This window comes from Miscanthus floridulus, chromosome 2 (assembly GCF_019320115.1).
Source record: "Miscanthus floridulus cultivar M001 chromosome 2, ASM1932011v1, whole genome shotgun sequence".
Taxonomy (NCBI): Eukaryota; Viridiplantae; Streptophyta; class Magnoliopsida; order Poales; family Poaceae; genus Miscanthus; species Miscanthus floridulus.
The window spans coordinates 78,863,477-78,935,565 of NC_089581.1; the positions used below are offsets into that span (position 1 = coordinate 78,863,477).

The 72,089-nt window shown below is 43.1% G+C and overlaps 2 non-coding genes across 2 annotated transcripts; one reads left to right on the forward strand and one right to left on the reverse strand.

Moving 5' to 3' along the window:
• Window positions 1-25,245: 25,245 nt before the first annotated feature.
• LOC136540997 (small nucleolar RNA R71) lies at window positions 25,246-25,354 on the reverse strand. Its single transcript, XR_010780113.1, has one exon. It is a non-coding gene; the product is annotated as a small nucleolar RNA R71 (small nucleolar RNA).
• Window positions 25,355-35,680: 10,326 nt separating this feature from the next.
• LOC136540982 (small nucleolar RNA R71) lies at window positions 35,681-35,789 on the forward strand. Its single transcript, XR_010780099.1, has one exon. It is a non-coding gene; the product is annotated as a small nucleolar RNA R71 (small nucleolar RNA).
• Window positions 35,790-72,089: the final 36,300 nt, after the last annotated feature.

A 72,089-nucleotide genomic window follows, 5' to 3' on the forward strand; every position in this document is an offset into this window, starting at 1 on the left:
TTAGGATGGGGCCATTCCTTGGCTCAATGACCCACTTGATTACAGTTGAAGCAGGGTTGATTGCTCTTGGGTCCTATTGAGGTTCCTTGCCCTCCATTCCCCTCGGGTAAGGCAATGGTGAATGCCTTATGGAACACCTTCTGAGGTCGGCTATTCTAAGCTTTTGGTGGAGGAGGCCTGCATGTGGGTGCTGGTGGTCGGAACTGTGGCCTAGCTACCATTGGAGCTCTAGACTATGAAGACCCTAAGGCACCTACCTCAGCTACCTTCTTGCGGCCCTTCGCTACCGCATGTAGATTGTTGTGGTTCTTCTAAGTCAATGCATCACTGATGAACTCATTATAAGTAGTGCACTTTGAGTTGGCCATAGTCTTCATCAACTTAGTGCCAAAACCTCTCTTGAAGCTTTCTATCTTCTTTTCTTTGGTGTCAACAAAACCTAGTGCATACCAGGATAGATTGTTGAAAGCATGCATATACTCAGTAAGGGTCTTGGTCCCTTGTGTGAGCCGCATAAACTCAGCTGCCTTCATGCGCATCAACCCTAGGGGAATGTGATGTCCCCTAAAGGCCAACTTGAACTGCTCCCATGTGACCTATGCATTGGTAGGTAGAGGGGATAGGAAATGGGTCCGCCAAATCCCGGCCGGTCCCTGCAGCTGATGGGACACATACTCTACCTTATGGTGTTCGGTGACCCTCAACAGACAAAACTTTTGCTCAATAGTGTTGAGCCACTCATCCACCTAGAGTGGTTTCTCAGCCACATTGAAGATAGGAGTCTTGGTATCCAGAAAATCCTTGAAGGTGCTGTACTAGTTTGGCTTAGACCCTTGTTGCCGTTGGTAGGCACGAGCCGTGTTCTGCGCAATGAGGTGCAGGGTTTCCTCCATAGTCCTTTGGCTTCCCAAGAATTGGGCAAAGAACTCATTAGCAGATGGTGGTGGTGGTAAGTCACTATCATTGCCCTCTTGGCTGCTGCCTACTCTAACACGAGTGCGAGTCATCTACAAAGTTGCAACAATAAGTGATTATTGGATGATGTCAATCAATTGCAGATGAATTGTATAATCATGTCAAACTAAAATTACTGGAGAGAATTCTTAAATTCATACCATAAAACAGAGGCATAAGAATTCATTCTCGCAACATGACATCACCAATATGATCACTTATCGGGCTCACCACGCATTAACATACAAGTCATAATCACCGGTAAGACGAAACTGGAATTCCATTAATGTTCAACCAAACGTGAAACCATGCAAAGTACCAATATTACATGATAGTCCCATCACAAATACCAAACTTAAACTACAGGTCCATTACATAAAATAGCGGTGATACATCTAGCACTCTAACTAGTCACTACATGCTTCTAATCCTCATTATGATCACTGTCGAGGTCAAAGATAGGATCATCCTCATTCTCTGGCTCCACTTCTTCCTCGTCCCAGCCGTCATCTTCTACTAACATTTCTGGACCATCTTCTTCCCCATCAAGGAGTGGGTGCAGTTGGTTATTCAGAAAATGCACCTCATGCTGAAGATCCATCACTACATGCTGGGCCTATGCAAGCTACTAGCACAAGTCCCTCTCAACAAGGTCCTGCATGGCGCTCACGACATGGGTCCTATCTCGTTCCACCTCTACTACAGCAGCATGGTTGTTTGCTAGGATTCGCTGGCGTGTAGCTATGGATGCCTCGGCATGGGTGGCCTCCAGCTGCTCCTGTGGTCCTACTAGCATCGCTTGATCATCTGCTCTTGCTTCTTGGGCCATAGCTCTCTATTGATCCACTTGCTTCATTTGAGTGTGGAGATTTTCCAAAGTTACATAGGCTTGATCAGTTTCCCATCGAGCCTCACTTTTCTGCCTTCTTGTGCTTGTGCACACGCTTCTTGAGCTTACATTGTGCGTCTTTGGCCCTCATGAGCTTATCCATGCAAGTGGTATAGGATTCCTACCAGAAGTCCCTGGTGTCCTGACGCGTATAGAACATCTTCATTACAGCAAACTTGGCGCTCATAGCGGGACTAGAACTATCTGCCCGCTCATCCCAATCTCAGATCAATGCGTTGCAGTTGTGTTGTGCCCATATTGCTGTGGATGGATCCACCCGAGGAAAAACACCAGTGGCACTGCCGATAAGTTCATCCCCATGCTGCTGATAGATCTGACTCAATACCTCGAAGGCTACTACTTGGGCAGCCTCCTAAGGAGTTCTTCCTTCAGATTATGCCTTCCATTCCTGCTAGAAGGGTGCTTGAGTACAGGCCGGTATGGTTAGCTGCGCTTCATACCATGGCTGTGACTCTAGGTACTCTTCATTTTAGTGATAGAGGGGCGGTTCATAATACCCCGCAAAGTGCAAAACCCTCCAAAGCAAAGCAGGAGTTCTAGACATCATCAGGAAATTCTCACTCCTAGCAGGTGCTGCCATCTGTACCAACAACATGTGCAACTTTCATGAGACAAAGTCATAATGGATAAGAGTTACATAATCGAGTAAGAAATCTATAAGGGGAACAATGCAAGTATTAAATAATTATTTATCATGATGCATGCATGTTCCGTACGTCCTTACAAACTTAGGAAAAATATTTCTAATGACATACATGGTGGCATACATACGTTCTCTCATATATATCATAGCTAGTCGGACTACACATTTCGTGGTTAGTGTACCTACATAAGAGCTTCATTTCAGCCCAACCCTACAATTATATATGCAGAATGTAAATCTGGGCTCTAAGTTGTAATCTAAATACTTCCATATATGTATACCCATACATATACTTTCATATCAAAGCTACCCGATGACAATTATTACCCACAATTAAATACACACCATACACACATGCAAGCATGCATACATAGCCGTATCAAAACTAGCTCTCCCCGACCGCATGTTCACATCTTACGGTCATGCCTCTCATCAACTTACCTTCTTACCTTGGCGTAGAGGCATTTGATCCATACATTACCACTCAAGTGAATGGCATCCATACAATAGCACGTCGTATGGATGATGAAATTTAAAACCCCCATGTTAGTACTTAAACAGCCACCTAAGAGTCCTTAACTAGGCATAAGAAAGTGATCACTGGCACACTTTAGATTTCAACTCTAGGTTTCAAATACCTATTTATATAGCTATTTGTTGCTAGAAACTAGTTTTGGAAAACAAAAACCTTTGTTTTAAATACACATGTGACAATTAACATTGAATCTTGCTCAGATGCTGGCTATCACAGAACCGACCAATTTATAAGAGCACAAGTACAATGGCAGCCCACAAGCGATCGCACTGTCATACTCGAGCCTATATAAACCTGGTAGTCTATCGACTACCACGACAGGTCTTGATAAACGATCCACATACAACCAAGATCGTATAGGATTCAACATACATGTCACATATTACATAAAGTTCACAGATACAGTTCCATCATCAGAGTACAAAATATAGTTATTACAAACCAAGTTTGATAGATAGTAGTGGAAGCAAATTAAAGTTTGAAAGTAGCATTTGTCAACATAGTTCAAATACAGTGCCAACACATGATCACCATCCACAAAAGCATATAGAAGGATTATTAAAGGTGCCTGCCCAAGGCTCACTGCTCATCCACAATGGGATAGAAGCAATTCTTGCAATATCCGTGATAGACGGTACCATCTGCAACATTGGGAATAAAACCCTGAGTATGAGAAGGTACTAAGCTAGACTTACCCATCATAAACCAAAAATAAATTGACTCCAAGTATTATGCAAGGTTGTATAAGTGGAGGTAGCTTGACAATATTTTGCATAAAAGCAATTAACTCAATTATACAATTATACTTTGGTCATCAAGTTAATTATAGCTATCCATCTCTAGATTAGCAACTATCATGTGCCAAGCATGTTGTATATCATTCTAAGAGCATACAATGGTAACCATAGCCGGTGTAGTAATTCCATGTTTATTCGAACCATCACATTCCATAATACAATTACTACGATGATGGAGCTAGCCAAGTTTCTCACTATCCGGGAGAGACGGCGATTCAAATCGATTTCAACCAGCTAGGAATTTATTCCTAACACAAACCCAGGTAGACTAGATTATTAGTTGCCTTAGCTCACCTTTGGTACAACTTAGGTCCACATTTCGCGGGTTCGCCCAGCGCCGCATAATCAGGGACTAATGGTAGCTAGGTCGCTCAAGCCATGCCTGCCCACGATCTCGGACTAGGTCACTCAGGTCATGCTTGCCCACGGTCTATTAATCCACTCCCCGCACATCCTTACTTCCATCTAGAGTGCGCACTTTGACAGAACGGGGCCTGGCCTGAGTTAAGCTACTCAGCTTCACGGTCAGAACGAGTTATCTGGCTAGCTAAGTGCCAACAATGGTACGGTCCTTAATTGACATAGATAGGGATAGATCCACACCCAAGACCTCCTTGTCTTGTTGCTTCTCTATCGACATCCCGCCCGGTCTCCATTTACATTACCCCATGGTTCTTTTCCACGATAGCAAATATAGCCAACTGTGCTTTGGTATCCACCTATATCTCGCAGGTGACAGGAAATCACCCGACTTCTACTGGTCTAAGCATGGCTAAGCATATATTCAATCCTGGACCTACACAGGGTTAACGGTATATGTATCTAGACAAGGTAGTTCCATGCATCAAGTGTTTCCAGTCAACTCTTATAACCTAATGCATCAATCATAAAGGACTCAAGTAATATTTTGTAAAAAACTAGGAGACTTAGAATGCTCCGGGGCTTGCCTTTGAGAAAAGAGGTGGGGCAGTGATCTAGGCACTCAGGGAGCTCTTCTGGATTCTGCTCCTCTTCTTTAGGAGCTGTGGCTTGAGGAGTCTCCTGCTGATCCCCTTCCTCTTCTTCGTTGAATTCTAGCAACGTTATCTCGGTTGATCCTATATGCATGATCATGGAATAAGATATCGCAAACGCATGTATGACGACACGTATAATATGATAAAACATGATGAATGCATCCTCGTAAGTATTTTCAATAGCATGGTGTTAATGTAATAACAAGCGTATCCTATTTTACTGAGTAGGTGCATATCTCTTCTCTATTACATAAGCAAACACTTCTGCAATTCATTTACCAAACTACCAAACAGCAGCTAATCGTTTTAACCATAACTAGAGTTATATACATCGAAATCATATGGTTGTAGACATTATGGAAAGATTATGAAATTGTCTACAATTTTATTTTAATACTCTCCAGGTGATTCAATAGTTATCTATGTCAAACAAATCAGTCAAACAAATCTGTCCAGAGAACAAACAATTAGGGCAGCAAACTTCTAACAGCCAAAAATCTTAAACCCTAAGGCCTATGGCCATGAAAATTTAACACAAGGTAGATTGTTAAGTTATATACATCTTTGTTATTAACAAGTTTTACAGAAAAGATCATTATCCACATGAAATCATCCACACAATCAAAACTATGCATGCAACCTTCTATTTGAATTACAAAGCAACAATTAATTAGTTGCATACAACCAATTGCTTCTGAGCCTTATTATGAACATCAAAAGTTATTATGCATCACAAGCACCATAGAAAACATCATGGTCAAGTACAATGTATTTATTCAAATGCCTTTATTAATTTAATTAGATAATTAGGGGAAATAACAAACATATAACAAATATGCACAATAAATTCTCATACATTTACAGTAGCTTCCTAGTGCTCACAATAGTCTATTGTCAAAGTTTCATACTATTAGGACATGTACAACATCCTATGCAAAAATTACAATCTAGCAAGGTCTATTTTAGTGAAAATAGTAAAACCTATAGAAAAGTGTCAAACAACAGATTATATATTTTTCCTAGCTTTATATTAGTGCCATACTACTGTACAAAAAATTGCAAATCAACATGTTACATATTTTTATCCCTATATTTTCCTCAGAAAATGCCATTTATTAATAGATAAATAGAAAGATCATATTTCAATCAAGTTTACTACAAGATTAATATTTTTCCTAGCTAGAGCATGTCCACACAAGACTACAAAATTGGAATCACAATTTTATCACATTTCTAGCTCAAGATATATAATTTACAAGATTGTAAACATTCAAAAAGCATTTATCTAAATACATTTTAATCACCAATAAAAATACTAGAAATTGTACATCTCATATTTTTATAAAACACTACACTTAATGATGAACACAACAAAATTTGGTTTAGAAGAATTGGACCTCTAGAACTCCACTTATGATTTTTCAAAGTTGGCATGTAAATCTAAAAATAAATGAACTAGGTTTTGAAACTGAGCCGCTAACAGCTGGGATCCATAGGTTAGACAGACCCCCATGTCAGTGACACGAAAAATAGGGGAGCGGCGCGGGATGGCCGTAGTTCGCCGACGGCGAGCTTCTCCGGCGACGGCACCGAAACTATAGTGATCCCCATGACCTCCTGCACCTATTGAGCTATCTAGTTGGACCTATTGCCGGAGCTAACGATGACGGTGACGCTCATGGCGGCATGGCAGTGCGGGTCGATGGCGAGGCGCCGAAGCCGGCCAAGGTGGCTCAATCTAGGGTTATGCCAAGCTTCTACATACGATGACGGTTCTAGCACACATCCTATCATGGAGAATGACGATCGAAGGCGGTGCGGCCACGGCGACAGGGCATGGCGGTGAAACAACAGCGAGGGCCATGCATGGCACGATGGCTTACCATGCGCTTCTAGCTAGCAAGGCGGTTGCGGTGGTGCGGTGGGATCATGACAGAGCTGTTGCGGTGGTGAACGAGCGATGTTGTGTGAGCTGGTGCAGACAATGGCAACGACGGCGATCTCACGCTGTGGTGAACTGCTACGGCTACTGTGGGAAGGTGAAGGAGAAGCCAGGGAAGGGAATGTGAGCGTGAAGCGTCACGGGCGAGCGCTGGGGAGGGTGAAGACATGCTACGAACCGATGTGGCCTGGCTTGGGTAGGCCAATGGCGATGCATAGCCTCCATGCGATGTCCAGACTCCGAAGCCGGTCGGCCACTGTTGGCCGCCCGAGTTGGCCATTAGAGCCCCGGTACCAGCCTGAGAACGTGTTAAGACGGTGATCAAACTCCTAATCCATAGCTCATTAGCACAAACTTCCTAAACCAAAGTTGAAGCCCTATATACCATCTACAATTCCTCTTAAACAATCAAGACCTAATTCTCAATGGTTAAGGAGTAATATCATGTCCAAGTCAGGCCAATCAAACTGGAAATCAGGAATAACTTAGAAATTTTCTAAGTGTTGAAAAATAGTGAAATGTTGATTTTTGTGAGCTCAAAAAGACCAAGCTATGCACTGAATTAGCTCATGCCCCAAGAATAAAAGTTGTTGCTCTGCTCAAATACTGCAACTTTGCTTTAGTAAACACATCCATGCAAAGTCTCTATGACATAGTTCAAACTAGGTCAAACGTACTACATTCAAATGATGGCTTACGCTAGAACTATGACTTAGTGACCAAACTAGCCCTAGTCATGAATACCAAAGTTGTTCATAATGACATTCTAAACATGTTTAGAGTATTTCTAATGTCACACAAGCATTTCATACATTGGTTACATATTTTACTTCCTAGGTCAACATGTAAATCATCACTTAGGAGCTTAATTAGACAAAAGGGTCTACATGAACAATGTTCCATTAGTCATCCTAAGTGAAGCTAAGGTGCTTTAGTGACCAACATCAACCATTTACACTTATTCACTCATGATCATAAGCACACACAAAGGAAACATGAAATAACAAGGCATGTTTCATATGTTTCAATCATATGTTTCATATGCAAAAGCTTATATATGAATGCTTGATGCTTATGCTCATGGAATGCAAGTCAATTTATGCAAGCCTAACACCTAAGGTGTTACAAAATATAACAAGCTACCAATCATAGAATGGTAGAGAGTTTGATCAACCGATTTACCTCCCTCATCTAGGTCTAGATGTCCATTAGATGGCATTGGTGTTTTGATTGGCTTACATTCATCCATTTTGAACCTCTTGAGAAGATCCTTGGTATACTTTTCTTGAGAGATGAAAATCCCTTCTCTCATTTGCTTGACTTGAAAACCAATAAAGAATGTAAGCTCTCCAATCATAGACATCTCAAACTCCTTCGACAACAATTCACCAAACTCTTTGCAATAGTCTTCATTTGATGAGCCCAATATGATATCATCAACATGTACTTGACAAATGAAGATCTCTCCATCAAGCTTCTTGGTGAATAGTGTAGTGTCGACCTGTCCAATGGTGAAGCCCTTTTCAATGAGAAAATCCCGAAGACGCTCATACCAAGCTCTTGGGGCTTGCTTTAGCCCATATAGCGCCTTGGACAACCTAAAAACATGATTAGGATATCTAGGGTCTTCGAACCCGGGAGGTTGATCAACATAGACTAGTTCATTTATGAAGCCATTTAAAAATGCACTTTTAACATCCATTTGATATAATTTCATTTCATGATGAGATGCATATGCAAGAAGGATACGAATGGCTTCAAGTCTTGCAACCGGTGCAACGGTCTCTCCAAAATCCAACCCTTCCACTTCAAAGAACCCCTTTGCAACTAGCCTTGCCTTGTTCCTCACAATGATGCCTTGCTCATCTTTCTTGTTGTGGAACACCCACTTTGTTCCAATGACTCTTGCATCTTGTGGTCGTTGTTCAAGTGTCCAAACTTCATTGCGGGTGAAGTTGTTCAATTCTTCATGCATGGCATTTATCCAATATAGATCTTGAAGAGCTCTTTCTACATTCTTAGGCTCAATGCAAGAAATAAAATGAGTGATGTTCAATAAAGGAAGCAATTTTTTGAGAGCAAGTCATTACACCCGAAGGACTCCCTATGATGAGATCTTGTGGATATGCTTGAAGTATAGGAGAATTTCTTCTATCAACCACTTGGGGAGGAGGTTGTGGAGCATCAACATCTTGAGCTTGTGCCACCATTTGGCCAAGAGAGACATGAATATCTTCATTTTCTACTCTCCCATCTTTTATCATCATCTTGTGGCACATTTGATTAAGAGAGAGGATCAATCACTTGTACATCATCTTCATCATCTTTGGGATTGATTTCTCCAACCGGAATGTTCTTCATGGCCTCCCTCAATGGTTCATCACCTACATCATCAAGATTCTCATGTGCTCCTTGGGAGCCATTAGATTCATCAAATTCCACATCATATGTTTCTTGAACCAAGCTGGTGGCATGATTAAATACTCGATATGCTTTGGACTTTGATGAGTAACCAATAAGAAAACCAATATCACAACATCTTTGGAACTTCCCTAGGTGTTGTCGCTTCTTGTAGATGTAGCATTTGCAACCAAACACTTGGAAGAATGAGACATACGACTTCTTCCCATTGAGCAACTCATAAGGGTCTTACTAAGAAACGTTTGGAGAAATAGGCAGTTGGATGCATAGCATGTGGTGTTGATGGCTTCTGCCCATAGATCTTGAGGTGTATTGTACTCATCAAGCATTGTTCTTGGAAGGGTGATTAGTGTCCGGTTCTTTCTATCTACTACACCATTTTGTTGATGAGTGTAGGTTGTGGAGACCTCATGCTTGATCCCAACTTCATCACAATATGCTTCAATGTTTGTGTTGTCAAATTATTTCCCATTGTCACTTCTTATCTTCTTGAGTTTCACTTCAAATTCATTTTGTGCTCTCTTGGCAAACTTCTTTGAAACATGTGGCCACTTCAATCTTGTCATGAAGGAAGAACACCCAAGTGTATCTAGAGTAGTCATCAACTATTACAAGACAATAGTGGTTGCCTCCCAAACTCTTGTAAGGTGTTGGTCCAAATAGATCCATGTGGAGAAGCTCTAGCACTCTTGTTGTTGACATGTAAGCTTTGGTTCGGTGAGTGTTTGCAACTTGCTTGCTGGCTTGACATGCACTACAAAGCTTGTCCTTCTCAAATTTCACATCCTTCAAACCTCTCACCAACTCATTTTTCATTAAATTCTTGAGTGACCTCATCCCAACATGTGCATGTCTTCTATGCCAAAGCCACACAAGTGATGTTTTGGCCAATAAGCATGTCTTCAAGTTTGCATCTTCGGAGGTGAAATTCACTAGATATAGGTTGTTGTATCTAAAGCCCTTGAATATGACTTGATCATCATCTTTCTTTGACACAACCACTTCCTTCTTGTTGAACAAAAATTGAAAGCCAAGATCACACAATTAACCAACGGATAGCAAGTTGATGCTCAATGAAGCAACATATAGCACATTTGATATTGAGTGGTCATTTGATATTGCAACTTTGCCCAACCCTTGTACTTTTCCCTTTGAATTGTCACAAAAAATAATCCTTTCTTGACCACCTACTTCTTCATCTAGTGAGGTGAACATACGAGGATCACCGGTCATATGTTGAGTGCAACCACTATCAATAACCCAATGACTTCCACTAGTCTTGTAGTTCACCTACACACACAAGAGATCAAGCTTGTTGTTTAGGGACCCAAATTTGATGAGGGCCCTTGACTTTCTAAACTAGTGACTTAGCAACCCAAATTTGCTTAGGCCTATTCTTGTTGGGTGGACCTAAGAACATGACTTTCATCTTTCCACTAGAATCATTTCTAAGCATGTAGTGAGTATTGATGGCAAAGGGTCTAGTATGCTTGGGCAAGGGTTGTGGTGGTGGAGTTTCACACTCATGAGCAAAGTGACCTTCTTGTCCACACTTAAAGCATCTCTTTGACTTAGGCTTTGACTTGTATTGTTGTTGATGTTGAGCTTGAGCTTTCTTCTCTTGATTTGCCAAGAACCCAATACCACTTCTATCCATTTTCATCACGGTGTTCATAAGGAGCTCACTTTGAAGATATTGGCCTCATGTGAACTTGCTCAAACCAGTCTTGAGATGTTCTTTCTCCAACTTGAGTTTCTTGTTTTCTTCTCTAAGTTCATGATTCTTCTTCTCCATGGGGCTATTGCACCACAATGGAGGTCCACCCAACAACTTCCAAAGGAAGCTAGAAGGTTTCCTCAAGCTGAGCCCCCCTACCTTCGATAGCTCTGACAATGACTGCATCACCACCAAGGACTGACTGCGTGAGATGGAGAAGAAGCTAGACCTAACCACTTGCTCCAATGAGGAGTGTGTTGGAGTCACAGCCCACTAGCTCATTGGCGCCGCACGTGTGTGGTGGGACATCTACTATGACACCCATGCTGACCCCACTCACATCTCATGGGAGGAGTTTGCCAAAGCCTTCCGCAAACACCACGTGCCCGAGGGCATGATGGATGCCAAGGTGGAAGAGTCCCACAACATTTCCTAGGGGTCCTAGAAGATCCAGGAGTACGCCAACCACTTCACTCGCATGATGAGGTATGCTCCCAGTGAGACAAACTCTGAGAAGAAGATGTACTTCTTCAAGAAGGGTCTAAACACATGCCTCAAGGTGGCCCTCTCGGATCATACCTACTACACCCTCCAGGAGATGATCAACAAGGTCCTGGAGATGGAGAGGGATCGTCTAGAGGCTCACGCCCTCTACAAGGAGAAGAAGCATCGGTCTGGGAGCACCTCTCGCACCCTGGCATCTTAGAGGCTACGTGCTCATGTACCCTTGCTACCTCGTACTCATGTCATCCAAGGAGCCACACCTGCTCTGAGCCGTGGAGGTGGTACCTATATTGCCAACTACCATCACCCCACTCAGGACCGCCCTAGCATGTGGAAGACCGATGCACCCACTACCACTAGCAGTGTGCCCTTCACTTGCTTCGGCTATGGTCAGCTAGGTCACAAGGTCACTAACTACACCATGAGGAATACTACACCACCTACTCCGACCCTAGCGAGACAGGTGCCTGTTTAGGGTATGCTGCACAAGAACATTGCTAGAGCCACCCGTGGTCGTCTCACCCATCTGACCATGGAGGACGCCTAGAACACCCCCAACATGGTGTACGGTATGTTCATTGTGCATTGAGCTATAGCTTCGGTATTATTTGACTTAGGTGCTACCTATTCTTACATATCCACCAAGTTTGCATGAGAGCATAGCATACCAGTGACTCCACATGAGGAGCCTATTGTTGGTGATCTCTATCGATCAAATCCGACCGCCAAATAAGTCACAAAAAGAGGAGAAATTAGCAATCTTAATCACATATGTATTTCCTATTAACCAAGTTCCACATGTATTTGGAGAACATTATTTTGTAGGTCATAAACACAAATACATAGAATAAATCACCAAAAGGCACTTTTCAACGCTGATTTGCGCAAAGGATCAAGGGAGACACCCATCAACTCAACTCAAATTGGGCGAAAACCAACGGAGCAATGATCCATGACCAGCCCATGGCCTGCCATGCAAAGGTGGTGGTGAGGCGGTGTAGTCAAGAGGCGGCCGGTCCTACGGGGCGGCTGGCCCCCTGCTAGCGTGCCTCCGCCTCTCCTTCGATAGGCGGCAGCATGGCTCCATGCTAAGGTGGTATAGCTCAGGGCTTCGCGCCAATAATAGCTAGAGCACCACCTTAGAGCCATGTATAAATGGAGGGGCAACCCCCCTCTCAACACACACCACATTGAGCAGCACCTCACTCTCTACTCTCTTTAGTTTTACCTTTTAGTTGTATTAGAGCAAGGCAAAGCCACCTTGGAGGGCTTGTCTCCTTGGAAAAAGAGAATTCTTGGTATGAATATCAATATGGGTTCTTCCAAAGTCATGTCTTCACTTTATTATAGTCATACTTATGAACTAGAGTATAGTTATTATGTTATGATCTTGATATATGAACTAGTGCAGAGTTTATGTGTCATGAGAATAGCACACTTAACTTTATGCTTAAACAATCATATAACTTATATAATCAGAATTAGAGCTAAGTTGAGGTGGCGATTCATCGCGCCGTCAGGTGTGCCCAAGTTCTTTACCTATCGATCTATAGGGTTAGGGACTCAAGGGGATTTGGGTAGTTTCTATATACGCAAGCGTGGTGCTTGGGTACGAAGAGACAGGTGAATGCATTTCCTTCTCTCCGTTTGAGGAGTAGGCGGCAGGTAGTGACAACCCTGTCTGTCCTTCGTAATCCCCCAAGTTCATTTAGGGTGTAGGAGTCTAAATTGTCATATGAGGTTGTTGGTAGACCAGTACTCGGTGGCCTCCTGACCTGCTTCACACTATTGATAGAATATCGTCGGTAGTCCTTCGAGGGGTATCCCACGAAGGTAGATTGATTAGAAGAGAGGCATGCAATCAAGAATAAGAAGGCAACAGAGACACACAAGTTAGATAGGTTCAGGCCGTCAGTATGACGTAATACCCTACTCCTGTGTTCTATTGGATTGTATTGGCTATCGTATGATATTGCATGAGTTTGGAGGGGGTCCCTGCCCGCCTTATATAGTCCAAGGGGCAGGGTTACAAGTCGGTTAGATCTGAGAGATAACTGGAAAGTAATAATAGATTACAGGAATCTTGGGATCATACGTATCCTAACAAATCTTGTAGTACCTTTAGGATATCTTTCCGGTGTCTTGCAGGAGGCGCCGAGCAGAGTCATGCTCCACAAGGCTTAGTCTTGTGGGCTGGGCCACCCCTAGGGGCATAGCCCATGTGGTCTGCTATGGGTATCAAGGGTCGTACCCCCCATAGCTAGTCCCCAAGCGCCTTGTACCCATTGTGCAATGCCGTCTTGAGCTTGTCTGAGCAGGTGCGAACAAAGCCGAGCAGTCAAACTCATGGTCCAACCATCGTGATGAGTTGCCGAGCAGTTGTGAGCAGTTGCCAAGTAGTGAGAACCATCATCGAGTAGTGTAACCCAAGTATGGCTTGCCATAAGTGTGTAAGGTGCACAAGTTCATAATCGAAAATTTCTTTGTAATGGACCAAGTGTGCCCACTTAGAGTCCGACCATAAGAAAAGGAGATAGTCTTCTTCAGCTTCAAGAGGCATGGAGTCTTCTAGAATAAAGCAAACACATTCACCGCAAGGTGAAGTGTGCCCACTTAGTCCCCGAGCCTGACAGTAGATGATGTAGTCATGTGGTGCCAGGGTTAGAAAGTAGAAGAAAGGTAGAAGACTGGCCGAGTAGGCAACCAGTCCACGGGTGGAGCCCTGAATTGAAAAGCGCACATTCACGCACACTGAGGTATGATCGAAGAGAGGCGAAGAAGTCCCCGAGTAGCGGGTGAGGGAAGTCCCCGAGCAGCAGGTGAGGGGAGTCCTCGAGCAGTGGGCGAAGGAGAGGCCAATGATGGAGAAAATGGGACCTCCACCCCAGAGCACAGGAGTTGACCCTATGGTTGTGCCTGGGGGCTCGGGTAGACAACGCTGGTTCAAGAAATTGTACCAGCAAACCAAACCGTAAGTATCCTTGCCTTGGAGTTATTTTGCCATCGTTCCTTAGTTTTTTTGGCGATTGACAAGCTAATCTGATGCAGAGTGAGGCATACAGAAGATCTAGCCCCGCCCGTCCAGAATGATGAGGAGCCCAAGGCTAGCCCCAGGGTAGAGGAGATGCCAGTGGACCCCATCCCGGAGTCCCTGGGTGCTCGGTAGCCTACAGAGGAGTCAACCAGCCCTTCTGCTAGACTTGGCGGTGATGAACGGTTGGTGTCGATGGCGGACGGGTAGGCGGCAGTGCCCGAGGCAATGGCGGGAACCACCGAGTCCTTGGGAGCAGAGGCTAGAGATGCTGGTGTCATGCCAGAATTTGGAGGGAAGAAGCCTACGGTGCCGGAGGAGCAAACAACGCTCCCTGAGGCATCAGAGGGCGTGGATGGACACGCTATCCAGCCACCGAACCCCCAGGTGGTGCCTCCAGCTGCGACAGAGGAGGACAAGGTGAAAGAGATCGAGCGTGATGAACCTCGACCCTAATCTGTCCGAATCCTCCGCAAGCACGGCGACAAAGTGGTGGTTGTCTAGGAGGAGACCACCAGGAAGATGAGGAGACTAAAGTCTACCCTTGCCGAAGTGGTGAAACAAATCAAGGTCAGTGCTGCTTTTAGAGTTCTCATCTTTGATGTTGGAGATCAGAGTTCGTCATTATCATTGTGCGTTTGCAGGGGATAACTTGAACTACCAAGCAGTGGCACTAGCGGATCAAGAGGATGGAGCCCCTTGCTGAGGAGAATGATAAACCCACGGAGGTGATGAACCTTATTGAGAGAAAGATCCAGAGGTCCTAGAGTGAGCAGGACCTTGTGGAGTCCAACGTGCGGGACCTAGAATACTAGAAGGGGTCCTGTCCGAGCAGCTGGCGGCTACGTCCGAGCAGCTGTGGGGCAAGTCCGAGAAGCTGGCGAATGCTTCCATGCAACTGGAGTAGAAGTCTGAGCAACTAAAAAGCGTATCCAAGCAGAGGACAGGTATGGCATATCGGCGAATGTTTTTGTGTTTCTTGACAGTCATAGTGTTGGTGATGACTGTTATGCTTGTAGAGCAAGATGCGGAGCTTAGCCAGCTGTGCCAAGCCTTCAAGCAACTCTGAGAGGAGAAGGCGAAGGAGATAGGGCGAGCAGACAAACTTGCCGAGGAGCTGAACGATGAGTACTTCCTAGTCGGAGTTACTGCTGAAGTAGTTTCCTTACTTGACGGAACCTTGTAATGCTAGCAGACTACCGTCGAAGGGTCAAGGCACAATTTGATGTGCTAGTGCAGGAAACTAGGACCATTCGACACCGTAGTCGTCGGAGTCAAACCGTTGCTTGACTATGTTGACCTAGAGGTGGCTCCTTAGCCCAACGGCAGACCGCCACGTTCGAACACCGTCATCGAGAGGTGCAAGGCGATGTGGGAGAACTTCAAGAGCTTCAACCGCGATGCTATTGTTACCGCCATTACTCATGCCCTTGCAGTGGTTCGGTCCCACTATCTAGCCATTGATGTTTAGGCGATAGGGGCTAGATTCACTGAAGGGATGGGTGAGGTGGAGCACCAGCAGCTGGAGGATGAGGTGGAGGACGCAGCGAAGAAGCTAGCCGGTGACATCAACCTGTTCGGTGAGACGGATGGTGATGGTGACGCTCGGTGATCTGCTCAGAGGATATTATCTGTAATATCTAGATACGGCAGTTAAAGCGCGCAAGAGCACATAAAACATTTATGCATATGTATAAATGTTATAAAGTGCATGTTTATGCAGTTTGCTGGTATTTCGGTGTAGAATCGTTGTAGTGATAACCCTAACGCAATTATATGTGGTATAAGTAGTGTCTGAGCCGTTAATTAATTACTGAACTCTTTGGCCTTAGCTGGCCCATAGTCCATAACATTGAGCGCGGAGCTTGTGCACGTGTAGGGAGAGATCGGAGACTGGGTCTTCTCCATAGAGCGTAGAGCGAAACATGTGCTGCTCGAAGGTTGGTGAAATAACTTGAAGATAAACATAGTATAATTGGCGTCTGAGCAGTTAGTCGTTTACTGAGCTCTCGACCTTGGCTAGCCCATAGCCCATAACGTCGAGCGCGGAGCCCGTGCACATGTAGGAGGAACAGGCGTGACCAAGGAACCACAACTGACCACCCGTAACACAGAGCACATAGCCCATAGCACGTGTAGGGAGAGATCGGAGATTGGGTCTTTTCCATAGACAATAGAACAAAACGTGTGCTGCTCGGCGATCAGTGAAATATCTTGGAGATTTGGAGAAAAGTGTTCGGCGATTTGGAGAAACATGTTTGGCGACATATGTTGGAGATTTGGAGAAACAGTGGTCAACGATTTGGAGAAAAACTATTCGGTGAAATTTGTTGGAGATTTGGAGAAAACGTGGTCGGTGATTTGGAGAAAAACTATTCGGCGAAATTCATTGGAGATTTGGAGAAAACGTGGTTGGCGATTTGGAGAAAAACTATTCGATGAAATTCGTTGGAGATTTGGAAAAACGTGGTGGAGCAATTATGGTGATCCCATAATGGAGTTCGTTAAAGACTAGCTTAGAGCTCAGCGACCATAAGTGGAGATTAAATCATAATGGAGAAAATAATGGAGACAAATTATGGCGACCAAAACATTAATCATCATGGAGCAGAGAATACATATCTGGAGTGTTTCAAGGGTAGAAATGTATAAGGTGCTCAATGTGCCATGAGTTTGGGACATCGGTTCCGTCTAAGTCACATAGGCGATAAGACCCTGGTTGGGTAACCTCTTTAATGACGTAAGTCCCTTCCCAGGGGGAGGAGATCTTGTGCGTCCCTTCGGTTTTTTGTTTTCTATGGAGAATGAGGTCACCGACAGCAAATGAACTTCCTTTGATGTTGTGGTTGTAGTACCTCCACAAGCCTTCTAGATATTTGGCTATGCAGACACAGGTGATTAGGCATTCTTCCTCGGCCCTATTGACGTCCTCTGTCCGAACAACTACAGCTTGCTCTTCATCATAATTTTCCACCCTAGGTGCTCAGAAGGCAATATCCGCTAGTAGTATGGCTTCTGAGCCATAGACCACAAAATATGGAGACACATCGGTGCTGCGACTAGCTTGAGTGCACAGTCCCTAGACCACAACTGGTAACTCTTTGAGCCATCTGCCCAGATGCTTTTCTTCTTTCTAATATAGCCTCTTTTTGAGGGCATCAAGGATCATGCCATTCGCCCATTTGACCTGGCCATTGGCTCTAGGATGGGCAACGAAGATGTATTTGACAGACATGCATCGGTCTACGTAGAAATCCCAAAAGTGATGGCCAGTAAATGTAGTTCTAAGGTCGGTGATAATGTTGTTCGGGAGACCGAATCTGTGGATGATATCTTCGAAGAGCTCGACTGCTTTCTTTGCAGTAGCCGAGACAAGCGGATTATACTCGATCCACTTGGAGAACTTGTCGATGGCGACATATATGTACCGGAAACCACCTAGCGCTGGTTTGGAAGGCCCAATCATGTCTAGGCCCCAGCATGTGAAGGGCCAGGAAGCTGGGATGGTCTGCAGTTCTTCTACCGTCACGTGTATTTGCTTGGTAAAAAATTGGCATCCTTCACAATGTCGAATGTGGTCTTCTGCATTGGAGATGGCCGTGGGCCAGTAGAAACCAGCTTGAAAAGCTTTGCCGACCAGGTTTCTCGAGGCTGCGTGGTTGCCACAGGAACCAGAGTGAATTTTGAGAAGTAGCTTCACTCCCTCTTCTTGGGCGATGCATTTCTGCAGTATCCTTTCCTTGGCACTTTTCCTCATCAAGTCACCATCCACCAGCACGTAATGCTTGCTTCGATGGATTAAGAGTTCGGTTTCAGTCTTGTCGACAGGTACTTCAGCGCTGGTGAGGTACTTGATGAATTGTTCCCTCCAATCGGTGGCCGGCGAAGGTACCATAAGTACCAGCTGCTCGGGGGGGGATTTCCTGAACTTCCTTATCTTCCTTAATGGATGGCACCAAAAGATCTTGAATAAAGAACCCAGGCAGAATCGTGGCGCGAGAGGAGCCTAACTTGGATAGGTGGTCGGTGAGCTGATTTTGATCTCATACCATGTGGTGATACTCAATACCATAGAACTTCCCTTCAAGCTTCCTGATTTCGATGAAGTATGCATCCATGTTCTCACTGGAACAAGACCAGTCTTTATTGAACTGGTTGATGACTAGCACGGAGTCCCCATATACCATGATGTGTTTAACACCGAGCTCAACGGCTATACTAAGTCCATGGAGACATGCTTCATATTCGGCAGCGTTGTTGGAGGTCAGAAAGTGTATCCGGAGGACATATCGGAGCTTATCCTTGGTTAGCGTGATGAACAAAATGTCCGCACTAGCACCGTTGATGTTAAGGGTGCCGTTGAAGTACATCACCCAGTGCTCAGGGCAAGTGGCGGCAATGGGCTCTTGGATCTCGGTCCACTCAGCGATGAAGTCAGCGAGCTCCTGAGACTTGATGGTAGGCCTGCTTCTGAATTCAATAGAGTAAGTGCTAAGCTCAACCGCCCACTTGATGATGCTGTTGTTGGCCCCTTTGTTGCGGAGAATGTGCCCCATAGGGAACTCGGTGACCACAGCGATCTTGTAGTACTCAGAGTAGTGGTGGAGCTTGCACGATGTAATCAGGATGGCATATAGCAGTTTTTGGACCTGAGGATAACGAGTCTTGGGCTCATTAAGAACATTGCTAATGAAGTATACTGGATGTTGCACCTTATGGGCATGCCCGGTCTTCTTGTGTTCAACCACAATGGCCGTGCTGACGACACGAGAAGTAGTAGCGATGTAGATCAGGAGAGTTTTGTCTAGCCATGGCGCTGTCATGATCGGAGGCTTTGTTAGGAACAACTTGAGCTGCTCGAAAGCTGTGTCTACCTCCTCTAACCAGGAAAAGCGCTCGAAGGTCTTGAGGAGTTTGAAGAAAGGTAGTCCCTTTTCGCCGAGGCACAATATGAAGCGGCTTAAAGCAGCCATGCAGCCTATAAGCTTCTGTATATCCTTAACGCATGTTGGCTATTTCATGTTGGTGATGGCAGAGACCTTGTCGAGGTTGGGCTCAATGCCACGTGTGCTGAAGATGTAGCCCAGCTGTATACCTGATGGAACTCCAAAGATGCACTTTGAAGGGTTCTGCTTCCATCGGTACCTTTTCAGGTTGGCGAAGGTTTCTTCGAGGTTAGCGATATGATCATCGGCGGTCTTGGAGTTGATGACCACATCATCGATGTTGCGGCCGATCTATTGGTTGAGACACATCTGGATGGCCCTTTGATAGGTCACCCCGGCAATCTTGAGTTCAAAGGACATGGTGGTGTAGCAGTACACATCGAAAGGCGTGATGAATGATGTCTTGATCTGGTCTTCTTCCTTGAGGGAGATCTGGTGATAGCCGGAGTAACAATCGAGGAAGGAGAGCAGTTCATAGCCGGTGGTGGAGTCTACAACCTCATCTATCTGAGGCAGACCAAAGCGGTCTTTAGGGCAGTGTTTGTTAAGATCAGTGTAATCAACACACATTCTCCATTCTTTATTCATTTTTTGAACAAGAACAGGGTTTGCTAACCACTCAGAATGATACACTTCTTTTATGAATCTGATAGCTAGGAGCCGTTTTATTTCTACCCTAATAGCATCCTTGTCTGGTGCGAATCGGTGGAGTTTCTGCTTGATCGGTTTGGTGGTCGGTGAGACATTCAAGGAGTGCTTGATCTTCTCCCATGGTACCCCCAGCATGTCTATAGGTTTCCAAGCAAACACGTCGACGTTTGCACGTAGGAAGGAGACGAGCACGTTTTCCTATTTGGGGTCAAGGTGAGCCCCAATCTTCATGGTCTTGGAGGGGTCATCAAGGTCGAGGCTAACCTCCTTTGTTTCCTTGGACTTGGCAAAGGCGCATGGAGGCTCCAGCAATGGGATCTCTAGGTTGTCGGCGGGCACCGTCTTGGCATCAGTGACCGCACTGGCCATCTGATGGGGAAGTTGGTGGCTTCAGCAAGGGTGAGACTCTCTATCTCGTAGGCATTGGTGATGGAGAGGTTAGCCCATGAGGCTAGGACTCCTATCGGCAAAGGCATCTTCAGCACCAGATAAGCATAATGCAGTACAACCATGAACTTGGCCAGAGCTGACCGACCAAGTATGGTGTGATAGGCGGTGTTGAAGTCGACAACGTAGAAGTTGATATGCTCAATGCGGTAGTTACTTGCCATGCCGAACTGTACTGGTAGGGTGATCTCTCCAAGTGGTTTGGATGCCATGTCGAACTATACTAATTGGTGCTTGGAGTCTTGTAGACATTGTGGCTGTCAACATGGACAAACTCGTCGTCGAGGTTGCGCTGGAGTGGCCTTCCTTGCGAGTCAAGCTGCTGCTTGGCCCTCACAAGGGCTGCCTCGTTTGCTCGGTGTTGTGCATGGTTGACATTCTGGTTCTCGCGAGCGGCGCATTCCTCCTCGGTTTCGCCATTCTGAGGGGGTTGTCGATGCTGATGTTGAAGATGGCGCCGCCATGAAACAGAGGGGGAAGAAGTAGTTCAGTGATGGTTTCAGCGATGGTCTCCATAGAGCCCTAGGACTCAGAGTCCGGACACTGCTCCAGGATGGTTTGGAGGGATGCTACAGGACATCGGCCGATGTGCAGCATGTTGATGGCCGACGGGAGCTGGTCGTTGCGAGGATGGATATCTCCAACCTGGTCGGCAAATTTGCCCCTTAGGGCATCTTGGTAAGTGGTGGTGGCGTTAATGAACCCTAACGATAGGGCCATAACCCCTAGAGTTTCTGGGGCAGCCTCTAATAGATCTGGATCAAAGGGTGGTCGGCATTGAACGAGACTGTCTAGAGCTAATTTGGTGATGGAGAGGCAATCGGCGAGCTTCAGGCCAACCTGATCGATGGATGCGATCAGATCATCATTGTTGATCTACTTCCTCTAGTAGCAAGGAAGCAGGCGGTGAGTCATCGATGAAGGCGACCTCGGAGGTGGTTCTGAGATCGGATCTGTAGTGGCAGGTGCGGGGGTGATTGATGCAAAATTGATCTGCACCGGCTCGAGGAGCTCTCCAACTTCGTCAGCATTGATGATCCACAAGATTGATCCAACCATGAAGATCTGGTCGAGCTACGGGAGGGACAAAGAGCCTATGGAAAAAGCCATCCTGCTCCACAAGGAAATAGCACGCACACCCCTACCTAGCGCACCAACTATCGACAAAATATCGTCGGTAGTCCTCCGAAGGGTATCCCATGAAGGTAGATTGATCGGCAGAGAGGCGTGCAATCAAGAACAAGAAGGCAATAGAGACACACGAGTTAGAGAGGTTTAGGCTGTCAGTATGATGTAATACCCAACTCATGTGTTCTGTTGGATTGTATTGGCTATTGTATGATATTGCGTGAGTTTGGAGGGGGTCCATGCCCGCCTTATATAGTCCGGGGGCAGGGTTACAAGTTGGTTAGATCTAAGAGATAACCGGAAAGTAATAACAGATTATAGGAATCTTGGGATCATACGTATCCTAACAGATCTTGTAGTATCTTCAGGATATCTTCCTGGTGTCTTGCGGGAGACGCCGAGCAGAGTCATGCCCTGCAAGGCTTCGTCTTGTGGGCTGGGCTGCCCCTAGGGGCGCAGCCCATGTGGTCTGCCGTGGGTATCCGGGGTCATACCCCCCCACACACACTTAGCCCTAAAACTAATTATGTAATTTGTACGATTATCAACTAATCCTTGTATGACTACACTAGACCAATACCTGCTCGACTTAGGATTATTCTTTTATCCTTTCTTTTCTATTTTATCCTTTGAGGAATGACAAGTGTGTGTCCACTATCTTGGAAATACTATTCTTACCCCTATTATAAGCATTGGTGTACTTGCAAGCATTATTATTCAAGTTCATATCCATACTAGACTCTTAATCAAAAGCCTTCCTTTGGGAAAATATAAATAACAATACCTTGAATACTTTCGGGTGAAATGCTACGATGATAGCTCCGTGCGCTTGCGGATAAATATCTAACATTGTTAAGGAACTATCAAGGCTATTTCTTAGTAGCATGGCTACACATTAGTTATGTTGCTAAGAAGTACCAACAAGGTATTTCTGGCACCATTGCTGAGGATGGATTCAAACCCCATACTTACTAGTGACGTTAAGAAATACCAATAAGCATTTATGGTGCCATTGCTAGGGAAGGCATATTGATTAAAGAATCTAGTAAGACATGTTCATGATAATATGCATGTAAGGTAGCCATTGTTTATGCAAGGTAACTTTGCTTGTTTTCTCCTATTGTGGATGAAAATAGGATAGTGTATGACCGGTTACAAACTACCGGAAAACTACATCGAAAATTTGGAGGCACTCCTAAGGAAGAAACGGTCTCACGCCGCCTTTTCTTTTGCTACTCCTCTGATAGCCAAAACAGTCAATGCCGCACCATCCGCTACTCCAAGCATGGCTAAGACACTCCGTGACTACTCCACCCCTACTGTTGCTAATGTGCCCGTTGGGCCCGCTGTCAATATTAGGGAGCAAAACTTTGAGCTCTATGCTGGCCTCATCACGATGGTTGCCTAGCGAGGATGTGAATGCGCATCTCCAACACTTCCTCGAGCTCTGTGACACAATCGTCATCAAGGACGTTGAGACCATAAGCATCAAGCTCCTCTTGTTTCCCTTTTCCCTTTTAGGAAAGGCGAAACAGTGGTTCTATAAGGAGAAGGAAGCTATCAAGACGTGGGACAAGTGTTCCACGACGTTCCTCGCCAAATTCTTCCCCATGGGCAAAACCAATGCCCTGAGGGGATGAATCTCCAACTTCCAGTAGATCACCGTGGAATCCATTCCTGAGGTGTGGGAAAGGCTACATGACTACATTCAAGCATGCCCACACCACGGGACTGAAAATTGGTTACTGCTTCAATATTTTTATGATGGTTTAACAATCATGTCTAGGGGCCACATCGACGCAGCTGTTGGAGGCACTTTCCTTTCACTCACCATTGGTGGAGCTATGGATCTCATCAATAAAATGGTGGCAAATCAAAGTTGGGGGAGCAAAGGAAAACACAAAAAGGAATGCATACCGTGAAGGAGCCAGACATGCTTTCCGCAAAAATAGATTTATTAATGAAAAGACTGGAGGAACGGGCCCAAGAAAAAGATGGCATGGTGGGCACTGTCCAGGCCATGGACTCACACATGACATGAGAAGTTTGTGGGAACATTGTCCATTTGGGGAATGATTGCCCCGAAACCCACGAAGAAGCTGCATTCATCAACAATGGGTTTCACCAACTAGATCCACCATTCATTGCCAAGAAAGAAGATCCTGGCCACCCGACAATGACATGCTCAATTGGCCTGCATGTCTTCCACAATGCCTTCTGCGACCTTGGAGCAAGCATCAACGTCATGTCCAAGGTAGTAAATGATAAAATACCGGGTGGACCTTTGTCCACTGCACATTTCTGACTACAGATGGCAGATCAGTCTTCACGAAAACCTAAGGGATTAGCCAAGGATATTTTGGTGATAATTTGAGACACATACATGCCCACACACTTCGTCATTCTAGACATGGGCCATAATAGGGAAGTTCTCCTCCTCCTAGGGAGACCATTTCTTAACACTACAAATGCAGTTTTACATGTGGGAGCAGGGCATGTTAGCTTTCATATTCAAGGGCAAACAGTGAGATTCCCATTTAATGGGTTTAACATGCATAAATATACTAAAAACAAATATCCCAAGAAACAACCACGTACAAAGGTCAAATAGGTATGACAGATAATAGGATCAGCATCCACACCCACTTCTCTAGGCACGGACGAAACATCGTCAAGCAAAAAGTGAAAGGAGAAGAGTCCTACTCAATGGACTTTAAAGGGTGAACCCTTGCCAAAGGTAAATCGGTAGTTATCCTTTACAATTATAATTTGCTTAAAACCTCTATATAATAAAACTATAGACTATACTTTAAATTATGCTAAAATAAAAAGAATTAGTTCACCTTTCATATGTCTTTACTTGAATAAAACTTGTTTATCCTACCATGTTCTATATAAAGTATGTTTTAGTTTGAAATATGGTTTGTGATCAATCATAATTTCATAGGCTTTTTAAATTAAGCATGGTGCTTAGGTTAATTAGCCTACCTTGGTCAAACTTTTACTTATTGATGTGATTGAGGAAACCATTGATCCCTGCTCAAATAGGCTTACCCTTGTTCTGTCTACTTTTATATCTTATGCAGGGTAATGTATGACTGGTTTTGACCTTCCAACAAACTACATTGAAGATCTAGAAGCATTAATCAGGAGGACTAGAGCTAAACTTAAGAAAGTTCTAGCTTTAGAATCGGAAGACAACTAGACAAGGCGGAGCTTAATGCCAGTTTTTTAAGCCATGGCCAACAAGACTCTCCATGAATTCTCTGCTCTAACTACGGCCAACATCCATACTGGACCGGCGATCAACATCGAAGACAATGCTTTTGAGTTCAAGCCAGCTCTCATCAACATGGTGCAAGCTAGCCAGTTTTGTGGAAAGGGACATGAAGATGCGAGTGCTCATCTCTAACAATTCCTAGAGATTTAAAGAACTTTCACCATCCAAGGAGTTACCAGAGGTGTCATATTACATCGCCTCTTCCCATTCTCACTTTTTGGGGAAGGCGAAGCAATGGTTCTACACCAACAAAGATAGAAATACTACATGGGCAAACTGCTCCACTGCCTTCCTAGCAAAGTTCTTTCCCATAGGCAAGACCAATGCTCTGCGTGGAAGAATTTCAAGTTTTCAGTAGCAACATGATGAATCTGTCCCTAAGGCATGGGAACACTTCCAAGACTATATTTTAGAATGTCCTCACCATGGGATGGAGGGTTGGCTACTCATGCAGACTTTCTACCATGGGTTGACAAACAACACCCATGAGAATATGGATGCCACTACTGGAGATGCATTTTTATCACTCACAATCACACAAGCAATAGCTCTTGCGGAGAAGATGGTCTCCAACCAAGGTTGGAATAAAGAACATCTTTAAACCCGCAAGGGAGGTGGAGGTATGCATCAACTCAAAGAGGTAGACATGCTGTCTGCCAAGATGGATCTACTAATGAAGAAGCTTGAAGACCGAGCCAATGAGAAGTAAGAAGTCATGCACATTCATGATTCACACATGACGTATGAATAGTGTGGAAACATTGGGCATTCAAGGAACAACTGTCCTGAAACCTAAGAGGATGTGAACTTCATCAACAACAACAACTATTGTCCTCAACAAAATCAAGGTTGAAATCAACAACAAAGATCAAACTACCAAGGTAACTATCAAGGTAATAATTAAAATAATTTCAACAACCAACCACCCTTGAGAGAATTAATTTTTGGCCAAGCTAAAATAATGGAGGGCTTATCTAGAAAACTAGCTTCCAATGATAAAATCTTAGAAAATATAAACAACAAAATGGATAGTTTCTCCTCTGCTATTAAAAATTAGCATAGCTTTAATAAAATGATAGAATCACAAATAGCTCAGCTACCAGCTGCTGTTCCTCCGACAGAAAAAGGTAAGATTCTGGGCAACCAGAAGATCTCGAAACTACAAATCTTGTCATTTTTACAATGCTGCAGGATGCTACATAGAATAATCAATAGGAAGATGGGAGGATTATTCCTTACCCGTCAAGAAAGGAGATCTAGGAAGACCTGTCATCCCCATAGCTATTGGACCTCACACTTTCTAAGAAGCTGTTTGTGACTTCAGAGCAAGTGTTAACATTATGCCAAAGGTAATTTATGATAAGATTAATGGAGATACTCTATTGTACACAAATATGTGTTTGCAGCTTATAGAACAGTCTCTCTGCTACCCCAATGGAATTCTTGAAGACGCCATTGTTTGAGATGGACATTCTTATGTACCCATAGATTTTGTGGTTTTAGATATAGGTGGAGATGTAAGGGCACCCATTATCTTGGGCCGAACTTTCCTAAGCATCGCAAAAGCCATCATCTACGCGGATAGTGCCAAGACCTGCTTCACCATCAAGGATTGAAAGGAGAAGTTTACTTTCAAGAATCATATACATCACTCTCCTAGTCATCCACAGATGGCGTATCTGCTTGAAGAAACAACAGTGATGAAAAAGAGCAACTATCGGAGAAGAAGGAAGAACAAGGCCAGGCAGTCACAAGAACAATCTATCAAGATGATTAATACACTCCGATCAGAGTACAACCACCTCCTCACTTCACCATTCCTCACCAGGAAGGAAGATCTAGGCATATCAGTGATTGAGTGCACAATAGGACAAAGAATCTTCCACAACACCTTCTGTGACATCGGATCAGGTGTCAACATAATGTCCAAGGTAATGTATGACTACTTATTCAGTGATGAACCTTTGTTCGCTATATATATGCAATTGCAGATAATAGACCAATCAATCCAATTTCCAGAGGGAATAGCAAAAGACATCATGGTAAAAATACAAGATCACTATGTCCCTGCCGACTTCATGATTCTTCACATGGGAAAAGAAGAAGACATACCTATCATCCTTGGTAGACCGTTCCTCAACACCACCAACGCGATCATCTACATTGGATCTGGACAAGTCCACTTCCAATTCCCTGAACCAAAGGTACGTTGCTATTTCAATAGTTATACAACTTATGAACAGCCAAAGAAGACCCACTCCAAGAGGAGACGCCGAGCATCTCAACGCTAGAGGAATCAATCCCCAAAGAATGAAGAAGTAGAAGTTGTGAAGAATAAATCAAATACGCAAAAACCAAGTCCACAGACCAACCAATTGTGGAAGGAGAAGGTGAAAGCATCATCAGAGTCACCATCATAAGAGGTGCAACCATCAAGGTCTCTATCTCCGGGACCAACAGATGCACCTGAAGAATGAACAAGATTAGAGAAAAGTCCTGTCCGCAGGACTTAAAAATTCGAACCCTCGCTAGAAGGTAAATCGGTAGTTATCCATATTTACTCTTTCACATTGCATAAATTATTTCTACTTTAGCATATTTACTATTCTGCATAGCACTGCATTTAGAAAAGAAAACAAAAATTTCATTATTGCATTATAAAATCTTAAGCCCCAAGTGAATAATTCTACGGTGTGTAAAACCGCCAAGAATATTTACTATGGCAGCGTAAAAATAAAAATACCATGCATGCAATATGTCAAAAAATAAAAAAATGAGATAGACATCCTATTAGAATTATGCCACTTCAAAAATATTTCCAATCCCAAGAACAACAAATCTTTGGATGGCAGACCGCTAACCCTTTTAACCTAATCCGTTCCATGAGTTTTGTTGTTCTTGTTGAAGTTTTTGCAGGATGGCCAAGAGCATGTTCACCCAGTCGACTTCATCTTGTTCCACTAGGAGTACATCCTCCCTATCCGGCTCAATAGGCTAGACCCATTGAGGAATCCAATCTCCTAATGGATGAGAAGGACATCTGCTAGTGAAACCGCTCTAAGAAAAACCACGACAACAACCAGCTTGGGGGAAGGCATCCCGATGTATCTAGATAAGTATTACTTTCCCTTTTTTGTTTTACTATTTCTAAGTTTGCTATACAATAATTAAAAATAATGCCTAATTAAAAATAAAATAAAAATTTGTCATGATCTAAAAAAATAAAATGAAAACAAAATAAAAAGTGTGTGTCTACTTTTCTTTAAGTTTGATTTTTAAGAGCTAAATAAAATAAAATGGACTCTGAAGTAATCTCTTGAAATGGAAATGATGAATAGTTGCTCTGCTATAATTCCTTTCAAGTACCTAGTTTTCAGCCATGAATTCCTGTGAGTTTTGGATAAGACTGTTTTGATATAAGAATTTGCTCTGAACTTGAAACTCGTGGATAGCATATGCTTGATCTAAGTCTAGGTAATTGACGGATAAGATATGAGAAGGTCTGAGCAGTTGTTTATCTTGTTCCAATTGATACTAAAATTTTGGAGATTTCTTTTGAGAAAACATAAAAATGCTACATGATGAGTTCCTGTATGACAAGACATGAATTCCTACTAGAACCAAACATTATATTTAGGCTAAGAAAACTTCCACTATTATACGCTACTTGGTTGGATTGAGTTCATAAGGAGCAACAAGTCATACAAAATGATCAAGATGTGCAAGTGTCTGGTATTTTGTGGAAGTGGTACTCCTTTGAGAACTTCACTTCCTCTAGCTTTCTATTTGAGAGGGCATGGCTACTTTAATCTTTCTCTCTCTCTCTTGAACTATAGAGCTTTTTGCTCTTATTTTTCTTTCGCTCTTGTTTTGGTAGCCCATGCCTCTCTATAATATGATGGATAGCTAGAAGGGGTATCAATGTATGTCTCTTAAGGAGTAAGGGGTGCATAAATATGGAATCGATGGTTTGATACTTCCAGTGTAGAAGTAGCATATCTATGTACACAGGGTGTACGTGATCTTGATCAAAAGGTGTGACAAGCTTCTCTACTCCGATCAATAAGGCTTTATAAAGCTCAAAACAAACAAGCAGTTTTTTGTGTCAGCTTATCATATCTGGAAAGCATATATATTTGGCTCAGGTAGGAAATTTTTACCATTGAAGAACTTCTAGCAAGGGTTTTTATCTTTTTTGTAAGAACAAGACTCTAGGTCATCTCAACTATTCCTCAAACAAGTTAAAAAAGATTTACTCTAATCTTTGCCACAACATATCTCACAAAAGCCTATACTTGGTTCTAGCATTCGCAACCCACAGAAGCAATCAACTTAAGATTAACTCTAATTTTACATGCTCAAAACTTGTGAAGTAAAGGGTTGTATAGCAACCTTTTGCAAAGTATCACAGAGCAATTATTCATCATTTCCAAAAGGTGTGTAAACATCAATTTCAAAGAAAGAGTGATTAAGGTAGCTTTAATGATTCTTCTCTACAATAATTATAATAGCATAGTTGTCTTGCATATTCATTACCGTACCTATGTATCATCATTCATTTTATTATTATCATTTTATATCATTATCATTATATATATATATATATATATATATATATATATATATATATATATATATATATATATATATATATATATATTATTCTTTCTTTTTCCAATATAGAGAATTAATGTAGATAAACGAGTAGATGTGAATATCTTCATACCTGAGCTGGGAGGTTCTCCCCAAGCTTGCCTTTTGAGGAAATCGGAATCTTCTTCTCAGATAGCTCTCCTTGAATCTTTCTTCATTTATTACTACTATGATAATTTATTACCAAGACTAACTATTATGAGATCTATTTTATTGGTTTTTTAGATTTTATTACTACAAATTTATTCTAAATGCTAGTACTTCATAAGTACCTTTATTGAAAATGTAAACATGCAATGCAACTATTAACCTAACATGGAATGCAAAGTTGAAGAGGGAAATATGCAAATGTAACCTATACTAAATCCAGTAGAAATGCAATAAAAGCGTAGCTTCTATTACCGACTCATGGCTGTTCCTCCTTATGCGGGGGTTCTTCCTTGTACGGTAATTCTCCCTCCTCACTCTCCTCAGAAATGTTCACAGGATCAGGCGATGATGATGTAGATGATGCTACTTTCTTCTTGCGCCATATCCCTCGTGGCTTTGGCTTATTCTTGCCAAGCTCTTCCTTCTCCTCAATTGGCTTTGGCTTTCTGGTTCTTCTCTTCTTTGGTTGCTTCTTTCCTTCGTGTTTCTCATAAAAGACAGGTTTTCTAGAGGCAAAAGCAAATGTTTCATTCCTTTCATCTAAGTGCAATTGAATGCGTCTAGATGCCACATATATACAAGCATTAGCGATATTGAGGAAAGGACGTCCAAGGATGAGGGGTGCATACCTATATTAAGCATGTCTAATACCACAAAATCAGCTGGAACATATGCTCCTCTAATTCCGACCAAAAGGTTAGTGGCTATCCCTTCTACATGGCGGACTGATTGATCAGCTAGATGCAAATAGACACAAGTTCAAGCTAATTCATTGTAGAACAAGTTTTCATAAGTTTCCTTAGATATTATGTTTACATTAGATCCAAGATCACAAATTGCATTTTAAAAAGTATTAGGACCAATAGAGCAAGTAATAACATGACTTCTAGGATCACCTTTCTTAATAGGAACTCCCCAACCATCTAAACCAAAATCATACCTTGATGTGACGAGGTTGGCGGTCTCCATGAATTCTTTAGGCTTCCCTAGAATTCTTCCTTTCTCAAAATATGGGATAACAGTTGCTAGTTGTACTAATTGGGTTTCTAGCATCTTATTAAAGCTAAGTTAATTCTTTATAGCGGAAGAGAAATCATCCAATTTAGCATTTATATTTTCCAACATCTTGTCATTTGCATGGAGTTTCTTATTTATACTATTAGTCATTCTACCTTGACTATAGACAAGATCTTTAAGGAAAGGATAATTATTACCTTGGTTACTAGGACGTTGCGATTAATTATTGTAATTATTACCTTGGTTGTTGGAGCGTTGATTCCATCCTTGATTTTGAGGATGAAAACCGTTGTCATTGTTGACAAAGTTGAGGTCTAGATGGGTCTCGGGGTAGAAATTGCTCAAACATCCGACCTTTCCTAAGCATCACAAAAGCCATCATCTACGCGGATAGTGCCAAGACCTTCTTCACCATCAAGGATTGAAAGGAGAAGTTTACTTTCAAGAATCATATACATCACTCTCCTAGTCATCCACAGATGGTGTATCTGCTTGAGGAAACAACAGTGATGAAAAAGAGCAACTATCGGAGAAGAAGGAAGAACAAGGCCAGGCAGTCACAAGAAGAATCTATCAAGATGATTAATACACTCCGATCAGAGTACAACCACCTCCTCGCTTCACCATTCCTCACCAGGAAGGAAGATCTACGCATATCAGTGATTGAGTGCACAATAGGACAAAGAATCTTCCACAACACCTTCTGTGACATCGGATTAGGTGTCAACATAATGTCCAAGGTAATGTATGACTACTTATTCGGTGATGAACCTTTGTTCGCTATATATATATATGCAATTGCAGATGACAGACCAATCAATCCAATTTCTAGAGGGAATAGCAAAAGGCATCATGGTAAAAATACAAGATCACTATGTCCTTGCCGACTTCATGATTCTTCACATGGGAAAAGAAGAAGAAGACGTACCTATCATCCTTGGTAGACCGTTCCTCAACACACCAACGCGATCATCTACATTGGATCTGGACAACTCCACTTCCAATTCCCTGAACCAATGGTACATTGCTATTTCAATAGTTATACAACTTATGAACAACCAAAGAAGACCCGCTCCAAGAGGAGACGCCGAGCATCGCAACGCTAGAGGAATCAATCCCCACATAATGAAGAAGTAGAAGTTGTGAAGAATAAATCAATTACGCAAAAAGCAAGTCCACATACCAACCAATTGTGGAAGGAGAAGGTGAAAGCATCATCAGAGTCACCATCACAAGAGATGCAATCATCAAGGTCTCTATCTCCAGGACCAACAGATGCACCTGAAGAATGAACAAGATTAGAGAAAAGTCCTGTCCAAAGGACTTAAAAATTTGAACCCTCGCCGGAAGGTAAATCGGTAGTTATCCATATTTACTCTTTCACATTGCATAAATTATTTCTACTTTAGCATATTTACTATTCTACATAGCACTGCATTTAGAAAAGAAAACAAAAATTGCATTATTGCATTATAAAATCTTAAGCCACATGTGAATAATTCTACGGTGTGTAAAAACCGCCAAGAATATTTACTATGGCGGCGTAAGAATAAAAATACCATGCATGCATTATGTCAAAAAATAAAAAAATGAGATAGACATCCTATTAGAATTATGCCACTTCAAAAATATTTCCAATCCCAAGAACAACAAATCTTTGGATGGCAGACCGCTAACCCTTTTAACCTAATCCGTTACACGAGTTTTGTTGTTCTTGTTGAAGTTTTTGTAGGATGGTCAATAGCATGTTCACCCGGTCGACTTCATCTTGTTCCACTAGGAGTACATCCTCCCGATCTGGCTCAACAGGCTAGACCCATTGAGGAATCCAATCTCCTGATGGATGAGAAGGACATCTACTGGTGAAACCACTCTAAGAAAAACCACGACAACAACCAGCTTGGGGGGGAAGGCATCCCCATGTATCTAGATAAGTATTACTTTCCCTTTTTTGTTTTACTATTTCTAAGTTTGCTATACAATAGTTAAAAATAATGCCTAATTAAAAATAAAATAAAAATTTGTCATGATCTAAAAAAATAAAATGAAAACAAAATAAAAAAGTGTGTGTTTACTTTTCTTTAAGTTTGATTTTTAAGAGCTAAATAAAATAAAATGGACTCTGAAGATAATCTCTTGAAATAGAAATGATGAATAGTTGCTCTGCTGTAATTCCTTTCAAGTACCTAGTTTTCAGCCATGAATTCTCGTGAGTTTTTGATAAGACTGTTTTGATATAAGAATTTACTCAGAACTTGAAACTCGTGGATAGCATATGCTTGATCTAAGTCTAGGTAATTGATGGATATGATATGAGAAGGTCTGAGCAGTTGTTTATCTTGTTCCAAGTGATACTAAAATTCTGGAGATTTCTTTTGAGAAAACATAAAAATGCTACATGATGAGTTCCTGTATGACAAGGCTTGAATTCCTACTAGAGCCAAACATTATATTTAGGCTAAGAAAACTTCCACTATTATACGCTACTTGGTTGCATTGAATTTAGTCAAGCTTTGTTGACCCTTATGAGAGGTTTGTCATGCTCTTAAAATCAAGGCCACGTACACATCACCCATATATGCACTACTCCTACACTCAGGGTAGGTGCAAAAACATGTCATTCCATCTAGATCCACCCAAAAATGTTTTACTCTTACACTAGGAGTAAACACCAAAAAAATACTCTTGATTGTTTTTTCACCCGCCAAATAAATGCTCCAAGTTCTTGTTGCCATCTCTCAAAAAGTTTTGTTGCAGAAAAGAAGCATGGAGCTTTGCAAAAGTTATTCATGAAAAAAAGAAAAAAAATAGTTGAAAAAAATAGACAAGTGTCTGAGATATCTAAAACAATGGGTACTCAGGTGCTCGCCCAAAAAAAGAAGAGAGATGAATAAGATAGCCCATGTTTTCTTGCAAAAGTTGTTTCCAAGTTTCAAAAGAGAGATATGTTTTCAAGGAGTATAGTAGAATTAGGTTAGCCACCATATAAATATCGACACACATGCACATCTTGATTTGTTATGACTCAACTCTCTTTGTATCCGAGGTTTGACTTTACAATATATATATTGCAAGTATGCTCTTTCATGCTATTTCCACTCCTACGAGCTCCACATAAGCCTTAGTTGTAGGAAAGGAAAGGCATAACATCACTATTTCCTTGGTGAGGATCCACAAATACCACATATATTGAGAAACTTGAGAGTGTCATACAATGGAAACTCTTAGTTTTATTTTGAAAACCTACAAAAAGTCCAGAATAATGGTTGAGCAAAGAACTTGAGACATAGTGCTTGACTTGATCGTTCTGTCTTTCAATTGCTCAAGACCCAAGTGAACGCTAAGAAGCCCCATGGTTGAAAGTAATACGGTAAGTTTGAAAGTCAAATCAGTTTATTCTAATCTGGAGGAGAATTCTTATTTGAACACATGTGTACTTTTGAGGAGTGAAAACATCGAAGAAACTCCTGATCCATTACTAAGTTTAGCATTGCTCAAAGATGAGCAAAGGTTAAGCTTGGGTGAGTTTGTTGATGGTAGTTAACAACCATTATAAACCATCAATATAACTTGTATAAGGGCATAAAATGATTACCAACATAGGTTTAGGGGTTAAACAAACAAATTCCACAAGTTTGGTGAATCCGTGTTTTTAGTAGGGTTTATTCAGAAATTTGTCAAGGTGGACCCAAACATCCAATTTAATCACAACTATCCGCAACAAAAATAACTCTAGAAGGTTCTAGAGGACTCTAGCAGGCAATCCACCAAAGCAGAGGGTGAGAGGCAGCTAGGTGGGGTTGGCCGGCCACACCTATAGGGCGGCTAGCCCGTAGGACCATGTGTCAGCCCTGTGCTTCAAATGTCAGTTCTCCACCGCCTTAGGGTTTGCATCTACGCTGTTCTTTCAAGTCGGTTTGATCAGAGGGCTCAAGATTGATGCTCCCCCTTATATATACCAGCCCCTTCCACCCCCAAGGCATAAAACCGTAATCACAAATTGGAGCTAATTCATTGTAGAACAAGTTTTCATAAGTTTCCTTAGATATTATGTTTACACTAGATCCAAGATCACAAATTGCATTTTAAAAAGTATCAGGACCAATAGAGCAAGTAATAATAGGACTTCTAGGATCACCTTTCTTAATAGGAACTCCCCAACCATCTAAACCAAAATCATAGCTTCATGTGATGAGGTTGGTGGTCTCCATGAATTCTTCAGGCTTCCCTAGAATTCTTCCTTTCTCAAAATATGGGATAACAACTGCTAGTTGTACTAATTGGGTTTCTAGCATCTTATTAAAGCTAAGTTAATTCTTTATAGCGGAAGAGAAATCATCCAATTTAGCATTTATATTTTCTAACATCTTGTCATTAGCATGGAGTTTCTTATTTATATTATTAGTCATTCTACCTTGACTATAGACAAGATCTTTAAGGAAAGGATAATTATTACCTTGGTTACTAGCACGTTGCGATTAATTATTGTAATTATTACCTTGGTTGTTGGAGCGCTGATTCCATCCTTGATTTTGAGGATGAAAACCGTTGTCATTGTTGACAAAGTTGAGGTCTGGATGGGTCTCGGGGTAGAAATTGCCCGAATATCCGATCTCTCCACAAACTTCACAAGTCATGTGGGTGTCCATGGCTTGTACAGTTTCTTGGGCACTCATTTTCTCACAATTTTCTACTCTTTTTGCAAGCAGATCTACCTTGGTTGCAAGCATGTCAGCTTCTTTAAGAGAATGCATACCTGTTTTGCGGGGTTGTAGTCGTTCATCACTCCATTCTTGGTTGGAAACTATCTTCTCGATCAATGCCTTGGCATCTGTGACATTAAGCAAAAAGAATGCTCCTCTAGCGGCAACATCTAAATGGCTCCTATCCAATGGAACTAAGCCACGGTAGAAGTTCTGGATCAAAAGCCAGTATTCCATACCATGGTGTGGGCATGCGGTGACATACTCTTGCATATGTTCCCAGGCTTCAGGAATCGACTCATCGGCTTGCTGTTGAAAGCTAGAGATTTTGTTGCAAAAAGCATTGGTCTTACCCAACAGGAAGAACTTAAGTAGGAAAGCGTTGGAACACTTTTCCCATGTATCTATAGCATTGCGGTTTTATTAGAACCATTGTTTCGCTTTTCCCAATAAGGAGAAAGGGAAAAGACGAAGACATATGGCCTCTTAGGTCACTCCCTTAATGGTAAAAGTACTACAGATCTCCAAAAGTGTTGGAGATGCGCATTAGCATATTCATGGGCTTTACCATAGAAAGGACTAGCTTGCACCATCGTCATCAATGCGGGCTTAAGCTCAAAGTGAGTGTCTGCATTGATGACGTTAGGACCAGTGGCTACATTAGCAGCCGAAGGGGTAGAAAAGTCATAGATGGCCCTATTGGCCATGATCGTGCTAGGAAGAAAACAAGGTAACTAAAAAAGAAAATGAAAAAGGAAAAGAAAAGTTGCTAAGATGGATAACTAGTGACAGATTAATGACACGCACCAGTTGCCTTCCTGTCGATGTTTGACCATCGATAGCCTGCCACGGGGGTACCCGGGGCAGTATTGTTTGGGCTTCAGCGTATGTGGATGTCGCAGAACCAACCAATTTATAAGATTACAAGTACAATGGCAGCCCGCGAGCGGTCGCACTGTCATACTTGAACCCATATAAACCCGGTAGTCCATCGAGTACCACGACGGGTCTCGATAAACGATTTACAACAACCAAGATCGTACATGATTCAACATACATGCCACATATTACATAAAGTTCACAGATACATTTTCATCATCAGAGTACGAAACCAAGTTATTACAAACCAAGTTTGATAGATAAAAGCGGAAGCAAATTAAGTTTGAAAGTAAAGTTGCCAACATAGTTTAGTACAGTGCCAAGTAGGATCACGGTCCACAAAAGCAAAGATAGGGATTAATAAAGAAGCCTGCCCAAGGCTTACTCCTCATCCACGGCGGGATAGAAGCAACTCTTGCAATAACCATGATACACAGTGCCATCTGCAACAATGGGAAATAAAACCCTGAGTACGAGAAGGTACTCAGCTAGACTTACCCATCATAAACCAGAAATAAAATGACTCCAAGGATTATGCAAGGTTGTATAAGTGGAGATAGCTGGACAATATTTTGCATAAAAGCGATTGACTCAGTTATACAATTATGATTCCGTTATCAAGTTAATTATAACTATCCATCTCTAGATTAGCATCTATCCTATGCCAAACATGTGGTATATCAATTTAAAAGCATACAATAGTAACCATAGCAGGTAATGTAATTCCATATTCATTCGAACCATCATGTTCCATAACTCAGTTACTACGATATTGGGACTAGCTAAGTTTCTCACTATCCGAGAGAGATGGCAATTCGAATCGATTTCAACCAGCTAGGAATTTATTCCTAACACAAACCCAGGCATACCGCGCAAAGGCAGCCTTAGGTCACCTTTGGTACAACTTAGGTACACATTTCACGGGTCTGTACCGCGCCGCACAATCTGGGACACCAAATGCCAGGACGTTCAGGCCTAGCCTGCCCTTGGGCTCAGTCTGATCGCCCCCCGCAAGGAGCGCACAACAGAACGGGGCCCGGCCTGAGTTGAGCTACTCGGCTTCGCGGTCGGAACGAGGTATCCGGCCAGCTAAGTGATAGGCATGCGTTCAATCTTGTCAGAAGCGCCAACAACGGTACGGTCCTTAATCGGCACAGACGGAATCACATGAACCATCCCACGCATAGACTCTGCCCGGCCTCGATTTACATCACCCCATGGTTCTGTTCCATGATAGCAAATATAGCCAACCGTGCTTCGATATCCACCTATATCTCGCAGGTGACAGGAAATCACCCAACTTATACCGGTCTAAGCATGTATTCGATCCTGGACCTATACCAGGTTGAAGGTAGTATTTCTGGACAAGGAATTTATATGCATCAAGTGGTTCCATTCAACTCCTATAACCTAATGCATCAATCATAAGTACTGAAGTAATCATTTGTAAAATACGTGGAGACTTAAAATGCTCCGGGGCTTGCCTCGCAGAAAGCAAGTGGGGCGGTGGTCAGGGCACTCTGGAAGCTCTTCTGGGTTCTGCTCCTCGCCTTCGGGAGCTGCGGCTTGAGGATTCTCCTACTGGTTCCCTTCCTCTACTTCGTCGAATTCCAGCAACGTTATTTCTTCCTCCGATCCTAGATGCATGAATATGGCATAAGATATTGCGAATGCATATATGTTAACAAATGTGGTATGATGATACATGAAGAATGCATTCTTGCAATTATTCTTAACAGCATGTGGTTTAAGTAACAACAAGTGCATCGCGTTTACTGAGTAGGTGCATATCTCTTCTTGATTATGTAATTAATTACTTCAACAATGCATCTACTATTTCACAAACAACAGCTACTTGTTTTACTCAAAACTGGAGTTGTAATTATCCAAAAGCAGCGATCCTGGACTTTCTGGAAAGCTTATGAAGTTATCTACAACTCTTATTTAATTCACAAAAGCTAATTCACAACTTCTCTTAGCCAAAACAGACAATCATATCAGTGCTGTCCAGAAATTCCAGAGAGCAAGCAAATTCGGAAATGCTAACTTTAAACAGCTGTAACTCCTAAACCGTTTGACCTATGGTCCTGAAATTTTAACACAAGACATATGATGAAGTTTTCTACAACTTTGTTATTAACCATTTTTACAGCAAACATTCTTTTTATCAGGCAACTTATCAAACTACAGAATCTGTCCGGAAACTATTCCAATTCGCATTATGAAGCAACAATACTTCTACTTCATATAAGTATTCAAATTTTTACAACACAAAGCCTACCAACAGTTCAAGCATACCAGAAACATTCAAGAACACTTAATGGTAAAGACAAAACTATTTATTTAAATGCCTTTATTATTTTACTTAGATACATAGGTTAAATAATAAACATATACCAAATGTGCATCATAAATTCTTAAAAATTTACAGTGCCTTACTAATGCTACCAAACGACTACTGTAAAAGTTTCATGCCATTTTACCAAGTAAAACATTCTATATAAAAATGACAAGCCATAAAGGCTTACAATAGCAAAAATAGAAAACCCTAGTGAAAAGTGTCAAGCAACAGATTTTATAATTTTCTTAGCATCCTTTTGGTACTAGGATAACCTCCAACAAATTTCATGCATATTGGATTCCTAAATAATTTATAAAAATTCATACAAGGATTACCTATTTATAAAATAAAAATCTATAACTACAAATCTATACATGCACTGATCCTCAAATGTTTACCAGATCTCATACATGTCAAGAATAGCTTACCACAAAAATTTCATAATTTTTGGTGCATAGGAACTCTAGATATAAAATAAACAAGTTTGCATGCATTCGAAAACACATTTCAAATTTCCATTTAAATCCTCCAAAATTTCTATTGTAAGTGTCAAGATCATATTTGTCTTAAATACTTCACTTCCTAAGGAATACTAACAAATTTATTTCACAATTTTTGAAGCTATACAACTAGAGATCTAAAATTTACAAAACAGCATGAAATCCTGAATCAAATGAACTATCTTTTGTACTACTGTCACTGACGACTGGGACCCACTGGACAGTTGTCCCCACCAGCCAGTGACCGAAAGTAGAGCAGGCGGCGCGGCTCGACATGGCGCGGCCATGGCTCATCGATGGCGAGTTCACCAGTGGTGACGTCTACACGGTATGACCCCTACAACTTCCTGGACCCATTGACCTATATGGCTGAGCCTCTCGACAGAGCTACGCACGGTGGCGGCACTCATGGCGGCACGGCGAGGCGGGACGACGGCGGTATGCCGGTGACGACCTCGGCGGCCCAACCTAAAGCTCAGATGAGCATCACTGAACTACGAGGAACCTAGCGCACACGATAGCACCAAGAATGGTGGACTGTGGCTCTCTAGCCACGGTGACGGGCTCGGCGGCGGAGCTCCGGCGAGCTTGAGCACGGTGCTGGAGCTTATCAACGTAGCTAAGGAAGCGATTGCGGGCGCGGCGTGACGGCGGGATCACGGAGCAGCTATTGCGGTGGCAATTGGGCGACTGGACGCGAGCTTGCTCTAGCTATGGCGACGGCGGAGGCGGGGAAATGCTCGGCTACCGCTGCGGTACTTTGGCCGGTGAGGGAGAAGCAGAAATTTGGAAATGAGGGTGCGGCTCAGTGCGGGCGGTGCTGGGGCTTGATGTAGTGTGCTTCAGCCTGGCTCTATCGCGCTGGGCAGGGTGCCGGCGACGCGCGGCCGCTGTCCTCCTCCACGCGGCGGCTCGGCTCTGAGCCGGTCGGCCACAACCGGCCAGTTCAGTTCAATCAGAAAACGCGATGGCCGCCTGACAGCGAGTTTTAACGAAGATCAAACTTCTAATCCTTGGAGTATTAGCGCATACCGTCTAAACCAAATTTGTAGCCCAATGTACCAGCTCCAATTCGTATTCAATGAACTCATGCTAATTCGCAACCAAAACCAAGTTATGTCTTCCCAAAGGTTAGCTTGTCAGGCTGTCAGTTAATAGGACTTAGAAAAAATTTGATAAGTGTTGAAAAGGTGAATTTGCTGATTTTTGTGGGATCAATTCAAGTAGGCTAGGAGCTAAACCAGTCAATGACCAAAACATAAAAGTTGTTCCTCTTGCCAAACACTACAACTTTGCTTTAGTGACTACCTCCATGCAAGGTCTCTAACACATAGTTCAAACTTGGTCAAACATGTCACATTTAAATGGTGGTACACTTCAAACTAGGGCTTAATGACCTATTTACCCCTAACCATGAATATCAAAGTTTTGCATAATGATACTCTACACATGTTTAAGCTAATTGCAAGGCCATACAATCATTTCATGTATTAGTCACTCATAGTGCTATCTAGGTTAACACATGAAATCTTAAGTGTTTGGTCATGAAAGGTGACCTTCATGAACAAGGTCCTATTTGCTAACCTAAGTGTTGCTACTTGTTTTTGTGACTCACATCCACCCAGTACATGTTTACACTCATGATCATATGCCTAAACACATGGAAACATGAAATAATAAGAAATGTTGCATATGTTTCAATTAAATGTTTCAAGTGTAAATGCTTATATATGAATGCTTGATGATCATGCTCATGTTATGCAAGTCAAGTTATGCAAGGCTAACACCTAGGGTGTTACAGCCCCTCCCCCTTATAAAAATCTCATCCTGAGATTTGCAAGACCTACCATTCTTGGAAAAAGGCAGGATAAACTTCTCGTAAATAATCTTCTCGTTCCCACGTAGCATCTTGTTCACTGTGATTGTTCCACACCACCTTATAGAACTTAATAATCTTACTCCGTGTTACTCTTTTCATCTCCTCTAATACTCGAATTGGCTTTTCTTCATAGGTCAAATCCAATTGAAGTTGTATGTTGGTGGGTGCAATAGCTTCTTCAGGTACTCGAAGACGTTTCTTCAACTGAGAAACATGGAAGACATCGAATATTGCACTCATCTCAGGTGGAAGTTGTAACTTATAAGCAACATTCCCTTTCCGTTCCAAAATCTGGTATGGCCCCACATATCTAGGTGAAAGCTTCTTCTTCATTCCAAAACTCTTCACCCCTTTCATGGGTGATACTTTCAAGTACACATAGTCACCCACTTCAAAAGTCAGTGGTCTCCTTCTTCTATCAGCATAACTCTTTTGTCTTGATTGAGCTGCCTTCATATGCTGTTGGATCACACGTACTTGCTCTTCAGCTTCATTGACAAAGTCAATACCAAAGTATCTCCTTTCACCTGGCTCAATCCAATTCAACGGAGTTCTACATTTTTGGCCATACAAGGCTTCAAATGGAGCCATCTTGATACTCGCTTGATAACTGTTGTTATAAGAGAACTCAGCTAAAGGTAACCATTTCTCCCATGAACCTTTTGAAGATATAACACAAGCTCTAAGCAAATCTTCTAGGATTTGGTTCACTCGCTCCGTCTGTCCTGAAGTTTGTGGATGGTATGCCGAACTTCTGATTAGCTTGGTTCCCAAAGCCTGGTGCAAGTGCTCCTAGAAATGAGCTATGAACTATGGTCCTCGATCTGAGATTATGGTCCTAGGCACTCCATGTAGTCTCACGATTTGAGAAACGTACATTTCAGCGTACTTCCCAACTATATACCTTGTGTTCACTGGTATAAATGTGCTGACTTGGTGAGACGATCAACAATAACCCATATTGAATCGTGACCTTGTGGTGTCATTGGAAGGCCTGTGATAAAGTCCATACTAATTTCTTCCCATTTCCAACCTGGGATAGGCAATGGCTGAAGTAATCTGGCAGATTTCATATGAATAGCTTTTACTCTACTGCAGTTATCGCACCTAGCGACATAGGCGGCGATCTCTTTCTTCATCTTAGTCCACCAAAAATGGGTTTTCAAATCTTGGTACATCTTACTACTACCCGAATGAATAGACAATTTGGACGAGTGAGCTTCATCTAATATTTGGTTCCTAAGCTCACGGTCTTTTGGTACCACAAGTCGGTCCTCAAACCATAACACACCTCTTTCATCCAATCTGAAATGCTTGGTCTCTTGCTCTTGCATTTTTCTCTTGATGTGACTTATTCCTGCATCTGTCTGCTGCAGCTCTATGATTTTGCTCTCAAGTGAACAACTGATCGTGATATTGTGTAGTACAGTAGGGTGTAACAAGTTGAACCCATCTTCCAATAATGCTTCCATAGTGTTGCAATGAGACTTTTGACTGAGTGCATCTGCTACTACATTAGCTTTTCCCGGATGGTAGTGCACTTCTAAATTGTAGTCCTTAATTAGCTCTAACCATCTTCGTTGTCTCATGTTCAGCTCTGGTTGGGTAAAGATATACTTGAGACTTTTGTGGTTAGTATATATATGACATACATTGCCCAACAAACAATGTCTCCATATCTTTAATGCATGAACAACTGCTACAAGTTCTAAATCATGTGTAGGGTAGTTGACTTCATGCTTTCTCAATTGACAAGAAGCATATGCAATAACTCTCCCTTCTTGCATAAGCACACACCCTAGACCTATTACCGATGCATCACAAAATACGTCAAAAGGCTTTTCAATGTCTGGTTGTGCTAGCACAGGTGTTGTAGTTAACAGAGTTCTGAGGGTGTGAAAAGCTGCTTCACATTCTGGTGTCCATTTGTACTTCTCATCTTTCTGAAGTAATCTGGTCATGGGCTTAGCTATCTTTGAGAAATCTAGAATGAAACGACGATAATATCCTGCTAACCCTAGAAAGCTCCAAACTTCATGAACCGAAGTCGGGGCTTTCCAATCCATGACCTCTTGTACTTTTGATGGGTCTACAGAGATTCCATCTCTTGATAAGATGTGACCTAGGAAAGGTACCTTGCTCAACCAAAATTCGCACTTGCTAAATTTCGCATATAGCTTATGCTCCCTTAGTCTGGATAGAACAATCCTCGGATGCTCTTCATGATCTGACTCATTTTCTGAATAAATCAATATATCATCGATAAACACGACCACGAACTTGTCGAGCTCGGGCATGAATACCGAGTTTATCAGGTACATGAAGTAGGCTGGAGCATTTGTTAGTCCGAAAGACATAACCAAATACTCATACAAGTCGTACCTAGTAGAGAAAGTAGTTTTAGGTATGTCCTCTGGCCTGATCTTTATCTGATGATAACCTGATCTCAAGTCAATTTTGGAAAATACCTTTGCCTTTGCTAGCTGATCGAACAAAATGTCGATGCGAGGCAACGGATATTTGTTCTTGATGGTCACAGCATTGAGTGGTCTGTAATCTACACACATTCTCAGTGACTTGTCCTTCTTTTTCACAAACAATGCTAGACATCCCCACGGAGATGAGCTAGGTTGGATAAGACCCTTGTCCAATAGATCTTGTAATTGAACCTTAAGTTCTGCTAACTCATTGGGTGGCATTCTATAGGGCCTTCTTGATATGGGTGCCGTACCTAGCACTAACTCAATCTTAAATTCCACCTCCCTATCAGGTGGTAAACCAGGTAATTCCTCTAGAAATACATTGGGAAACTCACAAACCACTGGGATATCACAAAGTGTGGTGGTTTGGATAGCACAAGCTAAATGTTGGAGTTCAAAATTGCGGGAGAGTGGTACTAGAAAAGCATTCCCTCCCATGGGTTCTCTCAACATAATAGTACAGGTGCTGGTGTCAATGAGAACACCATGATCCTTCATCCAATTCATGCCTAAGATTACACTTATCGATAACCCAGACAATATTATAAAATCTGTTGTATACTCCCTCCCTTGTATAGAGATGAGCACATTTTTTACTATCTTATTTGTAGCAATAGTTGCCCCTGCTGAACTTATATTATAACCCCCTTTGCTTACTTCAATTATTTCTTGATCATGTCTAGATGCGAATGCTTGACTCATAAATGAATGAGAAGCTCCCAAATCAAATAAAACAACAGCGGGATGCTTGTTGACAAGAAACATACCAGCCGTGACAACTTCTCCAGCGGGCGCTTCCTCAACAGCAGTATAATGCACGTACCCCGAACATGCCCTTGTGTTCGCCTGCCTCTGATTGTTCTGATTTGGGTTGCCATTCTTCTTGGGGTAGGGGCATTCCTTGGCCCAATGACCCACTTGATTGCAGTTGAAACATGGCTGATTATTCCTAGGTCCTGTGGAGCTCCCCTGGCTGCTAGTTCCTTTTGGTAAGGCAATAGTGAATGCCTTACGGAATGGTTTCTGAGGTCTGTTGTTCTGAGCTTTAGGTGGTGGAGGCCTAAACTTGGGTGCAGGTGGACGGAATTGTGGCCTAGCTGTGATAGGCGCTCTTGACTCTGAAGATTCGGAGGCACCTGCCTCATATGCCCTCTTGCGACCCTTAGCAACCGCATGCATGTTATTGTGGTTTTCTTGGGTCAAAGCATCACTAATAAACTCATTGTATGTGGCGCACCTAGAATTGGCCATGGTCTTCATCAGTTTGGTACCCAGACCCCGCTTGAAGCTCTCTATCTTCTTCTCCTCAGTATCCACAAAACCTGGAGCATACCTGGACAGGTTGTTGAATGCGTGCATATATTCTATGAGGGTCTTTGTTCCTTGAGTGAGCCTCATAAATTCAGCCGCTTCCATGCACATTAGGCCTGGGGGAATGTGATGTCCCCTAAAAGCTAGCTTGAATTGCTCCCATGTTACTCGTGTATTAGCAGGTAGAGATGACAAGAAATGTGTCCACCAGATCCCTGCTGGTCCTTGCAGCTGATGAGAAGCATACTCAGCTTTCAGATGCTCGGTGACCCTTAGCAGATGAAACTTCTGCTCAATGGTGTTGAGCCACTCGTCAGCCTGTAGTGGTTCCTCAGCCACCTTGAAGATTGGAGGCTTCGTATCCAGAAATTCCTTGAATGTACTGTGCTGATTTGGCTTGGTCCCTGGTTGATGTGGGTGGCCACGAGCGGTGTTTTGCGTGATGAGGCGCAGAGCTTCTTCCATTGTCCTTTGGCTCCCCAAGAACTGGGCAAAGAACTCCTAAGCGGACGGCGATGGTGGTGGTGGTAAGTCATCATCATTGCCATCATGGCTGCTACTAGCTCCTGCACGGGTGCGCGTCATCTGTACCATCAACATTTACACTTTGTGAGACAAGGCCATAATGGATAAGAGTTACATAACCGAGTAAGAAATTTATAAGGGGAGGAACAATTTAATTATGTGAATGGTAATTATCATGATGCATGCTCGTTCTGTACGTCCTCACAAACTTAGGAAAAAATTGTTTCTAACGGCAGACACGGTAGCATACATACGTTCTCTCATATATAGCGTAACTAGTCGAGCTACATGTTTCGTTGTTAGTGTACCTGCATAAGAATTTCATTTTAGCCCAAACCCATAATGAAAGATGCAGAATGTAAATTTAAATACTTTCATATATATATACCCATACATATACTTCTGTATCAAGCTACCCGATAATAATTTAAACCCACAATTAAATACGTACCATATACACATGCAAGCATGCATACATAGCCATATCAAAGCTAACTCTCCCCGACCGCACGCTCACATCTTGCGGTCATACCACTCATCATCTTACCTTGGCGTAGAGGCATTTGATCCATACATTACCATTCAAGCGAATGGCATCCATACAATAGCACGCCATATGGACGACGAAGTAAAAACCCCCATGTTAGTACTTAAATAGCCATCTAATAGTCCTTAATTTGGGCATAAGGAAAGTGATCATTGGCACACTTTAGATTTCAAATACCTATTAATATAACTATTAGTTGCTAGAGAAGGGTTTTTGGAAAACAAAAACTTTTGTTTTAAATACACATGTGACAATTAACGTTGAATCTTGCTCTGATGCCAGCTGTCGCAGAACCAACCAATTTATAAGAGTACAAGTACAATGGTAGCCCGCGAGCGGTCGCACTGTCATACTTGAATCCATATAAACCCGGTAGTCCGTCGAGTACCATGACGGGTCTCGATAAACGATTTACAACAACCAAGATCGTACATGATTCAACATACATGCCACATATTACATAAAGTTCATAGATACATTTTCATCATCAGAGTATGAAACCAAGTTATTACAAACCGAGTTTGATAGATAAAAGCGGAAGCAAATTAAGTTTGAAAGTAAAGTTGCCAATATAGTTTAGTACAGTGCCAAGTAGGATCACGGTCCACAAAAGCAAAGATAGGGATTAATAAAGAAGCCTGCCCAAGGCTTACTCCTCATCCACGGTGGGATAGAAGCAACTCTTGCAATAACCATGATACACAGTGCCATCTGCAACAATGGGAAATAAAACCCTGAGTACGAGAAGGTAGTCAGCTAGACTTACCCGTCATAAACCAGAAATAAAAATGACTCCAAGGATTATGCAAGGCTGTATAAGTGGAGATAGCTGGACAACATTTTGCATAAAAGCGATTGACTTAGTTATACAATTATGATTCCGTTATCAAGTTAATTATAACTATCCATCTCTAGATTAGCAACTATCCTGTGCCAAACATGTGGTATATTAATTTAAAAGCATACAATAGTAACCATAGCAGGTATTGTAATTCCATATTCATTCGAACCATCATGTGGGGCCCGGCCTGAGTTGAGCTATTCGGCTTCGCGGTCGGAATGAGTTATTCGGCCATCTAGGTGATAGGCATGCGTTCAATCTTGTCAGAAGCGCCAACAATGGTACGGTCCTTAATCGGCACAGATGGAATCACATGAGTCATCCCATGCATAGACTCCGCCCGGCCTCGATTTACATCACCCCATGGTTCTGTTCCACGATAGCAAATATAGCCAACCGTGCTTCGATATCCACCTATATCTCGCAGGTGACAGGAAATCACCCGACTTATACCGGTCTAAGCATGGCTAAGCATGTATTCGATCCTGGACCTATACCGGGTTGAAGGTAGTATTTCTGGACAAGGAATTTATATGCATCAAGTGGTTCCATTCAACTCCTATAACCTAATGCATCAATCATAAGTACTGAAGTAATCATTTGTAAAATACGTGGAGACTTAAAATGCTCTGGGGCTTCCCTCGCAGAAAGGAAGTGGGGCGGTGGTCAGGGCACTCCGGAAGCTCTTCTGGGTTCTGCTCCTCGCCTTCGGGAGCTGCGGCTTGAGGATTCTCCCGCTGGTTCCCTTCCTCTACTTCGTCGAATTCCAGCAACGTTATTTCTTCCTCCGATCCTAGATGCATGAATATGGCATAAGATATTGCGAATACATATATGTTTACAAGTGTGGTATGATGATACATGAAGAATGCATTCTAGCAATTATTCTTAATAGCATGTGGTTTAAGTAACAACAAGTGCATCGCGTTTACTGAGTAGGTGCATATCTCTTCTTGATTATGTAATTAATTACTTCAACAATACATCTACTATTTCACAAACAGCAGCTATTTGTTTTACTCATAACTGGAGTTCTAATTATCCAAAGCAGCGATCCTGGACTTTCTGCAAAGCCTATAAAATTATCTACAACTCTTATTTAATTCACAAAAGCTAATTCACAACTTCTCTTAGCCAAAACGGACAATCATATCAGTGCTGTCCAGAAATTCCAGAGAGCAAGCAAATTCGGAAATGCTAACTTTAAACAGCTGTAACTCCTAAACCGTTTGACCTATGGTCCTAAAATTTTAACACAAGACATATGATAAAGTTTTCTACAACTTTGTTATTAACCATTTTTACAGCAAACATTCTTTTTATCAGGCAACTTATCAAACTACAGAATCTGTCCGGAAACTATTCCAATTCGCATTATGAAGCAACAATACTTCTACTTCATATAAGTATTCAAATTTTTACAACACAAAGCCTACCAACAGTTCAAGCATACCAAAAACATTCAAGAACACTTAATGGTAAAGCCAAAACTATTTATTTAAATGCCTTTATTATTTTACTTAGATACATAGGTTAAATAATAAACATATACCAAATGTGCATCATAAATTCTTAAAAATTTACAATGCCTTACTAATGCTACCAAACGACTACTGTAAAAGTTTCATGCCATTTTACCAAGTAAAACATTCTATATAAAAATGACAAGGCAGAGAGGCTTACAATAGCAAAAATAGAAAACATTAGTGAAAAGTGTCAAGCAATAGATTTTATAATTTTCTTAGCATCCTTTTGGTACTAGGATAACCTCCAACAAATTTCATGCATATTGGATTCCTAAATAATTTATAAAAATTCATACAAGGATTACCTATTTATAAAAGAAAAATCTATAACTACAAATCTATACATGCACTGATCCTCAAATGTTTACCAGAGCTCATACATGTCAAGAATTGCTTACCACAAAAATTTCATAATTTTTGGTGCACAGGAACTCTAGATATAAAATAAACAAGTTTGCATGCATTCAAAAACACATTTCAAATTTCTATTTAAATCCTCCAAAATTTCTACTGTAAGTGTCAAGATCATATTTTTCTTAAATACTTCACTTCCTAAGGAATACTAACAAATTTATTTCACAATTTTTGAAGCTATACAACTAGAGATCTAAAATTTACAAAATAGCATGAAATCCTGAATCAAATGAACTATCTTTTGTACTGCTGTCACTGACGACTGGGACCCACTGGACAGTCGGCCCCACCAGCCAGTGACCGAAAGCAGAGCAGGCGGCGTGGCTCGACATGGCACGGCCACGGCTCATCAACGGCGAGTTCGCCAGCGGTGACGTCTACACGGTATGAACCCTACGACTTCCTGGACCCATTGACCTACATGGCTCAGCCTCTCGATGGAGCTACGCACGGTGGCGGCACTCATGGCGGCATGGCGAGGCGGGACGACGGCGGTACGCTGGTGACGACCTCGGCGGCCCAACCTAAAGCTCGGATGAGCATCACTGAACTACGAGGAACCTAGCGCACACGATAGCACCAAGAATGGTGGATTGTGGCTCTCCAGCCACGGTGATGGGCTCGGCGGCGGAGCTCCGGCGAGCTTGAGCACGGTGTTGGAGCTTACCGACGTGGCTAAGGAAGTGATTGCGGGCGCGGCGTGACGGCGGCATCACGGAGGAGCTATTGCGGTGGCAATTGGGCGACTGGACGTGAGCTTGCTCTGGCTATGGCGATGGCGGAGGCGAGGAAAAGCTCGACTACCGCTGCTGCACTTCGGCCGGCGAGGGAGAAGCAGAAATTTAGAAATGAGGGCGCGGCTCAGTGCGGGTGGTGCTGGGGCTTGATGTAGTGCGCTTTGGCCTAGCTCTGCCATGCTGGGCAGGATGCCAGCGACACACGGCTGCTGTCCTCCTCCACGCGGTGGCTCGGCTCTGAGCCGATCGGCCACTGAACTAGCCAGTTCAGTTCAATCAGAAAACACGATGGCCGCCTGACAACGAGTTTTAACGAAGATCAAACTTCTAATCCGTGGAGTATTAGCGCATACCGTCTAAACCAAATTTGTAGCCCAATGTACCAGCTCCAATTCATATTCAATGAACTCGTGCTAATTCGCAACCAAAACCAAGTTATGTCTTCCCAAAGGTCAGCTTGTCAGGCTGTCAGTTAATAGGACTTAGAAAATTTTTGGTAAGTGTTGAAAAGGTGAATTTGCTGATTTTTGTGAGATCAATTCAAGTAGGCTAGGAGCTAAACCAGTCAATGACCAAAACATAAAAGTTGTTCCTCTTGCCAAACACTACAACTTTGCTTTAGTGACTACCTCCATGCAAGGTCTCTAACACATAGTTCAAACTTGGTCAAACATGTCACATTTAAATGGTGGTACACTTCAAACTAGGGCTTAATGACCTATTTACCCCTAACAATGAATATCAAAGTTGTGCATAATGATACTCTAAACATGTTTAAGCTAATTGCAAGGTCATACAATCATTTCATGTATTAGTCACTCATAGTGCTATCTAGGTTAACACATGAAATCTTAAGTGTTTGGTCATGAAAGGTGACCTTCATGAACAAGGTCCTATTTGCTAACCTAAGTGTTGCTACATGTTTTTGTGACTCACATCTACCCAGTACATGTTTACACTCATGATCATATGCCTAAACACATGGAAACATGAAATAATAAGAAATGTTGCATATGTTTCAATTAAATGTTTCAAGTGTAAATGCTTATATATGAATGCTTGATGATCATGCTCATGTTATGCAAGTCAAGTTATGCAAGGCTAACACCTAGGGTGTTACAGCAGAACTCGATGGTTAACGCAAGAGACAATCGATTTATCCTGGTTCGGACCCTCGATCGATGATCGAGTAATAGCCCTACGTCCAGTCGGTGTTTAGCCTTTGCATTGGTTTGATTGTAAAGTGTTGTGTTGTACAATTGTCCTATGAACCCCCGATTCAAGGAGCCCTACCCTCCTTTATATAGTCAGGAGGCCAGAGTCCTAGTCGGTTTACAATGAGAGTTCCTAGCAGGATTACAGAATAATACTACTACTAAGATTACATGGGAAGAATCCTAGTTAGGCTAGTTCTTCTCCCTTCCTTGCGGGGTATCCCGTGGGTCCCGCACTGACAAGCCCCCGAGCACTTCATGGTTGAGTTCTGGAAGCCTCGTCTTGTTCCTTCAAGTCTTGTCGAGCAGGAACAAGCATCGTCCGAGTGCTTTCTTGAGCAAAACCGTGCAGCGCTTCGTGAGATCTTCGCGTGATGTGTACCTTTTTGAAGAAAAAAAGTACCCCCATTTGGATGTAGCCCCCGAGCCTCTTGCTGTTTGGCACAAGGAGCTTGAGGGTCTTTTCTTGAAATCTCCCTGATTCTTCGTTGAAAGGCTCCCGAGCATATTCCCGGTTTCTTTGTTGAAAAAGAGCTCTGTGTTTAGCTATGTTCGGGTTCTTTTTGTCGAAAAGAGCTCGGATATAGCTATGTCCGGGTTCTTCTTGTCTTTTGGCCTTGAAGTCGTCTGGATTCTTTTTATCTTGTGGCCTTGAAGTCGTTTGTCTTGAAGAATTGTTCTGAGTGACGTGAGCTTTTTTGAAGAAAAAAGTGCACTCACTGAGTGTAGCCCCCGAGCCTCTTGCTATTTGGAACAAAAAGTTGGAGGGTCTTGAATCTGAGTTGTTCAAAAGAACTATATACCTTTCCTTTTGCAGCCCTCGAGCATATATTCGGGTTGTTTTGTTCGGGAAGAACTCGGATGCAGGGTCTCGGTGTATTCTCTGGTAGTCTGGTGTTGTCAGATGTAGTTGTATGGTGGTGGTTGAGTGTAAATGCCCTTTGTTCACGGGTTGTACTGTGTTGGTATATTCTTCCAAATATGCTCGTCTTCGAGTACTGTTCCCTCTCGCCTGAGTCTTCCATTATTGAGCCCTATCTTTTTCACTGTGTCCTTTGTTAGACTTGTTTCATTGGTACTCCTAGTCCATGTGCACCGCTCCTTCGATCTATAAATACCCTCCCGGAGTGCTTGTTTTCATCCATTGGACATTCTGTTGAAACCTTCATACTCATGAATATGTTAGTTTGTGAAGTAGAGCAGCCCCCGGGCGTGTTTTGTAGTTCCTATGTGTCTTGTCGTAGCTGGAGGAAGTCTTGTGATAGGGATTAGAGGTAGGCTAATCCCGCAGCAGCAATGTACCAGGATGTACGTGGTAGTAGTTGGATGAAGTCTTATGATGTGGGCTTCGTTCCTTCATCTAGCAGTTCTAGGTTGATCCTCACCGCTTGTCTTAAGACTATCCGGTGCAGATCAACACCATATCCAGCATCACATCGGACTTGGGTAGACAGATGCCTACCAGCCTTCTCTGCTCCATGTTGTCCCACCATTCTGCTGATTTCCGCCTTGGGTGCACTGTGTCCGTCCTTTGAAGAAAATAGTGTAGCCGAGGGCGGTTTGTCCTTCCGAGTAGCAATTTGGGACACGTAGTCGTTCCAGAGCCTAGCTATGTCCGGGTTCCTCTTTGCTACTTTACTTTTCGTGGTACCGAGTTTGTTGGGTCTTGTAAGATTTGTAATCTTCTATTTTTGAAGTCGCTTGTAATGGAAAGAATCTTGTCTTCTGAGTTGTCATTTATTTTTCTGCTGTGGTCCTGGTTGTTCATGAGATTCCTAAGTTCTTTCCGTAAGAACCGAGTTCTTATGTTCCTTGTGAGGTAGCCCTTCTTTTCTTCATGGTTGACGGGCTGTTTTTTTGCAGTAATCTGATAACTCCGCCGCAGTGCTTGATGGATAAGTCTGAAATCTGCCTATTGAATTGTACCATTGTGTGGATTTGTGCCCTCCATCATTTTAGTTGTGTCGTTAAATGGACCATTGTGTTCTCACACGGTGCTTTAACGGGCCCGGTGGGCCGTTTTCATCGCTGTAAAATCTATTTAAAGACCCTTCATCTCCTTTTTCTTTACTGCCCTTCTCTTGCCTTGAAAACCCTAGCTTTTAGAAATCCACCGTCGCCATTGCCGCCGCCATCTTAGCGCCGCCGTCCAAGCCTTCTCTTCCCCTAGTTCTTTCTTGCCTCTGTTAGTACATGGGTAGGAAGAAGGCTACGACCAAGTCTCAGGCAACCTTCGTGGATGAAGAGTCGTCTCTTTCCGTGATCGAGAACTAGGAGTTCATGGCCATGAGGGCTGACCAGAAAGCTTGGCCGGCTCCGACCACAACTGAAGACCATCTTCGTGAGCTCACCGGCGATGGTCTGATCTAGAGCAAGGGCATTGCTGAATGGAGAGTTCCAGGCGAGCATCGGGTCCCTGCCCTAGGTCCTGGTGAGATTATCCTTTTCATCTCCTTTATCCGTGCTGGTCTTTGCCTTCCTGCTTCTGCCTTCCTTCATCAATTTCTTGGTTATTTTGGGGTTAGTTTGAACCATCTAACTCCCAATGTCATCCTCCATCTTTCTGTTTTCATACATCTCTGTGAAACTTTCCTTGGAATTCCTCCTTCCCTTTCTCTTTTCCGTCACTTCTTTCGTTTGAAGCCTCAACCCCGCCATGAAGATACCAACGTTCTTGGCGGCTGTGAGATTAGTTTCGCCAGGGTCTGAAAAGCAAGTTCTTTGACTATGATCTAGTTGATTCTATGAGGGATTGGCGTGCTGATTGGTTCTATGCCACCAATTTGATTCCTTCTCTTGCCGTGCATTCTGGATCTGGTCCCTCGGTTAACGACTGGTGGGAAAAGAACTCCCTGACTCCAGTCGAGCTCCAGGCGATCTAGCCATTCCTTGAGCGGATAAGCATTCTAAAGCAGCAAGGCTTGACCGGTTTCGGAATCGTCTCAAGTTTTCTTCGCCGTTGTGTCCAACCTTTGAAGGAGCGAGAGAACTTTGGCTTCGAGTACTCTAGGGCTGAGGATCCTTCGTGAATGGTCCCTGCTCTTGAGTTGACCGACGAGGAGGTTCTCGAGCATCTCTAGAAGATGCTGAAAGGAGCAAGCATTGTCCTGCTTACTGTCTCCGAGTTCTCTGCCAACAACCCGCCTCCAGCTGTAAGTCGTTTTCTCTTCGTGCGGGTATTTTCTGTATTTCTTTTGATGTATCCATTTTTGCTTAATTTTCCTTGTCTTGTTGTTTTATTCTTTTTGTAGGAATTGGGGTGCAACTTTGTTGACCCGATCCCTCTTGATGTCCTCCCTGCCATGGTGAATACTGGGGAGAACCTTGCTGGGGCTTCTGTAACCAGTAAGTTCCCAATCACCACAGTGTTTCCTAGAGTTTCTCCTGGATTTGTTGATGTATATGAAGAATATGTTCCTCGTCCAGTCCCTTAAGGTCCTCATAGTGTCTCGAAGAGGGGGCGAGCGGATGGTTCTTCATCTAGTTTACCTGCTTCCAAGAAGTCTCGCTAGCCAAGTACTCGTCCAGGTACTCTAGTTGTAGCTAGCATTCTCTTAGGTGAGCATATTAATACACTCTGTCCCTTTGTCTTCTTGTTTTTATCTTGAACTGAGTACTTTTGTTCTTTTTTCAGCTGCTGCCTTGGTGGCCTTGGTCGAGACTGAGGGAGAAGAGGATGATGATGCACCCCTTATCATGCGGCAGTGAGTTGCTTTCTTATTTTCTTGCTGCTGAATTCCTCCTCTTTGTTTTGACTTTGGTCTTGACCTTTTTGTAGTAACCGATTGTCGGGTATGAGTTCTTCTGAGGTTCCTGCACCGGGTTCTTCTATAGCTCCGGTGCCGAGTTCTTCCGTAGCTCTGGTACCGAGTTCTTCCGGGGCTCCGGTACTGGCTACACCGCTCCTGCCACCGAGTGGCGAGGATGTTTTTGCTGCCATGGTTCCTCCTGCGAGGTCTTCTTTTTGTTTTACGAAGAAGAAGATAGCTAGATGAGTGGATTCTGGTTTCGTTTCTTTGCTTCTGTTCTTCTTTTCTCTTGTTCTCATTGATGAGTTTCTTTATCAACTTTCAGGCCTTCATCTTCTCTTGTCCCTCCGTCGACTTCTTGCCAGCCCTCTATTGTGCCACCGAGTACTGAGCCTTAGGACTCACAGCGCACTGTTGATGAAGTGGTTGTGGGGGTGACAAGGCCTTCTGGTGACGATGCTGTTGTTGTCTCTATTGCCCTAGAGGTGACCGTGTCCATCGTGGTGGATTCATCTAGGGAGGTAGCCGGGACTTCCCATGATGTGTCCTTGATCTTGCCTTCTCCGCATCGGCCATCTTCTCCCTCCGCTCCTCTTTCTACTGAAGATGTGGTTCATCAATTTGATGCCACTCATCGGTTGTCAGAGTTGACCGCTTCTTGGGGAGACTTCGCGACCTTTGTGACTTCTTTTGGAGAAAAACTCCAAGTAAGTTTTCTAAAGTTCTTTCTTTGGATGTCTGTCTTTCTCCTATTCTTATGCCTTCTTTCTCTCTTTCTTTCTTGTTTAGTCCTTCTCTCGGGACCATACCGGTTTCTTCTTCTCGTCGGAAACCGAGAAGAAGTTATCTTCCGAGTTGAGCACCCTGAAGGCAGAGCTGGATCTCTGCCATGCCGAGATGGAGGCTGAGCATCAAACGCATCAGAAGGAGGAACAAGGGCTTCGTGCCCGGGTTGTTGAGGCCGAGAAGCAGAGGGATGCTGCTATCCAGGAGGCTCTAAACAATTCGGAGGCCATGAAGAACTTGGAGGCCATGAAGAAGGAGTGCAATGGTATTGCGGGTTCCTTTTGTTTCCTTCTGCATTCAAATTCTCCTTTCTGTTGACTTGTTGTTTGTTGTCTTGTCTAGCTCTCCGGGTTGAAAAACAGAAGCTCTTGGAGGGCGTTGATGAAATGAAGACTCTTGTTCGTACGAGTCACAACAAGGCTGAGGAGGTAATTACTCATGCTGAGGAGGAACTTGCGCTTGCTAAGTTGATTAGGCATGGAGCTGATAGAGATCTTGTGCAGGCCCAAAAAACTATTGAAGACTTGTCTGGCAAGTTGGCGATGGCTACTGAAAACTGGAAAGCTTTGTGGAAATCCTTTCGTTTAGTAGCCGACGTTCTCCGAACTCCAGCGGATGATGGGCAATCTTGGGTTCAGTTAATTCCTCAAATTCCGACTCGTTTCCAAGAGTTTGTGAAGAGGTGCGCCCAACTATGTACCAAGAATGTCTTGGCCTAGGTCTGGGTTCTTGCTCCAGCGGCTCCTTTGTCCAAGATAGCAGAGGAAGCTGATAGTCAAGAATACATTGATGCTGTTGAGAGGATGGAGCCTGAGGTTGAAGACTTAGCTAGTAGAATAGTAGATAATCTTAATATTGTTATCTCTTCTCCTGATGATGAGGCTTGATGTATTTGACCTTTATGCCTGTGCCTTGTAATATGACATTATACTTCTTTTTGAATGAAGATTTTTTGTTGATGTCTTCTTTGCCTGGATGCCTTGTTTATTCCTTGGATGATTTGTCCAATTGGTTGGAGTTACTTGAATTGCCGAGTACTTTGTCTTGCTTTCGTCTTTGCCTTGTATACAATTCTGCGCGCTATCTTGACAAACTTTCTTGATTTGTCAAGTACTTTTCTGTCCCATGTAAACAACTCGTTATATAAAGATCTTAGTGTTGACAACCTTTCTTGATCTGTCGAGTGCTTGTCTAGCCTTCTTTTGTGCCATGTAAACAACTCGTTATATGTAGATCTTTGTGTTCTTGGGTATCTCCAGTGTAGCCCCCGAGCCTCTTGCTATTTGGAACAAGTAGCTGGAGGGTCTTGTCTGGAAATTGTTGTGGTCTATGCTCAGGCTTAGTTTCAGTCGTTTTGCTTTTTGTTTCGGGTGTTAGCTTGTTAGCTACCCTCATCAGCGGGCTCAAGCATATTTTCAGCTATTTTGCTTTGGTCAGGATGCTCAGGCGTTTTTTCAGCCATTTTGCTTTTTATTTCGGGTGTTAGCTTGTTAGCTATCCTCATCGGCGGGCTCAAGCATCTTTTCAGCTATTTTGCTCTCGGCCAGGATGCTCAGGCGTATTTTCAGCCATTTTGCTTTTTATTTCGGGTTTTAGCTTGTTAGCTACCCTCATCAGCGGGCTCAAGTGTCTTTTCAGCTATTTTGCTCTCGGCTGGGATGCTCAGGCGTCTTTTTAGCCATTTTGCTTTTTATTTTGGGTGTTAGCTTGTTAGCTACCCTCATCGGCGGGCTCAAGCGTCTTTTCAGCTATTTTGCTCTCGGCCGGGATGCTCAGGCGTCTTTTCAGCCATTTTGCTTTTTATTTTAGGTTTTAGCTTGTTAGCTACCCTCATCGGCGGGCTCAAGCGTCTTTTCAGCTATTTTGCTCTCGGCCGGGATGCTCAGGCGTCTTTTCAGCCATTTTGCATTTTATTTCGGGTGTTAGCTTGTTAGCTACCCTCATCGGCGGGCTCAAGCATCTTTTCAACTATTTTGCTCTCGGCCGGGATGCTCAGGCGTCTTTTCAGCCATTTTGCTTTTTATTTCGGGTGTTAGCTTGTTAGCTACCCTCATCAGCAGGCTCAAGCGTCTTTTTAGCTATTTTGCTCTCGGCCGGAATGCTCAGACGTCTTTTCAGCCATTTTGCTTTTTATTTCGGGTTTTAGCTTGTTAGCTACCCTCATCAGCGGGCTCAAGCGTCTTTTCAGCTATTTTGCTCTCGGCCAGGATGCTTAGGCGTCTTTTCAGCCATTTTGCTTTTTATTTCGGGTGTTAGCTTGTTAGCTACCCTCATCGGCGGGCTCAAGCATCTTTTCAGCTATTTTGCTCTCGGCCGAGATGCTCAGGCGTCTTTTCAGCCATTTTGCATTTAAGAAACAACTCGGGGAAAGCCATGATGAGACATATGTTTGTCGAGAGAGAATCATCTTTATTGATCATGAATATTTATGTGTCATAATGATACATATGTTTTTGGTGAGCGCTATCTTTGATCATGAACGTTGATCTCTTGTGTCTTGTATACATATTTTCCCTTGAGTTGTTTTCATGCGTAGAATCTTCGTAGCTGACTGATGTGCCATGTATTGTTGACTTCTTTTCCGTCTTCAGTTATGAGCTGGTATGTGCCTGGTCCGATGACTTTTGTGATGATAAAAGGACCTTCCCATGGACTGAGTAGTTTGTGGCGTCCGTCGGTTTTTTGTATTCTTCTTAGTACAAGGTCTTCGACTTGTAATGATTGAGACTGGGTATTCTTGTTGTAGTGGCGCCTTAGTCCTTGGAGGTATCTTGCTGATTATAGGGTAGCATTTACTCTGACTTCTTCTATACTATCGAGTTCTAATCTTCGGGTGTATTCTGCTTCTCCTTCGTCGTATTGCTCTATCCTTGGTGACGTCCAAATCAAGTCTGCGGGTAGTATGGCTTCTGATCTGTACACCAGGAAGAAAGGTGAGTATCCAGTGGATCTACTTATTTGAGTCCGTAGCCCCCATACAACCTTGGGTAATTCTTCAATCCATTTTGATCCATAGTCTACTAGTTCTTCATACAGTCTTGGTTTCAATTCGGCTAGTATGAGTCCATTAGCCCTTTCTACCTGTCCGTTGGCTTCTGGATGTGCGACTGATGCGTAATCTATGCTGAAGCCACAATCCTGTGCTCAACTTTTGAATTCTGTAGCTGTGAAGGGAGAACCCAAATCTATGATGATTCGATTGGGCATGCCGAAGTGGTGCATAATGTCTTGGATGAATTCGACTGCTTTGGCTGTGCTGTATTTTGCGAGTGGTTTGTATTCGATCCACTTGGTGAACTTGTCAATTGCTACAAAGATGTACTCGAAACCGCCCTTTGCTTTCTTGATAGGTCCTACTTGATCTAGTCCCCAGCAGGAGAAAGGCCAAGCAGGTGGGATGCAGATGAGATTGTGAGCTGGCACATGAGCTTGTCTTGCGAACATTTGACAACCTTTGCATTTTCTGACAAGTTCTTCTACGTCTTTCAAAGCGGTTGGCCAGTAGAAACCGGTGCGGAATGCTTTTCCGACTAGTGTTCTTGAAGCAGCGTGATTTCCACATCAACCTGAGTGTATTTCATCTAGGATTTGTTTGCCTTCTTCAAATGAGACGCATTTTAGGAGTACTCCTGATGATGCGGCTCTTCTATAGAGCTTGTCTCCTAGTAGGACATAATTCTTGCTTCTATGAATAACTCGGGTAGATTCCTGTTTTTTCGCTGGCAACTTATTCTCTTTGATGTAATCAATAAAAACCTAGGTCCATGAAGTGGTGATTACCAAGATCTGGTTGTCTTTGGCTGAGATTTCAGGGGTTATTTCACCAGGTTGTTTGATAGAGGGAGCTGATAGCTCCTCTATGAATACACCGGGTGGGACCTTCACCTTGTCTGATCCAAGCTTGGCAAGGACATCTACTGTAATGTTGGAATCCCGCAGGACATGTAGAATTTCTAATCCTTGGAAATGTTTTTTGAGTTTTTGGATTTCAGCATAGTAAGCACCCATGTTTTCTTTGGTACAATCCCAATCTTTGTTGACTTGGTTGATGACTACTGCCGAATCGTCGTATACGAGTAATCGCTTGATTCCGAGGGTAATTGCCACTCGTAGCCCGTGGATGAGAGCTTCGTATTCTGCTTCATTGTTGGTAGCTTGCCATAATATCTGAAGGACATACTTGAGTTGTTTTCTGTCCGGAGAAATTAGGAGGACGCCTGCACCGGCTTCGCCTAGCTTGAGTGATCCATCAAAGTACATCTTCCAATGATCAAGGATGGTGCTTGACACGGGTTGTTGAATTTTTGTCCATTCGACAACAAAATTAGCAAGGGCTTGAGATTTAATTGCTTTCCACGGGGTGAAATCGATGTTGAGAGCACCGAGTTCAACCGCCCACTTAGATATGCGCCCTGTTGCATCTCTGTTGTGTAAGATGTCTCTGAGTGGGAAATCTATCACCACGGTAATCTTGTGGCTTTCAAAATAGTGACGAAGCTTGCGTGAAGTGATCAGTAGCACGTAGAGTAGTTTTTGCACATGCGGGTACCAGATTTTTGATTCTGATAGTACTTCGCTGATGTAGTATACTGGGCATTGTACTTTATACACGCGCCCTTCTTCTTCTCTTTCTACTACTATCGCCGTGCTGACTACAGTAGAAGTTGCTGTAATGTATAGCATCATGTCTTCGTCTTTCTTTGGAGGTGTGAGGACTAGTGAGGAGGTGAGGTATGCCTTAAGTTTCTTGAAAGCTTCATTGGCTTCTTCCGTCCACTCGAACTTGTCTGTCTTCTTTAGTAGTTTAAAGAAAGGTAACCCTTTTTCACCGAGTCTTGATATGAAACGGTTGAGTGCCGCCTACAGCCTATTAGTTTTTGTACATCTTTGACGCTTCGAGGAGGGCCCATCTCTGTTATGGCTCGAATTTGCTTGGCGCTTGCTTCGATTCCATGATGACTGACCAAGAATCCGAGTAGTTGTCCTGAAGGAACTCCGAATACACACTTGTTTGGGTTCAATTTCCACCTCCACCTTTTCAGATTCTCGAAGGTTTGTTTTAAGTCTTCAATCAGAGCATCTGGGTTCTTCGTTTTTACAACCACGTCATCCACGTATGCTTCTACGTTTTCACCGATCTGATCACCAAGGCATGTTTGGCTAGCTATTTGGTAAGTGGCTCCAACATTCTTAAGTCCAAACGATATGGTCCTGTAGCAGTAGGCGCCGAACGGAGTGATGAAAGATGTCTTGCTTTGGTCCTATTCTTTTAATGCGATCTGGTGATATCCGGAATAGCAATCAAGAAAGGATAATAGGGCAGATCATGCTATTGAATCAACTATCTGATCAATGCGTGGTAGCCCGAACGGATCTTTCGGGTAGTGTTTGTTGAGATCTGTGTAGTCGACACACATGCGCCACTCGTCCGTATTCTTTTTTTGTACTAGAACTGGGTTTGCTAGCCAATCTGGATGAAGGATTTCTCTGATGAATCCGGCTGCCATTAGTTTTGTAATTTCCTTTTTAATTGTAGCCTTCTTGTCGGGAGAGAATCGTCGTAGTCATTGTTTCACAGGCTTGGAGCCTTTATTGATATCAATTCTGTGCTCAGCCAACTCTCTTGGGACCCCTAGCATGTCGGCCAGCTTCCAAGCGAAGATATCCTTGTTGTCCCGAAGAAAGTTGGTGAGCGCGAGTTCCTATTTTGCTGATAGGTGTGCACTGATGGTTGTCGTTTTTGAGGGATCACCGGTGCCCAGGTCGATTTGCTTGACGTCAGCTTCTTTTGGTGGTGCTAGGATGGTTGGTCTTTTAGCCGGTATCTCTAGTTCTTCTTGGCTTATTTCTGTGGCGATAGTGGCTATTTCTTTTCTTCCATTGTTTGCTTGTGCTTTTGCTGCAATTTGGATTGCCTAAACATCACAGTCAAATGCGCGCTTTAAATCACTCCGAAGAGAAAGAACACCGTTAGGCCCTGGCATCTTAAGCAACAGGTATGGATAATGCGGTATTGCCATGAATTTCGCTAGTGCTGGGCGCCCGAGAATTGCGTGATATGATGAATTGAAGTCCGCGACTTCAAACTTGATGAATTCTGTGCGGTAGTTTGAGGGAGTCCCAAAAGTAACCGGTAGAGTGATTTGTCCAAGTGGCATTGCTGCCTTGCCGGGTACTATGCCATAAAAAGGTGTGCTTGTTGGTGTGATCATCCCGGCGAGTTGTAGTCCCATCTTCCTTAGAGTTTCTGAAAAGATAATGTTGAGTCCGGCTCCTCTGTCGATTAGTACTTTCGTAACAGTCATACCAGCAATGGTTGGATCTAGAACCAGTGGGTAATGGCCTGCATTTCCTACGCTGGTCCATTGGTCTTCTCTTGAAAATTGGATTGGATACTCTGACCAATTGAGATATCTTGGTGTAGCAGGTTCTACTGCCATGATGGTTCGTAATGCTAGTTTTTCTTGATGTTTGCTTCTGGAATCTAGAACCCCGGCAAAGATTACTGCCACTATCCCTCTAGATTTTTGGAATCCCTTGTCTTCATGGTTGTCTCCTTCTTTTTTCTGATTGTATTCTTTATTGTTTCCCTTGCTATCTTTTCTAGTGTATCTTTCGTTGAAGGTGTAGCAATTTCCGATGGTGTGTTTTCCATTGGGGTGCAAGGGGCAGCATATGTTCTCAATGTCATCATATCTTCTAGGCTTGGTAAATTTCTTTGTTTTGTCAGCCATTGCTACTGTGTTGTCTGGACCTCGCTTTCTCTCCTGATGTCTGTTGTTTCGAGGATTTTGCTTGTCCAGGTTATCTCTGTTGTTTCTATCTCGGAATCTTTCTCTTGTTTTTTCCTCTGCGATAATCATCTTTTCCACTGTTCGTCTGAATTCTTCATTGTTTCTTGGGTTTTCTTTGCAGAAGTCTTGAAATTGCCACCTAGCCATGATTCCATGAGAGAAAGCTTCGATTACTTCCGGTTGTGTGATGTCATGTACTTGAGCTCGTAGTTCACCAAATCGTCGATAGTAATTTCTGAGACTTTCACCTCCTTTTTTCTTGAGTCCTTTTAACTCTGCATGGGTGATTAGGTGTGTAATAATACCCGTGAAATTTTCACAGAAAGCCCTTTGCAAGTCCTCCCAATTTCTGATTGATCCTGGATTCAATTTGTGAAACCATTGAAGTGGCATAGTTTCTAGGGCCATGGGAAAGAACAAGGTCTTGATGTCATCGTCCCCACCAGCCAATTCAATCGATTGCGAGTAAATCCTGAGCCATTGCTTTGGTTTGGTCTTGCCATCATATTTGGAGTGGTTGGACGGCTTGAACTTGTGAGGTAGTCGTATTGAAACAAGTCTATTTGCAAAACAGGGGAATCTATCGTGCGTTCGGGCTTCTGTATATTCTAATTCTGCGCCCCCTTCTTGCCAACTGTTGTCTTGGTGAGAGTAGTTTTGCGTAGCTATCCGAGTAGGTGCTTTGCTTCTGGCCTTTCTTGGTTGCTCGACTCGGTTGTTTTGACTATGATTTCTTCAACTCTCTCCATTGTGACTTCCACTTGGTCCAAGTCTTTCGAAAGCGAACTTCCTTTGATTTTGATCTTCCTATTCATGAGATGTTGCCCTTCCATCGTGCGTCTTAAGGACTGTTGATCGGAGAAAGTCCCGGAGCTGTTCTTGTTTTTCATTGGGATATGAAGTCGCCCTGAGTTCTTCTAGTGCTTCTCAGATCTTATCGTAGGGTGTATTCGCTGCTCGTCCTTCTTCGACCTCTCGCTCTGACTTTCTTCTATTGTACTCGGCTAGGTCTGACTCATATTTGATCCAAGTGTCCTTTCGCTGCTTAGCACAGCGCTGACATCCTTGTTTTAATTTGTTCTTTCTCTCTCTGGCTTGCCTCTGACTTTCAGTCTCACCATCGTGCCCCTAGATAAATAGTGATATGTTGGATTCGGATTCATCTAAAGACCTTACGTCGGGTGCTTCTGGGGGGATCAATGGTGATCGAGGATGGCGAATCATGAATACTTCCCTAGCGTGAGTTGTTCTATCATCATCGTTGATTTCAGTACTGCCAGAGCTATTGATAACTTTAGTGGAGGTTTCAAGGTCATATATCGAATCTCCTTCTTGGTAGGGTAGAATTGTTGTTGTCGTATCATCGACTAGTTGGGTGTCGTCATCCTCAGGAATGGTACTTGGCTAGTGAACGATGCAGTCTTGAGATGTTATGGTTAAAACGAGACCTTCCTGGGCTCTCTTCAGCGGCATTCTAAGCACAGGATAAGTGGATCCTTTGGGCTATGTCTGATAAGATATTGCCATGTTGTGGAGTCTGAATGGAAGAGGACCTGACTTCTTTGAAGTACTTTTAGTGAACTCTGAGTAGTATTCTTGATAGGTTGACGTCATGTTCTGGACCTTTGTCAGAAAAGAACTTAGTTTTCCGAAAGAACTCGGATAAGACTTCGTTTCGGAAGCGGAACTTGAGTTTGAATCGGATGTGTAAAGTCACAAAATCCAAGTCGAATTGGACATTATGAGCTATGCGAATCTTCCGGTCAGCTGTTCTGTCGTTGTCGCTGAAATGTAAAAGTCCTGATGATGATCTGAATCCTCGAGGAGACAGCCCTAGAGCTTGCCATCGTCGCCTGCCTCGTAGATCCATGAACCAAAGATGAAGGTCGATCCCTTCGAGAAGATCATGTTGTCGAGGTCCATCGAGCTCTCGGATGCAAAGTTGCCAAAAGCCCCTACCTGGCGCGCCAGCTATTGATGTTTGACCACCGATAGCCTGCCATGGGGGTACCCGGGGCAGTATTGTTCGGGCTTCAGCATATGCGGAACTCGATGGTTAACGCAAGAGACAGTTGATTTATCCTGGTTTAGACCCTCGATCGATGATCGAGTAACAGCCCTACGTCCAGTCGGCATTTAGCCTTTGCGTTGGTTTGATTGTAAAGTGTTGTATTGTACAATTGTCCTCTGAACCCCCGATTCATGGAGCCTTGCCCTCCTTTATATAGTCAGGAGGCCAGAGTCCTAGTCAGTTTACAATGAGAGTGCCTAGTAGGATTATAGAATAATACTACTACTAAGATTACAGGGGAAGAATCCTAGTTAGGCTAGTTCTTCTCCCTTCCTTGTGGGGTATCACATGGGTCCCGCACCGACACTTCCCCGGCAAGGCACCAAAAATGCTTGTTGACGGTTTGTATGTGTGTATATAGGGAAGGGGATTCCACAAGCGCACAAAACTATCATGTAGCACTTTGCTTGGTGAGAACCAAGTGTCAAATTTATATTTTCCCAAAGGAAGGCGGTTCGACGTGTTAGGGAATGTGGCTAGGTAGACTAGGTAGGTAGGTTAAGCAACTCAGGGTTGGTGGATGAGGAATGTAAAAGAAAAGGTAAAAAGATTGACCACACAAACAGAGGTAACTAGAAGTGTAGTGTAGCTGAGTGTAAGAAGTAGAGTATGTAATCTTAAGCAACAAGAGTAACTTAATGAAAGCGAGGGGCATACTTGCCCTTAATTCAATCAGGCACAAAGCACTACGAGCCCTATGTTTTAATAACTCGACCCAACGTGGTGGAATACAGAGGAAGAATAGGGCTGTCACCACCTACCAACTACCACAATCTATCTAGGGATCTAGCCATACCTATAGGCAAGATATAGCCTAAACACAAAGCTTAATCTATAAACTCGCTATTTCAATCTAAGCTCCAATGAAATAAGATCAAAACACCCTAACCAGATGGTAGAACAAGTACTAATGATGAAAGAACTAAACACTAAGATAATAATGATGCAACTGCCAAAGGACAAGCACCTAAGCTCGTGATAGACAATAGTAAGATAGGACTGGAACTAAGCAGAGCTATATTACTGAATAAAGTACTTGACAAAGTAAAGTACTAAATAAAATAAATGCTAAAAGAAAGATTACAAATGAGCTATACTAGACCAGAAGACTCTTCCAAACTCCAAGGCAAGCTCCGCTCTACTCTATCACTACTAGCTAGCTACTACTTCTATACTACTACTCTGGAGAGCTTCTGAGAGCTTCAAACAATTGGAATACTTGAGAGTTGCTTGAGTGATGATCTCTACCAAGCACCACAGCCCCTTTTATAGTGTGTAGAGGGCATGGGGGTACCTGTAGGCGAAGATGAGGTGGTGGAGATGCAAGGGGCATCGGCCGACTTTGGGCACAGTTGGCCGACCATCCATTGTACCACCTCACCATCCAATGGCGATGGATGGCCTCTGGATGGCAGTTGCATGCAGTTAAGTTGGTTGTTGTGGTTAGAATGGCAGTTTGGAGGTCAGTTTAGCCCCTCCAAGTGTATGATAGCGGGCCTGTCGATCCAAGGCAACTCAACGTCATCCTTTGGATCAAACCGACTTGGATCAAGGGTGGAGAAGCAGTGTGGAGGCCTTCATGCAGATCAGTGATATGACAGGGGTGGGGCCATTAGGCGACGCTAGATGATGTCAGCCGACGTGACATGTGGGCCCACGGCCCCCTACCACATCCCATTGCCTCCTATGCACGTCTTTTGTCCATTTTTGTGATTTTTCCTGCATACATATCTTTTTTTCCAAGTACAAGTGGAACTAGGTGAATTTTAAACATAATATGGCACATGTGATGTTGTTTTACCTTGGTTTGGGTGGAATGTTGATGGTCAAATTGGGTGTTTAGTGACCATCAACAACCACAGTCGAGTCCGGTCCTGAGCGTCCGGTCCTCACAAAATCAGCCCCAAAGTGTACAGTGGCACCATTGAGTACGGTCCTGAGCGTTTGGTCACCATAGTCTAGTCTAGTCCTCATAGAAAAGAAGTATAACGGCTAGTTTCTCAATGGCTAATTGACCGAACACGTCCGATGCTAGCACAGTCGAGTCTGGTCATCTACAGAAATGCTGATTTCAACCTCCGACAGCTAGTTTCGAGTTAGGGCTTATAAATACCACCCCTAACCGGCCAAATGAAGTGAGAGGGAGCAAGGGAAAGGTAGAGGGATGTTGCTACACCATATTTGTGCTCTCCACATGCATAGGGCTTAAAGATCAATTGGTGATTAGCGTAGGTGCTTTGCGAAGTGCTTAGGTTAGTTAGACAACGCTCATATGCGCTTGCTCTAGGCTTAGGTCTAGTTGCTAGTGAGGTTTGCATACCTCTTGATCAAAGGTGCTTGCACACACTATGCTTGTACTCGGTGGGGCTTGTAGTCTTGTGAGACCACACCAATAATGCTTGTGGTGTGGGCACCACCATGTACCGAAGAACGAAGGGAACAAGGCCAGTGGAGGTTCGGTGAGGAGCTTGATAGTGAAGATGGTAGAGAGCGGTCCACGAGAGGCTTGCCAAAAAGCACACAAAAAACCCCACTTGCACGTGGGGAAGGCCCAGGAGTATCCACAGAGCTACCTGACCAAGAGCTTGGCCCTTGTGAGGGATTTTTTGTGAGGGGCTCCAACGAGGACTAGGGGGAAGCTTGGGCGCTTCTTGATACCTCGGTAAAAATACCGAAGTCATCGACAGTAGTTTGCATCTCTACCTCGTATTTACCTTCCACATTTATATTGCTACCTTGGTTGTGTTCTTTACCCTTCCTAGCTTAGACAGCCTAGTTGATAGGACTAGAACCTAGGTTGCATAACTCTTTTGTAGTAGAGATAGCAACACACCTAGCAAAACCTTAGTTGCACATTTAGATACATTACTTTCTTGCATAGGTTTTCACTAGGTGGAATTAGAGGCCATATTTAGAAGATGACTTTTAAGTTGCCTAATTCACCCCTGGTTTGGCATCATGGTCCCTTACAAGTGATATCAAATCCGGTTAGCTCAATTTGGACCTTTGGCTTCATCGTCATTGAGCCGATGCTATTTAGAGTGGTTGGGATGGATACCTCTAGGCCTCTGCACTTTGACGGCACTAACTTTCCCCATTACAAAGCTAGAATGGCTTGTCACCTTGAGGCAATTGATTTCGGTGTTTGGAGAGTCACTCATGATGGGATGAAACCCATTAAGAATCCCGATAAACCCACTAAGAGTGAAGAAAAAGAAATGCATTTCAATGCTAGAGCTTAAAATTGCTTGTTTGAATCTTTTTAGCATGGATGTGTTTAACCAAGTATTCACTTTAAATATGGCACATGAAATTTGGTTAAAACTCCAAGAGCTCCATGATGGTACAAGTAATGTCCGTGAGCAAAAACATTGCTTAGCAAAACAAAGTTATGATTCTTTTGAAATGAATGAAAATGAGCTTGTTCATGATATGTATTCTCGTTTGAATCTAATTGTCAATGAGCTCAATTCTATAGGATTAACAAATCTAGGTGATGTGGACATCATGAGAAAGATCATCTCCGTGCTACCACAAAATAAATATGCAAGCATCATCACCATCCTTCACAACATGGAGGACTTGAGCACCATGACCCTGGCCAGCATAGTCATTGGCAAGATAGTGGCATTTGAAATATCATGCAAGATGGGTCAACAATAAGCCCCTTCATCAAGCAAAGGCAAAGCTCTCACATGTAGTGAGAAAAAGAAGATGAAGGGCAAACAAGTTGAGACAAGCTGAAGCTCAAGTTCCTCACGTGAAGATGAAGAAGAAGAAGAAGAAGATGATGATGATGATGATGATGTTGAAGAATCAAGTGATGATGATCAATCTTCCTCCTCCACCTCTGACCTTGATGAAGAATCAATCAAACTTATCAACAAGGTGAAAAAGATGATCCAAAGGCTCAATGTCAAGTGTGTGCCCATCCAAATTCAAGATTTCATCTTCACCAATCAAACAAATAAGCAAAGAAAGAAAGGATGCTATGGATGCGGCAAGTTAGGGCACTTTGTGGAAGTTGGTCCAAATATGCCCACACCCAAGACTAAGAAGAAGGCAAGAAAGGCGAAACACCAAGCCCTCACCACAATCAAGACATGGGATGATTCATCAAGTGAAGATGAAGCCCAACACAAGAGGCGTGGTGACAAGTACTCATCATCAAGTTGCTCTCACACGTGCCTTATGGCACAAAGGTAACGAAAGCACATCCTCCTCTAGTGAGCGTGATAGTGATCAATATGATGATGAAGAAACCTCAGATGATGAGCTTAAGAAAGAAGTCCAATTCTTTAATAAAGTTTGCATACAACAAAGGAAACAAATTAGTGAACTTAAGGATAAGTACACTAAGTCAAAATTAAAGAATTGTGACAACACTACTGATAAAGAGCTTATTGATGATCTAAAATCAAAGTTAGCTAGTTCACAGAATGTTCATGAAAATATGCTCGATGTGTTGAAAATATTGGACCGGACATGTCTGATCCTGACCATAGTCGAGTATGGTCCAGAACATCCGGTCCTCACAAAATCAGCCCCGAAGTGTACAGTGGCACCGTCGAGTCCGGTCCTAAGCGTCCAATCACCACAGTCGAGTCTGGTCCTCACAGAAAAGAAGAATAACAGCTAGTTTCTTAATGGCTAATCAACCGGACCGAGTCCGGTCCTCTACAAAAATGCTAATTTCAGCCTCCAACAGCTAGTTTCGAGTTGGGGCTTATAAATACCACCCCTTACCGCCCAAATGAAGTGAGAGGGAGCAAGGGAAAGGTAGAGGGGTGTTGCTACACCACATTTGTGCTCTCCACATGCATAGGGCTTAAAGAGCACTTGATGATTAGCGTAGGTGCTTTGCAAAGTGCTTAGGTTAGTTAGACCATGCTCATATGCGCTTGCTCTAGGCTTAGGTCTAGTTGCTAGTGAGGTTTGCATACCTCTTGATCAAAGGTGCTTGCTCACACCGTGCTTGTACTCGATGGGCCTTGTAAACTTGTGAGACCACACCAACCGTGCTTGTGGTGTGGGCGCCACCGTGTACTGAAGGGAACAAGACCCGTGGCGGTTCGGCCGGAACCTTGATAGTGAAAACGGCGGGGAGCGGTCTGAAAGAGGCTTGCTAGAAGATACACCAGAGACCCACTTGCTTGTGGGGAAGACTCGAGGCTATCCTTGAAGTTACCTGGCTAGGAGCTTGACCCTTGTGAGGGGCTCCAATGAGGACTAGGGGGAAGCTTGAGTGCTTCTCGATACCTCGGTAAAAATACTAGAGTCATCGATGGGAGTTTGCATCTCTACCTCATATTTCCCTTCCACATTTATATTGCTACCTTGGTTGTGTGATTTACCCTTCCTAGCTTAGACAGGCTAGTTGATAGGATTGGAACCTAGGTTGCATAACTCTTTTATGGTAGATATAGCTACACACCTAGAAAAACTTTAGTTATACATTTAGATAGATTACTTTCTTGCATAGGTTTTGACTAGGTGGAATTAGAGGCCATAGTTAGAAGTAGATGTTTAAGTTGCCTAATTCACCCCTCTCTTAGGCGTCACAGCCCCTCACAGCTATCATTGATACATGGTCCTTAATTGGTCCAACAACCTACACCACCCAAGACCTCCCTGTCTTGCCATGGTCCAAGTTCTTGCCGATACTCAATTCAAGTTATCATCAAGTGGTCAAGTTTTAGACTATTGCTCCATTGTATGTCGTTTAGTGTACAACTGAAAGGTCCTAAATGGCTAGAGGGGGTGAATAGCCTATAAAATTTTCTATAGCAACACTTAAGCCAAGTGTTTAGACAACTAGATGGTGAAAAGTAAGTTTTGTGCTAGCCTACTAAAAATGCAAGCCATCTATCCACAATTCTAGTTGCTATGATCACTATGTCTCACACAAAGGGTAAGTCACTACTTTACACCTAGGTGAGCAAGCTAACAAGGCCAATTACAATTAATTATGCTACTCTACTCAACTAGCTACAACTAGCACTACACAAGAATATATGAATGTAAATACATGTGCTAAGAAAAGTATACCAATGCCAGGCAAGAGATCAATCACAAGAATACCAATGAAATCCTTGGAGACAAGATGACACAAGAATTTTTCCTCCGAGGTTCACTTGCTTGCCGGCAAGCTAGTCCCTGTTGTGGCGATTCACTCACTTGGAGGTTCAAGTGCTAATAGGCATCACATGCCTAACTGGCAACAGGGTGCCACACAACCAACACAATATGAGGATCCACAAGCCACGCGCAATCCACTTGAGTTGCCTTTGGTGCTCTACCGGGGAATGCACAAGAACCCCTCACAATCACCGTGATCAAAGCCAGAGATAATCACCTTTCTCCACTCAATGATGCTCCAATCACTGGTCCATCTAGGTGTTGGCAAACACCAAGAGTAACAAGAACTCCACCAGCCCAAATCACCCACCTAGTGCCACAAGATGCTAGATCACTAAGCAATGCACTCGAAGCTCTCCAATCTCGCTCAAATGATGAAATCAAGTGTGTTAGTGAGTGGATTGTGTTTGCTCAGCTCCCAAAGGATATAATCAGGTGTGGGAAGTGCTCAGAGAGTGACCAAGGCCAGCCACCACCTCTATTTAAAAGCCCACCTTCAAATAGAGCCGTTACCCCTTTGAGCAGCTTTCTACGGGGACACCGGACACGGTGGTGTGGCACCGAACATGCCCCGGTGGTGCCCCAACGGTGACTTTCCAACAACTAAAAAACTAGTTGTTTGTCACCGGATAGGGGTGGAAGTAGCACCGGCATGGGGGTGGCGTTGACCACCTAGGCCAAGACCCCAAAACCCCACTCTCTTCAAAAAAGCAGTGGTGGCACCAGACAGGGGCGGTGGTGCCCAACCTAGTTTTCCCTGCTCTCTGGATAAATGAGGCGGTGCACCATCATAGGCTCAGGTAAAACATGGCTATGGCACCGAACACCCAACGGTGGTGCACTATCACGCCTGGGGCGGTGCACACTGCCACTGGCGTTGCCAGCCCCAACAACTCCTCCTTGGCCGAGGCCAGATGGTCACCGCCCTAGGGTGGGCAGTGCACCGGGCAGGGTGTGACGGTGCCCCCAGAGGCAGCACCTCAACCCTTTCTTCACCTCCTTTGATTCCTTTGCAAATGTGCCAACACCCCAAGTGTTTTACCATCACGTGCAAGTGTGTTAGCATTTTGAGCCCATTTTGTTTTCTCTTTCTTCTTTCCAAGCTTCGAGCACTTGATCATCAGCATGGCCTCCACCATCATCATGATCATCCTTCACTTGCTCCACCACTTGGATTAGTACAAACCTATCTCATAATCACTTAGAGGAAAGGTTAGCACTTAGGGTTTCATCAATTCTCCAAAACCAAACTAGAGCTTTCAATCTTCCCCTTTTTGGTAATTGATGACAACCCTTTCACAAAGATATGAATTGAAATTCATTTGAATCCATGTTGCTTGCCCAAGCATTTTTACCATGTATAAAGGATTTGGACAAGTTTCATGAACCCAAATTAGTTGCATTACCTCCCCCTACATATATGCTAAGAGTTTGGATAGAAGCTTGCACATATGTATTGATTAGAGTTGTGGGAGAGTAATGTCTACCAAATTATGCTAAGGTATAAGAGATGGATCTTTGAAGCATGATACCAATCAGAGTTCACCAAATATACCATCCTTAGCACCATGGTTAGTTAGATAGCACTTACAACATAAACACTAGATACCTTGTGAGATCAACATTATATGCAAGGCTCTTGTATCACTTGAAAATGAGCAAGGCATATCTAACTATCACCCTATGCATGCTAGTTTTTCATTTCATCAATCAATTTTACAACTAGCATACACCACACAAGCATGGATATTGAATTTTAAAACTTATGCCATGCAAGCAAACATATTAAATGCACATTCAAATGCATCAATCAAGTTTATGAGCTTGCTCCCCCTACTTGTGTGCTTAAATTTTAATTGATCTCCTTCCTTTGTCATTTCTCCCCCCTATCTTTGTGAATTAATTCTCCCCC